Source organism: Taudactylus pleione, unplaced genomic scaffold, assembly GCF_031769625.1.
Source record: "Taudactylus pleione unplaced genomic scaffold, aTauple2 ptg000032l, whole genome shotgun sequence".
Classification (NCBI taxonomy): Eukaryota; Metazoa; Chordata; class Amphibia; order Anura; family Myobatrachidae; genus Taudactylus; species Taudactylus pleione.
Window position 1 is genome coordinate 41,562,079 of NW_028284434.1, and position 72,089 is coordinate 41,634,167.

Genomic DNA, 72,089 nt, shown 5'->3' on the forward strand with positions numbered 1-72,089 from the left:
TTCTGAGAGACCTGGAAAACATGCACTGTTTGGGGTCCTGAGGACCGAGTTTGAGAACCTGTGGTCTAGATTATCCCCTCCCTTACACACAACCAGTAACGGTCGGGGTCTCTCTTTATATATATATATATATAAACACAAGAGATATGGTAAGAACTTACCTTTGTTATCTCTGTTTCTAAGAAGTCCATAGGGTCCACAGGGTTGACCTTGGGGTATAGCTGGATCTGGATCCACGGGCACCACCAAGTTAAAGCTTTAGCTGCTCCCAGGATGCACTTGGGTCCGTCCTCCTCTATACCCCGCCCCCGGCCACAGCACCTCAGTTGGTAAGCAGCCAAGGCCGGAGGAGGAGACTAAACAGAGAGAAGGAAGACTGGAACACACAAGAAACCATACTCACAGAAATGGGAGACGGAAAACCGGTGACCAGCCACACAGCCCATTTGAAGCCAGGTGCGTCAGGGCAGGCGCCCTGTGGACCCTATGGACTTCATAGAAACAGAGATAACAAAGGTAAGTTCTTACCATATCTCTTGTTTTCTACTTCAGGGTCCACAGGGTTGACCTTGGGGAAGTCCCAAAGCAGTACAACTAAGGGCGGGGACGCTCCTGTGCTGAAAGGAGTACCCGGCGCCCAAAGGATGCATCCTGAGAGGCAAAGGTGTCAAACGCATAGAACCTCAAAAACGTTTGAATTGAAGACCAAGTGGCCGCCTTACACAGCTGAACAGCAGAAGCGCCACGTCTAGCAGCCCAAGAGGGACCCAGAACGAGTGGAATGAGCCTTAACAGAGGCTGGCACAGGTAAGCCCTCCTGTGCATAAGCCTCACAAATAACGGAACGAAGCCAACGGGCTAACGTTTGTTTGTTGGCAGGCCAACCCCTCTTGTGAAAACCAAAGAGGATAAACAAGGAATCAGACTTCCTAACCGAAGCCGTCCGGTCTACATAAATTCTAAGCGCCCGGACCACATCTAAGGAAGTCTCACCAGCTGAAAGATCAGGGGACTGAAAAGCTGGCACAACAAGTTCCTGATTAATATGGAACTTCGAGACCACTTTGGGCAAAAACTCAGGACGAGTGCGGAGCACCGCTCTGTCCTGGTGAAAAATCAGGAAAGGAGGGCGACAGGAAAGCGCCCCCAATTCAGACACCCTCCTGGCTGAAGCAATTGCCAGGAGAAATACCGTCTTAAATGTCAGCCACTTGAGCTCCACCGCCTCAAGAGGCTCAAACGGAGGACCTTGCAGGACCCGTAGCACCACCGCCAAGTCCCAAGGAGCCACAGGAGGCACAAAGGGAGGCTGGATCCTGAGAACACCTTGGAAAAAGGTGTGAACGTCTGGTAGTATTGCAATCCGCCGTTGAAACCACACGGACAAGGCGGACACATGAACCTTCAGAGATGCAAGGCGTAAGCCGAGATCCAATCCTGACTGAAGAAATTCCAAGATTCTAGAAACTCGGAACACCTGAGGATCATAATGTCTGGACTCACACCACTGAAAGCAAGTGTGCCACACCCTGTGATAAATCCGTGCTGAAGCAGGCTTGCGTGCCCTGAGCATGGTACCAATAACCGAACTGGAGAAGCCCCGAGACCTCAAGACGGCTGTCTCAAGAGCCACGCCGTCAAAGACAGCCAACCCAGATCCGGGTAAAGGCAGGGCCCCTGAGACAACAGGTCCCGACGCTGAGGAAGAAGGTACGGAGCGTCGATGGAGAGGCTCCTGAGATCGGAGTACCAAGGACGTCTGGGCCAAGCCGGAGCTACCAGCACGAGCATGCCGCCGTCCTGCTTGAATTTCCGCAGAACCCGAGGAAGCAGGGATATCGGAGGAAACAGATACGCCAGGTGAAACGTCCATTTCACCGACAGCGCGTCCACCAGACTTGCACCTGCGTCTCTTGTCCTTGACCCGTAAACGGGCAACTTGTGATTGTGACGGGAGGCCATCAAGTCCAGCTCCGGCAGTCCCCACCTGTCCACGAGTAGCTGAAACACCTCTGGGTGAAGCGACCATTCCCCGGGATGCACGTCGTGACGGCTGAGGAAGTCCGCCTCCCAATTGAGGACTCCGGGGATGAAGACCGCCGAGATCGCTGGAATGTGACCCTCCGCCCAAGTAATCCCCCGGTTCCATCGCCAGAATGATGGAACGTAATGTTTCCATCCTGAACTTGGGAACTCTGAGGAATTTGTTCAGAGACTTCAAGTTGAGGATAGGGCGATGAGAACCATTGGGTTTCTGCACCAGAAACAGAGACGAATAATACCCCGTCCCTCGTTGTGATAGAGGAACGGGAACAATGACCCCTGCTTTCAGCAAGGACTCTATAGCCTCCTGAACCTGTAACGCCTTGGTCTTGTCCTGAGAAGGACTTGTGCAGAAAAACTGGTGGGGTGGTCTGTGCCGAAAAGACAGGGCGTACCCCTGGGAGACCACTTCTCGAACCCAGGCATCCGTGGTGGTATTGTGCCAGCACTGGGCAAATCGAAGAAGTCGGCCTCCCACTCTGAGGTCCCCCAGAGGGAGGCCCGTCCCATCAGGCCGCAGGTTTATCTTCCTGCTTGGAAGAAGGGCGCCGAGCACTCCAGGCTTGCTTCTTGGGTTTAGAGGCCGTCTTACTCGCAGACTGTCTCAGGAAGGACTGACCTTTCGCCTTACCCTGAACCCGAAAGGAACGAAAAGCCGAACTCCGAACCTTAGCAGGCAGTGCCGCCGAAGGGAGGAAGGCAGACTTGGATTTAGCCAGGGTGTCCACTATTTTGTCCAAGTCCGGACCAAATAGTAATTCCCCATTGAAAGGTAAGGCCTCCAGACCTTTCTTTGAATCAGAGTCTGCTCTCCAGGACCGCAACCATAAGGATCGGCGGGCAGACACCGCTGCAGCCGATACCCGCGAGGTCAGCAGACTAGCATCTAAAGAAGCTTCTCCAATGTAAGAAGCAGCGTCCCTCATTTGTCCCAACAACGCCCGCTGGACATCCGGAGCGTCGTCCGGGAAGGTATCTTCCAATGCATTGGCCCACCCCTCAATGGCCTTGGCCACCCAGGAGATGGCCATGGACGGTCGGGCCACCGCCCCGGAGAGGGAGTAAATAGACTTTAAGCAAGTCTTAACTTTCCTGTCCGTGGGATCCTTCAGCGAGGATATCGACGGTAATGGTAAGGTGGCGCCCCGAGTTAAACGGGTGACATGGGAATCCACCGCCGGTGGAGTTTCCCATTTTTTACAATGTGCCTCAGGGAAGGGGTAATTAGAAGCCAACCGCTTCTGTCAGAAAATGGCCGCTGGAGACCTCAGAGGAGTGGCCGAGGAATCTGCAGCTCAGCAACGCCAGACTCCGAGCTGAAAGGCGCGCTGAGCTGAGGGGAGGAGCCGCTAAACAGGGAAGGCTTCCTCCCCTGGGTAGCATATTAACCCCAGGGCTTGCCGGCATCCCGCTTGCCATATATCCCTGGTGGTCTAGTGGTCCCACGGGTTATTCCTCCTCAGAGGGGGAGCCCGCCGCCACCGCTAGCGGCCCCCGGTCTGTCCCCTAGGACCGGGGGCAAAGGACTGCATTTGCAGGCAAAACCCGCGAGCCGCCGCTAATCGGCGACTCGCGGCTTACCTTGTCCCCGGCAGCAGTCCAGGGAGGGACCCAGAGTCCGGCTAGTACGGACTCTGGCCTCCCGCCGCGATCCCCAGTGCAGTACTGGCGTCGCGGCGCCAGCGGGGAAGGAGAGCGGCAGCGTGGGCGTCTGCATAGACAGCCCATCGCTGCCACACTAGAGCCTCTGTTTTAAAATAAAAATCTAACAGGCTTTTTTTTTTTTTTTTAAATAAAAATAGAAAGCTTTTGGGGGCTGCTCCTGCAGCCCCCCTGCGCAGGTGACCCGACTCCGGCCGGGCACCAACTCAAACTGAGGTGCTGTGGCCGGGGGCGGGGTATAGAGGAGGACGGACCCAAGTGCATCCTGGGAGCAGCTAAAGCTTTAACTGCGTGGTGCCCGTGGATCCAGATCCAGCTATACCCCAAGGTCAACCCTGTGGACCCCCTATGGACCCTGAAGTAGAAATATATTTTTTTTTTACCATTGTATTTGCATTGTTATTTTATATGTAATGTATATAGACCAGAGAGAAAAAAGGAAAGACTGTGGGGGCACACTTTAATGTAGAGACAAACAGCCAAGTGTACAAGAAAATGCCAATTGTAGATAAAATAAAAGTAAAGTTAATACATATTGGTTTAAAAAGAATGAGCAATATAGTAACTGAATATAGTGGCTCATCTATAAAAAGTTATTGTTTTAGAGAATATCCCACTTAACATATGATAAAGTCCCCTAATAAAGAGGGCGAAGTATTAAAAAGGAAATTAAATGGATAATCTAACAGATATTGCCAATATGCCGGATAGCAAACTCTTATGTGCTGTACTCCTATAATTAGAATTGGGTATTTAGGCTGGCTACACACTAGACCATGTGGCGAATTGGACAGACATATCGTCCAGATATAGAAGAATGTAGAAGGTGATATCTGCCAACAATTGCGCTACAAAGGCTGCTAAAGGGTAAATCTCCTTGGTGTTATCCTCACCAAAATTACATTAACACAAACAAAAATCCGGAGAATACCACTCTGCGCTCACCCAAGATATAGAATTTACTTATCTTCAATATGAAGTCCTGATCTTGGGACCTCAAATCCTTTTTATAATGGACACTTTATATGATAGGTGTGGGATGTATGTTCCAATGTTGATGAATATGTGGGAACATAAAACATAGAAAACAATCTAGTGCAGACGTATAAGAATTCACTTGAGTACACAATAATTCACATATAGGGGTGTATATGATCTACCCCAAATTAATACATATATAGTCCATTCAGGTATATGCTCTCCATATGTCCATATTAAAATGGAAAAAAAGGCACATTTAAAAACCAAAGAGACAAAATTTCCAAAAAAATAAAAGTGTTTTAATTGGATATATCCAAATGAAGGAGTTCCAAATAACTTTAAAAATACAACAATGCGTCACAGCTGAAATATCCACAAAAGGTGAAGATGGCTTCCTACCAGAATACAGTGGTTTTTTGTGCGTATAAGAGTGATCTCACTGCCCGCAGTAATGCACCCAAATCTTCGATGGAAATGGCACCGTCCTCCTCTGGTCTGGTCAGGATAGCTGTTCAACACCAATACCGCCAACGCGTTTCGATCAGTACTCTGATCTTCCTCAAGCCTTGAGGAAGATCAGAGTACTGATCGAAACGCGTTGGCGGTATTGGTGTTGAACAGCTATCCTGACCAGACCAGAGGAGGACGGTGCCATTTCCATCGAAGATTTGGGTGCATTACTGCGGGCAGTGAGATCACTCTTATACGCACAAAAAACCACTGTATTCTGGTAGGAAGCCATCTTCACCTTTTGTGGATATTTCAGCTGTGAAGCATTGTTGTATTTTTAAAGTTATTTGGAACTCCTTCATTTGGATATATCCAATTAAAACACTTTTATTTTTTTGGAAATTTTGTCTTTGGTTTTTAAATGTGCCTTTTTTTCCTTTTTAATATGGACATATGGAGAGCATATACCTGAATGGACTATATATGTATTAATTTGGGGTAGATCATATACACCCCTATATGTGAATTATTGTGTACTCAAGTGAATTCTTATACGTCTGCACTAGATTGTTTTCTATGTTTTATGTTCCCACATATTCATCAACATTGGAACATACATCCCACACCTATCATATAAAGTGTCCATTATAAAAAGGATTTGAGGTCCCAAGATCAGGACTTCATATTGAAGATAAGTAAATTCTATATCTTGGGTGAGCGCAGAGTGGTATTCTCCGGATTTTTGTTTGTGTTAATATCGTCCAGATAGTCTAGTATGCATGTGCGCTCCCATGCGGCGACCTTGGGGTCATTCCATTTGCTGTGCATACACGGCCGATGGAGCGACCCAGCTGCAGGCGGCAGGAAAGTGAATGATGTATAGGGTGGCCGGACACCGGATAGTGCAGTGTGTACCGACCTCCCGATATAATCGTTCCATCGTGCGTCGGATAAGATGTACCCACCTTTAGGGATTTAGGTATGTGTGTCGTTAAAGAGGTCATCATTGCTACCATGTGAATAAAAACAGCTTAGCTGATATCACACATTGTATCTCATCATCACACAACATAACACAAAATGATATCTAATGGTAGTTCGTCTTTGTTATATGCTATTTTGCTTTACATTTACCTAAGTAATTTTGCAATAGTAGATTCTGGTTGTAAACCTAAGCCAGACTAACTATTGGGGGAGGAATCCCAATATCATTAGATTGTAAATGTTAGGGGTTGTAGTATCTATGTTGTAATAGCAGCACCATTACTGACATAGATTATAGACTGGTCAAGAAAAGAAGACATACCGGCACCATACTTAGTCATATGATCAATAATGATTATTTTTTACATGTTATATACCAACATTACTAAAGGGTTTAGGGTGGAACAATACCAAGTTGTATATGTTTTTGCTGTTGGTGGTGCTCCCCAAGGCTTGTGTTTAAATTAAACTGGTACAGGTTGAGTCTCCCATATCCAAATATTCCGCAATACGGAATATTCCGAAATACAGAATTTTTTTTGGCATGACTGAGATAATTAAATCTTTGATTTTTAATGGCTCAATCTACACAAACTTTGTCTAAGGCACAAATTATTAAAAATATTGTATAAAATCACCTTCAGGCTCTGTGTATAAGGTGTATATGAAACAAAGACACTTCATTTCTGTACACAAACTTAGCTTGAGCCACAAAATTATTGAAAATATAGTATAAAATGACCTGCAGGCTGTGTGTGTAAGGTGTATATAACACGACATTCTGTGTGTATATTGGGGTCCCATTCCCAAGATCTCATTATGATATGCAAATACTCCAAAATACGGCATATTCCATGATCCATAATACCGCTGCTCCCAAGCATTTTGGATATGGGAGACTCAACCTGTACACTATCTTATATGACTTATGTTATACTTATACATCACATAACTGAAATGCGTTTACAATAGTATTCCTTCAGCTATCCTAGAATCTCCACAGCATATACAAAAATTCTCTCTATAATTTTTGGATAGCTGGAGTACTACAGGAAACAGATTTGAGTTACAGGTGATGCATAAATGTAACAGAAGTGATGTAAGATAGTATTTAAATTAAAATATATTCAATTTGGTTTGCAAGTAGCCCACTTCGCTCAAACGCATGTCGTGTCTTCTACCAACTGATTACTTCCTCCCACTCTAAAGATTTTTCCTGTGCGGCTCCCTACCTCTGGAACTCTCTCTCCCCCCAAATCTTCAAACGGGCGCTCAAGACTCACTACTTTATAAAGGCCGTCCAGCTCTCATCCTAACCTGCTACTACATATGCTCCTTCCTCCCTGTCTACCCCATCTGTGTCACACCTGTCTGCCCCTCCCCTCTTGCCTCATTTGCTTCTGCTTACTTATACTTTCTTCTACTCCTTACTCCCCACAAGTCCTCTTCTACTCCTTACTCCCCACAAGTCCTCTTCTACTCCTTACTCCCCACAAGTCCTCTTCTACTCCTTACTCCCCACAAGTACTCTTCTACTCCTTACTCCCCACAAGTCCTCTTCTACTCCTTACTCCCCACAAGTCCTCTTCTACTCCTTACTCCCCACAAGTCCTCTTCTACTCCTTACTCCCCACAAGTCCTCTTCTACTCCTTACTCCCCACAAGTCCTCTTCTACTCCTTACTCCCCACAAGTCCTCTTCTACTCCTTACTCCCCACAAGTCCTCTTCTACTCCTTACTCCCCACAAGTCCTCTTCTACTCCTTACTCCCCACAAGTACTCTTCTACTCCTTACTCCCCACAAGTACTCTTCTACTCCTTACTCCCCACAAGTACTCTTCTACTCCTTACTCCCCACAAGTACTCTTCTACTCCTTACTCCCCACAAGTACTCTTCTACTCCTTACTCCCCACAAGTACTCTTCTACTCCTTACTCCCCACAAGTACACCTAACACTTGGTTGCTGACTCCCTGAAGCTTCTTTTTGAGTGTTGAAATCACTAATGCAGCAAAGTGTATAAACCACGTGTCCTTGTCCTGCATTGTATTGTACTGTAAATCACTGGTTTCTTGTTCACTTATTTGTTTATGTACTTTGTAAGGCACTGCGGAACACTTGTGGCACCATATAAATAAAGGCGAATAATGGAAGAGTAAGGCAGCATGGTAAGACAGGTTGCCTATACACCAAGCTTAGACAACCTGGGGCTCTCTCATTGTAGACCTAGAAGATAAGGGTAACAGCTGTCACTCTCTCCCAGTGTAAACCCAGAACACGCTGCCAGGCAATGCTGTACTAGCACCCGTGTACCATCACAGCAGCTGGAGAGATACAGGTTATATATAACTTATGGTGCTCCTGATACATATGACTGAAGAGATCGTTACATGGCCTAATTAATTTAATGTCAGATGTTTTGCTTTTAAGGATATGATCATACCTTATACTGTGTTATGCATGAGATTGAGAGAGCACTAAATAAAACCACAGACATAGTAAATATAGGTTTACTTTAAATTCCATCTTTAATCCTGCAAAGTTGCAATCTGAATGGAGGCGGATACAGTCCACTGTAGTGCTGGTTCAACACACTAACATGTGTAATAAGTACAAGCGTATCCTCACTATTCATCTGCCACTTAGAGCAGCTGACTGTCCGCTCAGTAGGGAAGTAGAAAAGGCTCTTCAGAGGCTGAAGCAATGTGCGTCCAGCTTCCGGTGGCAATGTCATGCTGAGGCAGAGCAGCTTTTGATGCTGAAGCAATAGAACAGGAGTTTCCTTTTGCTTTGTCGATGGATCGAGAGGTGGTAGAGACAATTAAGAGGTTAAAAAGTAGCGCTCTTTATTGGATCCTCCAGTGAAGATTAAAGGCACAACTTTGAAAAGGAAAGATGTCCATTCAAGGTCGCAGCAGAAGGACTAAGACTGAACTTTGGAGCTGTATGTTTTGGTAGAGAATTGTTGATGCAGAAATGAGAACGCTGCACGGAGAAACAAAAAAACAAAAACACTGTATAAAAAGCATTTCCACTGTACATAAATCATGCAGGTACATATTAGTCTGAAGCTGCATACACACGTTCCGATCTGCACAACCTAACGATATCACTGAACGATTTTCCTTGAACTTTCTGTAGTGCAGGACAAACAATATTGGGTGTACACACTGATAGATATCTATGATCGATATCTTTCAGTGAAGTGATCCTGCCACATCTCTGAACAGGCAATTATTGCCGATATTGCCCAGGTTGGCCTGCATGTGTGGAAGACCATAGATATAGTTATTATCCATGCTGGAACACGCATCGTTGGTCGTTCGCTACATAAAAGTGAACGATATGAACGATTTATCGTTGAACAATATTGTTTTCGCTCATATCTTCATAGATATCGTACCGTGTGTATGCACCTTAAATTTAACAGGTTATTTTTCTTATGTTTAAGGCACGTTATACCAATCTTTATAGTTTCCCCTTATATGTGGAATTTTTAATAATGTCTGCTACTTCCATAAATGTGTCAACACTGCTAACTGCAGCACTCTGCTTTCAAGGGACTGCCCTTTTTTCCTTTTATCTGCCCTCACATAGCAGTCCTGTCAAAACCTATTATATAATCCTACGCATTGTATGTCTTGCAGGGAGGCCTCGCCTCCTCGCAGCTCTCACTGGCTGACCGACAACCTCTCTTCACCCCCAGGGCTGTTTGGATACACAGACTGTTTTCTCCCACCTGCGTCTGGAGCACTGGCATATCTATAATGGGTGCAGATTGTGCCTGGGTCGAGGAGGGCAGCACTGAAGAAATCACCTGAATAATGGTGTGGCGGGAGACATGCATATGCACAGTAGACTCTGGCACACCGCTAGAGTCTACTAGTGCATAGAGTCTACTGCACTGCGGGTAGAGAGGAGGGGGCACCAGACGGAGACTGCACACTGGCCCTCTCCTCTCTTAATATACCCCTGGCCTGGAGCCTCCCCTCAAGGTGGGAAGGGGGAATCACACTAAGATGAGAGAGAGAAATTAGAAAGTAGTGTGTGTGTGGACTAGAGATAAGAGGGGCAGATGATAGAAAGACAAGGAAAAGGGTGACAGATTAGAGCAACAAGGCACAACTAGAGATCCGTCAAACTTTGTATCCAAAATATTAGTCCTCACATATGAAAGCCACCTGTGGGCATGGCAAATTTTCTATACCAAATCTATATGACAGAGCAAGCAAAGCCAGCGCAACACAACAACAGAGTTTGCCCATATCCTGCAATGAGAAGTAGACTATCCTCTGTACTAGATACAATTAAGTAATGTGGTTTTGTAAGCTGGAGGGCTTTAGCTACTTTGCAGACAACAACAAGTTGATGCCTTATTTATAATACATTTTTTATTCATATAACCTGCAACTGCAGCAAAGGGAACAGTACACAGAGTTTCCTTCTGAGTTGTCTGTTTCATGATTGGGTGGACCTACAGTACATGGAAAACCAATTCCATATATCCCTCTCAAGTTGAGAAGTGAACAATTGAATAAGATTGACAGGACTCTAAATGAAGACAAGCAGGTAATAAAACAATATGAAAATCACTCCTAAATAAGTGTAAAGATCTGCAACATGAATATGTTACATTGACCTTGGGACTGGCCTTTAAAATACGCCACTAAGGATTTTTATTTTTCATACAACTAGCATTGTTGCGTGACTACAATTAACCGAACCAAAACATTAGCTTCCATACAAAACCACAAAAGTTGGTTGAACATGGAAAAAAAAAAAAAAATGAATAACTCACCAAGGTCTGTATCAGATTACTCCTCCAGTTGTATAATTTCTTCAGTGACAAAGAACTCAATGACCTCCTCTTCCCAATCATCCACATTGCTGTCCAGTTCGTCGGTATCCACTCCTAATACGAGAGAGTTTGGAGAGAAAACCAGAAAGGTTTAGGACTGTAGGTAAAGATTAATCAAACCTGAAAAAAAAATAGCTACTTCTTTTCTATTTGCTACACAAAGATTTGATCATCATTAAACAGTCTTGTAATTCCATAGTGTACTGTAGTGTAGTAACTGGATTAACTCAGTGAGCATAATGGAGATAGATAGATCTATCAGTGATCGCGCTGAGCAAGAAAAAAATGTGGGTCCCAGGAACCCCTCACTTTAAAACTTTGGGGTCCTACTCCAGTTTCTAGGTCCCAACACAATTTTTGCTTTTGAGCTCACCCTATGCCATGAGACCATCCCACATGCCCCACTATGGAAAGTCATACTCATATTTTCAGTTAAGTACAGATAATGATTATAAATACATTTCCTTGATCTCAAATAGCAGACAGGTGCAGTGCTGTGGGCAGAGAGGGGACTAAGGGTAGGCTGTGGTGGGACCAGTTAAAAATCTTGGACAGTGCTGGGGGACAGGTAGCAGTTGGGGTAGAACTGGAGGTTGAGGCAGTCAGCAGCTAGGGTAGAGCTGAGGATTCAGGCAGTAAGCGGGTAGAGGGGGTAAAGGCAGGCAGTGCTGGGTTCAGGGAGGGAGGTGTCAGGCAACAATTTAAAACAGAACAAAGAATTATATGGAGCATTGTTCACTTGCAGCGTAATATCTCAATTTAATATAAATAAAATAAATTAAAATAGACATACATATAAAGATAAAATATATCAAACTACAATAATTGAACAAGTATCACATAAAAGTGTCTAAATTAGATTAAGCCACAAATATCAACCGGCAATATAAAATCATGTGGGTGAATATTAATGCGGTAGAAACAATAAATATAAAACACAATAATAGCAGCTGTGTGATGCTGTGCTGTTGGCTAAGTGGGTTAGTAAGCTCAAGCAAGCTGTAACTGATAAATTATCACTCAGCACTTAAGCACCTGATAATTTCAGAGATGTTCGCAATGCAGATTTTTATACTAATCCAAGCGATTTTTTGCTATTGCACATGCTTCTAAGCTACACTGGGCATGTGCAGCGATTGTCTTGCTATTCCTCACGTACAGAGAACCCATTTGCAAAGTTAGTGACCGGTAGTCAGCTTTTGGGGGGAAGATAACGGGGTGGTTAGAAAATTGCAGGCATGTCTGACCGGTTAAACACTGTTACATGGACGGCCATAAACTAGCAGTTGCTATCTCCTATGCAGCATGCGAGCCCTCTGTGTGTCTGGAGAGACGCTGTATTAGAGACAGGTCTGACCTTCCACAAGGGCTGCATAGCCGGTCAATGTTACCAATATTTACGCTGGTAAGTGACGTTGGACGCATATAAGGCAGCAGTGGGCGTCCCTAAGCTCGGGTAAGCTTTGGAACTGTTAGCATGTTTTCACAGCTGTGGTCCATGCGAAATTTGCAACTGGCAATCGCATAAGTGTATTATTTCTGTATCAGGCTCTATAACCATTCCAATATGAGCACATTCACATTGACTAAACTGGGTCCACACAATTGTTAAGCCTACTGATATCAGTAGAGGTTAGGCTTAAAAATTAAATGCACCAATGTGCACTAGTGGTGAAAATGTATTGTAATGCTAATGAATACACAGTGTCAGTGAAAGCTGCATGTAGTAAGAAAGAAAAATGTGTTCATAAAATAACATAGAATTTGAACTGTGAGCTGTTTGCTCTCACCCTCACTAGACTCATAGGTTCACTATCCTAGTAGTACTCCCAGCTGCTTAACCCTTCAGAGCCCAGAATCAATGCAGGGCAGACTGTGTTCCAGGCTTTCAGCCTCATGTGTGCTGTGATTAAGTGGTGACCCAGCCACAGAAGATTAGAATTGTTTAACTGTCCAGCCTGTGTAAACACTGACAGCTTTATCATACTAAATGGAGCTGCTGGGGAGGTCATGGATGGGTGAATCCCACAATATCACCACCAGAGAGACTGTGTGCTGACTAGCCGTGCTGGATGTGTACGCTGACAGCCTGGGTGCCTCACAGCTGGAAAGTAATGCAGCTGGCGATGAGGCTTGAGAACCAGGAACAGTAAAACTCCGGTTCAGAGCAAAGATCCACATGCTGCCGCTGGTCACACTATAGATGGAGAATCCATCAGACAGACAACACTGGGGGAGTGGCTAGAGGATTATCTTGGCCAATTGGGAGCCGCTCAGGGCAGGCTGCCGGCAGCGATTGGCTGGGGACAAACTCAAGATTGCAAACATGTCGGGTGAGTCCCAGGCTCCCAGCGCGTCATACAGGACCCGTCCAATAACAATCAATCCTTACCTCCTCTGAGCTCCAAGCGGGCCGCTTTCTGCTCCATGTACATCTTCTGCGCCATCTCACAGTACTTCTTGTATTCCTCCATCATGGTTCTTCTGCGTTCTACCAGTTCCTTTTAAGAGGAAAGCATCGGAAAATGAGAACCTTAATACTTGTTTGGGACTTACTACATAAAAGGGATCATAGAGAACTGAAAACTATAATGCAACACGTACTTCTATATATTACTGCTCACAGAGATAGATATATAGATATATCTATATATCTATCTATCTAGACGCGGCAAGCGTTGTTTGCTGGCAGGGAGGAGGAACGGAGGTGTTTAAATGTATTTGTTTGTATTGTTACATTGTATGCTGGTGTCTTCAGAAAGGAGGTTCGACCTCCGAAACGTCAATCCATTAAACAAGAATTTTTCACTGTGCTTTGAAGTTTGAGTGCCGCCTTCTTGGACAGATATTTGGAGTTTGCTAAACCCTAAAAGGAGGGCACCGGAGCAATTCTAGTACCATCAGCACTGCCTATTGAGTGCCGGTCTATTATAGATAGATATATTTTATTTTTATTACACCCAGAAACCATAATGAACAGGAAAAAAAATGTACACATTTCATAGCTCGAACAACATGATTGATCTAAGTTTAATAAGAAACAAGATTCACAAGATATTGCAATCTCAATCTGTCAACCAGCCATATAGGGAACTTCACGAGCCAACGAGACCGGAGTTTGCCGTAAAGTTCTTTACCAGTTAGGTACTCATTCAGGTTTTCAGACCTGATCATACATCCAGCTTAGCCCCTACATTCCACCATTATATACTACCAACGCTGCTAGGAGTTTTCCATTGAAATCAGGATATCTAACCTAGCCCGAGGTGTCAAGTTGGACTATTTAGCCATAGTTAAATTTCAGCAGTTGCTCCTACCCTCTTAGATAAGGGAAGTTGCCGCTGCCTGCACTGTAGGTCGGAGGAGACCGTAGTCTGACTGCCAGGGGTCCCAGCACCTGCGGAATGGATCTGACATGAACCTGCATATGCGGCTGTGGGACCGTGCATACTCAAAGCACCGTCTTTTAGTGACTGAATCAGCTGCAGCCCCTAGTAGCCGGGTAGAACTGCCCGATAGGCAGAGGAGTGGCTTCCCACTGGAAGCAGGCTCTCTGCTAATCGCAGCATGGACTGGCAGTCCCAAGGGGGGAAAATACCTCCCCCTGGGACTCCCTATCCTGTGTGTGATTGGCAGGTAGTGCGTCCAAAGGGAAGTCACTGCCAATCACAGTGAAGCCAGTGCAATCACATACTGCAAATGTATCACTGAAGTGGCGAATTTTACTCAGAGGGGCCTTGGTAAAATCCGCTTCTGATATGCAGTCCGTGCACTTTAGTTGTTCATTTAATGGAATTATTTTATTTGTATTTTAAGGTAATATTTATGCCCATTTGAAGATCATTTAAAAACAACTGTAGATACAATTGTAAAATAGGGCTCACGAATTGAAGTTATTCTCAGTATTCAATACAGATTGTATAAGTGCTAATATTTCTCTTATGTTTGCATGTAATAGATGAGTGACTTCTAACAGCAACTATCAAGCAATTCATGAAGTGCCATTTATGGTTTGTTTATTTTGTTATTGTGTCCATGTGGGTCTTTGTTTTTATTTTACCTTTGAAGCCTTCGACTGACTTAAACGATCTTTCTGCTCAAATATTTTTGAATACTTCTTCAAATCCTTCTTGATTTGCTATAATACAAAAAACACAAACATTATTAAATAAAAAAAAACACAAAAACAGTCTCAACTCATCCTCTGAAGAAAACTAAAACCACCTAAAACAAGAGATATGGTAAGAACTTACCTTTGTTATCTCTGTTTCTACGAAGTCCATAGGGTCCACAGGGTTGACCTTGGGGTATAGGTTGGGAACCAAATCCGGGCACCACGCAGTTAAAGCTTTTAGCTCCCAGGATGCACTTGGGTCCACTCTCCCTATAACCCCGCCCCCCAGCCAGAGGCACCTCAGATTGTAAGTAGCCAAAGGCCGGAGGAGGAGAGAAAAAGAGAGAGAAAACTGGAACACTCTAGAACCATACTCACAGAAAAGGAGACGGGAAACCGGTGACCAGTAACACAGCCCATATGAAGCCAGGTGCGTCAGGGCGGGCGCCCTGTGGACCCTATGGACTTCGTAGAAACAGAGATAACAAAGGTAAGTTCTTACCATATCTCTTGTTTTCTACTTCAGGGTCCATAGGGGGTCCACAGGGTTGACCTTGGGGATGTCCCAAAGCAGTTCAACCAAGGGTGGGGACGCTCCTGTGCTGAGAGGAGAATCCGTCGCCAAAAAGGAAGCATCCTGAGAGGCAAAGGAAACCAATGCCTAGAACCTTAAAAAGGTATGGACAGAAGACCACGTGGACACCTAGTAAGGCAAAACAGCCGAGGCGCCACGACGAGCCGCCCACGAGGGTTACACGGCCCGAGAAAAAAACAAGCCTCAACGACAGAAATGCCCACCCATGGGTAGGCCCCTGAGGAAGACATACGAGGCCATCCAGCCAACATTTCATTATAGGCCGGCCATCGTTTCCTGTTAAAACCAGAAACCGCAGACCACCAATAAGGAGTCCGATTACCATAAGGAACTTGAACGGATCACATAAAGCCAAAGAGGCCGGACCACAGTCCATGAGGCCACAACAGCCGAGAGGACTGGGAACTGAATGGCCATACCATAAGTTCCAGAATAATATGGAACCTAAAAACCACTTTAAGAAGAAACACAGGGCGAGAGCAACTCACACCCTGACATGATGCCCTCCAGAAGAGGGAGCCACATGAGAACGCTCCCCATTCAGACACTCTCCTGGTTGATTTAAACACCCTGAGAGAGAGAGAGAGAGAGCTTAAACAATAGACCATGTAATGGCTATCACAACCAGCGGTTCCATTGACTGTCCCCGGAGGGAACAAAGAACCACTACTAACTCCCCAGGAGTCCCTAGGGAGGACAAGTGGAGACATAATCCAGAAAACACTCCAAAGGATGAACTGGATACCAGAGCGGAGCAATTCCATATCTTAACCATACCGACAGTGTAGAGATCCGCACTGTCAGGAAGGCCAGGCCAAGGGTGAAACCCAAGCCAGCTGGAAGGAATGCCAGAATATCTGGAAATCCTGGACACCGGAGGATCGTATCGACAGGTACGATACCATAAGAATTATGTATGCCACAGTCCGTGGCAGATCCCAGCAAAGTCTGGCCTATCTGCTCTAAACATCTCAATGAAGACAGAGCCAGGGAAGCCCGAGGACCACAGTAGGGGCGCAGTTAAAGACAAGCGATCCAGATCCAGGGAAAAACAAGGACCCTGAGACAACAGGTCCAGATAGTGAAGCAGTAGGAACGGAGCATCGAGGAGGAGACTCCGAAAATCTTAGTACCAGTGATGTCTGGGACGACCTGGAGCCCCCAGAAGGAAAGCCCCTCCGTCTCGAATTAAACTTCCGAAGACCTCGAGGAAGAAGGGAGACCAGAGGACACAGGTACACAAAGTGGAAGGACCACTTCACTGACAAAGAGTCACTGAAGGTAGCTTCAGTACTCCTAGAGCTGGACTGTAACACCGGTAATGTGTGATCGAGTCAGAAGGCCATGGGGATCAATCCCCTCAGGGAGGCCCCCTCTGCTCACCAGGAGTTGAAACCTCTCTTGGAGAAGAGACTAGTCCCCGGGATGCACGCCGTGACGGCTGAGGAAGCCCGCTTCCCAATGGAGAGCTCCGGGAATAAACACCGCAGAGTTGGCCAGGAGAAGACCCTTGGACTATGTCAGAATGGGTGACATTCCTAACATTGCCACCCAACTACCAGTGTTGCCTAGATGGAAGCCACTGTTGTGACACTGTCGGACTGAACCTATTCAGGTTTACCGTGACAAATGGGTTAGGCCAGAGTGAAAGTCCAAGACAGCTTAAAGTATCAACAAGTTAAGTGGCAGGGCAGAAGCGACAGACGTCCAACTGCCCCGAAACGAATGCGGACCAGACACTGTCTTTAGCAAAGAACACCCTGGACGAGATGGCCATAGCCACCCGGACAGAGACCAACTCGCCTCCGGAGAAAGTATCATCGTTCGAACAGCGATCCGATGGAAAAAACTCGATCCATCTGGAGGGGAGTCAATTATGGCAAGGCCTGGAATGGAACTGAGCACATTCCACCCTACCGAAAGGTAGACACTCTGGTAGACCGCGCATCACAAAGAGTAATGACATATGTCGACTGCGTAGATATCCGCACACTCGAAGTTGAAGAGTGGAGATCTTGTCTTACGCCAGAAAAATTCTCAGATTCTGAGAATCCAGCAGTGCTCCCAGATGAAGAAAACCCTGTGAGGGATGCAGGGAGGACTTTTTCTCCGTTGACTAATTATCTGTGCCGAGAAGAAGCCCCGGTTATCCTGACCTGGCGGTAAAGTACCTTGGTGATCCTGCTAAAAGCAGGAGACCGTCCAGAGAAAGGAGCATTCGGATACACTGAACAGGTGAACTGTCAGAAAATCCATAAAGCTGGTAAACCCCGGTGGAGTTGAGGACAGCCCCAAAAGGCAGAGCCCGAAACTTACAAGTGTTGCTGTGGCACAGCAAACCTGAACCCATGCTGATGAGAGGGCTCTGTATGTACCCGTAGGTACGTATCCTGAATACTCGGATATACCATAAAATCCCCAGGTTCCAAACATCGGATGATGGAGCATGGACGATTCCACCTGAGTCAAGGCACCGTTGGAATCTGATTCAGGAATATGAGACAGAGTATAGGCAAAGGAGGACCAGTCGGTCACCGCCCCAAAAAGAAAGTAGAACAACCAGTCCCTCACTGAGATAGTGAGGTTGGCCGAAATAGCTCTGCTTACCACAAAGACTGTATAGCTTTCTGGGATTGTAAGGCCCTGATCAGTTCTGAAGAAGGGCCCGTGTAACAATGCCTGTGAGGAGGCTGCATGAGCAATGAGAGGCCATTGAGAATCAGTACCTCACTCTGGAAATTCCCCAGATGTAGACCTGTCCCGTCAGGCTGAGGGTATATCCTCAGGTGTAGAAACAGGGTCGTCCGGAAGTCCAGGACTGCTCGGTACTGGATATGGTGGCCCCCGTGGAGGCCGACAGCCTAGGAAAAAACAGGCCTTTAGGCTGACCCTGAGGACAAAAAGACTTAACAGAGTTAGTCCGAATGTAGTGGGAGTAGCTAAAGACGGTATCTCCCCATTAGTGATACTGCCAATGATGCAACGATCTTGTCAAGGTCAGGACCAAACAAGAACTTCCCCCTGGAAGGAGTGTGCACCTCTGCTTTCCCATAACGCAGCCATAGGGTACTGCGGCGGATACAGACGCCGCCGAAACCCTGAAAGTTAGAAGACCGGCATCCCATGAGGTAATCCCACATATGACCACTGCATATTTTGTGAGCGGCAAAAAGATATTTGAACCTCAGACGTGTTGGAGGGGAAAAACGTCACAAAAGCATCACCATGCGATGGCCATGGTAGGACGGGCAACAGGCCCTGAAAACGAGTACATTGATTTCAGGCAAAGTTACCACCTACGGATCCGTAAAATTCGTCCAGGCCGGGATGGGAGGCGTATTAATGCCTGTAACCCGATGATTAACATACAAATCCATCCCAGAAGGGGATTTCCATTACTTGTGAGGACCCTCAGGGAATGGGAAACAGGAGGCCTTTGTGACTCCTCGTATCTGGGGACAGCCAGACTCCCGCTATGAGATCCACCCGCTGGGCAGAAAACGGGAGATGTATGATACAGGTGCAGGATCGACATTCTCTATATCCAGAATGAACCTGGCTACCAGCCCCAAAGCAGGGATAATAATACTTGAAATCGGCTCCCCCCATGCGAGAGGGAAAGAGCCGAATATACCATCCAGTTCACGGCAGAGCCACTGGTCAGTAACCACAAGGCGTATATCACGCCAATTAGTATTTCTATAAAACGACATCCACCAGGGTGGCCGTTGTGGTAATCCCTGCAAGGGGAATGACAGACCGATGTGGTATCGGAGGTAATTCATGTACTGTGAAAAACCCCGGCGGGGAGCGACAGTCTGTTGCACAGGGGTAAATTGCAAGAAATTGCGAGATACCCCGAGTTCAAAAGGGCAGTATGGTGAAGTAACTCCAAGCGAGTGACGACAATGGGGCCCGCCCGGCGATCCTCAAAGGAGAGGATCCTGAGAAACAACGCCCTTTAAGGGGGTCGTGCAAGGGGCCCGGCACCAGATGGTGCCGCATACGTAAACCTTTCTGAGTTAAAATCCTCCGCACTAATTCCTGCAGGCTATGACTTGCAGGATAGCAATAATGGGTGCAGTATCGTGTGCAATCTCCTGGTCAGATATATCTGACTATCTTGACGGAAATATTAAGCAGCGCCATACCGGTCCTGACTGACGCTAAGATTAGCTGCAGGAACCCATTATCAGCGTATGCAACTCACAGTTCCATCTAAAATATGGCAACGTGCAGCACGCAACAGTATGTGACAAACCTCACAGATATTAACAAATATATATATGTGAGGTCTCAGAACCACCCCAGGTACACCTGTATTAGGGCAGATAAAGAAAAGGGATAGATATACACTGACAGGTGAGAGAAAAAGCAGACAGTCAGCACTAGCAAAAGTCACATACAATGCAGAAAAATATATATACATACATAAGCATGACATATAATATACTGCACAATGTCGCTACATTCAACTGCCCAGATTCAGTGTCTGGGAAGGCTATAGCGCTGTGTACACTCATGCAAATGGTCAGGTACGCAGGGGGACTGGGCTCACTGACATCCTAAGAGTTCTGCAGCACCACCGAGAGATAATGGCCGCTGGAGACCTCAGAAGAAGCGTGGCCCGCGGAGGAAGCAGCTCAGCGACGCCAGACTGTATTATTGAAAGGCGCGCTGAGCTGAGGGGAGGAGCCGCTAGACAGGGAAGGCTTCCTCCCCTGGCTAGCAATTGACCCCCCGGGATGCCGGCTCCCGCTGCCGCTATAATCCCTGGTGGGCTGTGGACACGCGGGGTATGCCTCCATGGAGGGGGAGCCCGCCGCCACCGCTAGCGCCTCCGGTCTGTCCCCAGAGACCGGAGGCATAAGGCTGCATATTCACACGTGGATCACCGCAAGCGGTGACCACGCGACTTACCTGTCCCCGTCGATCCGGCAGCAGCCCAGGGATTCCTCCAGAGCCCGGCTAGTACAGACTCTGGGGTCCCGCTGCGATCCCCAGATCTGTACTGGCGTCGCAGCGCCGGCGGGGTGTAGGAGCGGCAGCTCAGACGTCCATTTAAGCTTAGGGGCTGCTAAGCAGCCCCCCTGCAGTAACGGTGACCCGACTCCGGCCGGGCACCAACTTAAACTGAGGTGCCTCTGGCTGGGGGGCGGGGTTATAGGGAGAGTGGACCCAAGTGCATCCTGGGAGCTAAAAGCTTTAACTGCGTGGTGCCCGGATTTGGTTCCCAACCTATACCCCAAGGTCAACCCTGTGGACCCCCTATGGACCCTGAAGTAGAAATGTAGTTTTGAGTGTAGCCTGAGCCTTCTCAGTTGGGGGAAGGGGTTGGGAGGGGGGTGGAGAGACGAATAATACCTAAAAAGACTCAGAGTTAGATGGAGTAGCTTGAACTGCTAGTGCTAGGATGGACCTGACACATTCGTCCCAACCTCAAGTAGAACAGTTTTTACTTCAGGTCACCTAACTCAATAAAACAGGATTTTGGTACTTACCGATAAATCCCTTTCTCCGATTCCACAGGGGACACTGGAGTTCAAGACAGTGGGGTATAGACGGTGGTAGAGCAGAGCCTGGCACTTTAAATAATTCAGAAGTGTGACTGGCTCCTCCCCCTCTATGCCCCATCAGCCCCAGTTTAAGAACTGAGCCCGAGAGGAGACGGAGGACAATAGGAAAATGAGGAGAAGGAGATGAACACAGAACGGAACAATACCGACTGAAGGAGAACCGAGGAACCCACTGCAGGGAACACATGCAGTCACACAACCATATAAGGAACTAAAAAAACACGGCAGGTACGCAGCGCTGGGCGGGCGTCCAGTGTCCCCTGTGGAATCGGAGAAAGGGATTTATCGGTAAGTACCAAAATCCTGTTTTCTCCTTCATCCACTAGGGGACACTGGAGTTCAAGACAGTGGGGACGTCCCAAAGCCAACCTCCCGGGTGGGAAGCGCGGAGAACTTGCAGACCCTTTGGCAAAACCAAAAACCCGGATCGCCAAGAACTGTAGGCTCAATGGAAAGGCAAGAGCTGAGGATCAAGTGTCGCAGAGCAGAAGAGACAATCAAAACTCCCTGCTAAACAACCACAGAAATTCCACAACTTACAGCGTAATTCGAATGGAACAACCGCTAGCGAAAGAACACCCGCAGATGAAAACATCAAAAGCAGCATAAACCCAGCTGAAAACAGACCAAGTCCGAACCATAGTCGAACATAGGAAGCTGTATAAGTCGCCGACAGCAGACCTCCAGCAGTGCTGGACAGAATACATATAGACATACGTATAAGAATACCAATCTACAGATACAGAGCTGATCCTGTCCACAGACTCCTAACAAGAGTATACAGGGAGGAAAAAGTGAAGACCGAACAGTCACCCTGGACCATTCTCGAGGCCCAACTACTACAAGGCTGTAACCAGCGGAAGGAAGTCTCCAACAAATAGAGATCCCACGGGGTATGAGGCAGAGGCGGTTTTGAAAGGAATTGTGGTCTCAATTCTTTCAGAGAGTCAGACAGCAGTACCACCACTCTGAAACAGAGAGATCAAACAGCAACGGAAACCCTGCAATAATAAATCCCCATACCAGACCACTGGCAGAGTGTCTGGCAGCTCATCAGTTGCCTGCCTATAGGGAGGTCACTACCGCTTGGGATGGGTCTCAAACTCGTGTATGGGGCGCCTCAGGCGGGGACTATACGGCACACGCCCTGTGCCGGCCTGAAAAGAAAACCACAGCAACGACCCCAAACAACAGACAACATCCCTCATGATGGAAGTGCGTAGTCAGTACAAACTGCTGGCCCGAACATAGTATGAAAACAACCCGGATACCCAGGCAGTTAAAAAACACGGATGCAACAGCCACCCAGGGAGAGCTACCAATATATATAGAAGCATCCCATACAGCAAGGCTAGAGAACTAGGACAACCATAAAAGTACCCATCAGGTACCTGTCAGTGTGATGAAAATATTCAAAGATACTGAACAGGAATCGGGCTCCCAATGCAGAACAGAATGACCGCACACTTTAATGTAAAGAAGTGCCTTAGCCCATAGAAGTGCTACAGTCCTTTATAACTCCAACAAATTCTAGTAGAATAAAGTGACAATTAAGTATGGAATGCTTCACGAAAATGCGTGTCATCCTTGCGCAGGGGCTATGCAAATCTTCTCTGTATCGTTCCAATTTTTAGAAAATGTGCTGCTGAAGCGAGCACTCTCAATGTTGGAACTATGCACCCACACGCCAGGAAAGCTCTAAAGTGTAGTAGAGCCAACTGATCATGAGAGCGGATGGCTGCTAGGACTGCAGCTAGGGTGCGGACGGGAGACTTGTAATGCCAGGTTGCATGAAATAGTAGCCTCTTCCGAGGAATTAGTGAGGTACCGCTTACCTGTGAGTAACCAGAAGCCCTCTAGACGCTATGTAGAATGTCACTGACCTTTTCCCTCTCACAGCAACCCGTCACGTCAGGTATAGAGAGTAGTTCAGTGGGCTAAAAGCAATGCTCTACAGCACGGACTTCAGTCTGGCGATGTTGTCTTAGGAAATACTGTAGAAAACTAGCAAAATGTTAGCGGAGACAAGAAGCTTGTACAACAGGACTCTAAACCTGAGCTTGTTACATTAGGGATGTGTATACATATAGAGATTATACATATACCCTAAATACGGTCTGCTAGTGTATCAGTACATTCATACTTATAATGGTGAAGTGCATATTAGTTAAAAGGCGGATTTAAATAAGACCTTGTACCGGTAAAGATACACACAGAAATATTACATATTTGATGATGGATCCCCACCAGTGACCCTTGAAAGTTATAGTGATCACAACGTGAAGGATTCAAAATTGAACCGCAGGTCCAAGGATTTACTTGATACTCACCCATCTAATCAAGCCAGGCCTGACCCCGCCTATTCGGCGGGTGGCCCTAGGCCTTCAGGCACAGGAGCAGTAACTGCAGTCTGTTGTCATTTAAACAATTAGGTCCTGAGGATGGTGTAGAACCTGGATTCCCCATGTACTGATATGAAGTGTATCTAGGGGCCACTTTATAGCCTTGTTTAATTGAGATATTGACAAAACAATAATCTTGAGTACTAGAACCTATACTGAGAAAGGCACCTGTACATAGACATAGAGTGCCTTAATTATCCCAGGTAAAGAAGGATATATCTGTAGCGATAACCCCAGTTAGGGTTAAAAAACAGGTTTTCCCAATTATTAGTAAATATTCATACAAAGAATGTGAATATATCAGTATATATACACACGTACACCCAGAGAACATAGTTGCATGAGAAGGCAATCTCTTTGAAAGGAAGAGTTAGCACCAATATAGGAAACTTACTTGTCAGACTCCTGTACTAGGAGATTAGCATGCTATATTATATATATATATATATATATATATATATATATATATATATATATATATATATATCTCTTGCATTCTTAGAGTCCTATAGTTTGCTCCACAATATACATGTGTGGACATACAAGAAGGCCCCAGGACATGCATAGGGTCCATACTAGAAGCAATGCCTGAGGGAATTGTGACTATCACAATGTAAGCTGCAGGACATGACTCTAGGCTATAGAGCCACCATATTATATATACGGTATATGGATATAGTACCAAACTACCGCATCAGGAGAGTCCAGTCTCCAATCGCAGGATCCTTCTTTTAAAATATGCTAGGTATCAGACAAAACTGATAACAGATCCTCCACTGCCTTTACGGTAAGGATAAGAAGCGATACTATACGCGTACCTACATCAAGATCAATAGGTGACAATAATATTTAACATGAGCAACAGGTAGAGCCATGGAATGAACTGAGCCAAGACCTTGGTTGAGCCCAGGACAAACTTCATTCCAGACATATTTATATGTTCTAAAGTAGGGCTTATGTATATATATAAAAAAAAAAAAAAAAAAAAAAATATATACATACATGTGGCTTACCTCCACGCAGGGAGACTGCATGCACACACACATACACACAAATGCACACACATGCAGGAAGGCCCCGCACATACATACATGTATAAACACACACTTCCCCATGTAGGCATGTCATATTACATTAGGCATGCCTTGTAGTAGCTGCAGCAGCGGAATTGCATTTAAGGTTACAGTGGGTGTAGCCTCTACAGGGGCCCAGACCTCTCTCTGCACTGCCAAGCGTAAACCTGCGCTGTACTGCGCGCCAACTAAGCGAGAGGCTTAGAAGCAATTGCGGCACCTGCTCCCCGGGAGTAGTAATGGCCGCCGGACCTAAGCCACGCCTCCGCACAACCAGGAATAGCACTAACTTCGTTACCGTTCCCGCTAATGGCGGGCATTTGGCGCTACACCTCCCATCTTCATTTTGGGAGGACTACTGCGCGCCTCACGTCCTGTCAGCGCTGTAGTCAGCGGTGCAGCGTCTCCTTCTTTATAAGAGGAGGGAGAGCCTGACTCTGTTTAAGCGCGCCTATAACAGCCGCGCGGGAGATTAACTTGGCGCCGGTGTTCTTTGTAAGCACCGGCGCTGTGATAATTGACAGCCGCTGAGCGGCTGCTAGATTACAGACAGCCACGCTGAAGCGGTGTCTAAGTGCCCCCCGTTAATGCCGTCGCCGGAGCTTCTACGGTACAAGCCCCGGTGCGGCTACAATTATTCCTCCACAGAGGCACCTATAGTGACTCACTGCCAGACGGTCCTCCCCTCATTAAATAGGAGGGGGAATTAGTGGCTAGTAGAGACCCGGCCGCTGACTGCAGAGTGCAGCGGCGGGTCACATAAGCAGCTCCGACACTGCCAGTTTACTGACAGGGGGAAAGAGGCTGTAATAGCCGCTTGTTCCTGAGCCCAGCGTTTTTGGCCCACCACTCCAGCTAGTCAGGAGTGGTGGGATACTTACGGACTGCTGCGGCCGGGATGCTGGGCTGAGGGGGCGGCGAGGAACCCGGACACATGCCGGTGTCAGCAGTGGCGGGCCTCGCAGAGTCCGATGACTCAATTTGTTATTGCCCCCTCCTCAGGGTCACCGGACACAGGCTGCAGTAGCCGTGTGGTGCCCTCCCGGCGGCTCCCACGTAGCAGGCAGACTGCCACAGTAAGCAGCCTGCCTGTCCTCAATGCTTGTTAAATAAACCTTAAAATTAAAAACTATGAAAAAGGCTGGAGACAGCCTGATGTGCGACCGGCTCTCTCGGGCACATTCTAAAAACTGGGGCTGATGGGGCATAGAGGGGGAGGAGCCAGTCACACTTCTGAATTATTTAAAGTGCCAGGCTCTGCTCTACCACCGTCTATACCCCACTGTCTTGAACTCCAGTGTCCCCTAGTGGATGAAGGAGAAAATTAGGTTCTAGAAAAAGTTTCTTCACGTACCTTTATTTCATCCTGACTTAGCAAAGTTGGGGGTCTTGGCCTCCATAAAAGCTGGCAGAACCGGTCTTTGCTGTTCTTTTGGAGAAGACGACCTTGGAATGTCCATAACCAGTATGCATTATCAACCTCAATAACAAAAATAAAAAACATGAGAACCTGAAGTGGAAATTCTAGTTTAGAGGGAATATTAGTTATTACTCAGTAAAAACAGACATGATCGAGTGCCTCATACTACAGTCACCAAGGAGAACCGATGCAGATGGTTGCCTCTCTTACTGCGTGGGACTGTGGCTGCCTCACACTGAGGAACAATCATCTGCGGCATCCACCATGCTACTACATGTTATTACTAAGTGCAATTGCTGAACTTCTAGGTACAGCCGATGTTTCAGAGAGTACAGAAGATGCATTTAACACAGAGAGATCAATGGTCTTTATAAATGACAGGCATTCCAGCTATTTGCACTGGAGTTAGCAACTGTTTTAGGAGTCCTTAGAACAACGGAAACTGTGGAACAGAAACCTATTAGGAATTGTGTGATTAGTAGGGAGTGTAAAGCAGCAGCGACTATTGCTACAGCGCTGGTCATGTTCACCTTCCTCGGAGAAATGCGCTGTGTAGATGTTAGCATATGTACCCTAAGGAGCTTGCCCACATTCATTCATGCGATTGGATTGTCCCTCCCTTTACGTTTTCTTTTGAACAGAAAATCAGGGAATTTCCATCATGACATTGTTAACTTTCAGCACTTAAATGTATCACCAAACTAACATAGTACGTCCCGGGCTTATTAAAGTGTCTCATTGGAGGAAAATAAACTTTAATTCAATTAGCATAGTTAGTTTTCTTATAGGACCTGGAAATCACACACACAGGCAAATGGTAACAAGGTTGAACATTGTTAAAAACATTAAACCTTACCTTGTGGCTCCACCAGGACACAGAAGTGACAACATAACGACCTGTCGGATCCCATTCAACATCGGAGGCTGTGTAATGTTCTGCAATGTTCATTATCGTGCAGTCTGATGTGTCAACAAAAGCTAGCGCTCCATTCATGCTGGAAGACCAGGGACAAGTGTTACAGCAGCACTACACCCATGTTTTCTTTATACTAATGCAACAATGCACGGGTGGGCAACACATAACTAAATGAAGAAAGCCTTATAATCACCTTCTCAAGCCTGCTAGAACCAGGAACTGTCCCTGTGGACTCCAGAAGATTGTGTTGGCTTGCTGCTTGTCATAGGTTTCTGAAATAAAACCATGTGAAGATGAACCACACATACTAACATGTGCTGAGTGAGGTGCTTGGAGGCAACATCTAGAAAGGCAGACACAATGAACAAAAAGAGGACTTACTGATCAGCTCGATTTTCCCATTGTTCTTGACATGGTAGAAAGAGACCGATATTCTGGGCACTTCCCCGTGGAGCACAGCAAACTTACTTCCATTGGGTTCCCAGGCAAAGGCAATGATGCCATCTGCAGAAGATGATACAACACACATGTAACTATCCTGCACACAGGAGTACAACAAAGCAAGATAGGACAAGGGCTATTTCACACACAACGGATTTGTTCGTCCTCGCAAAAATACTGACTTTTTTTTTTTTTCCATTTGAAATTACAAATACAATAGGACTTTCACACTGCACGAACACAGCACGGTCGCCATGTTGACTAGGATGGCTGGCATTTATCCAAATACCATTACACGTGAAGGTTAATCAAAATGAAAAATAGGCAGTAGACGCCATTCTTGAGGTCATTAAGAAGCAATTTGTAGTCTAAAGCTGGGAAAGAGAGGGGCCTTTGTTCATACTATTAAAAGGACCCCATGTCCTGGACTATCCACACTCAGACATCTGCAATTGTTGATCAATTCCAGAAATACTACAAGTACTTATATAGAGCTAGGCTGGTTAATCCAGCTCTCCAGGACAGGCTGTTAGAGGAGGAGCGTCTTCCGAAGCACACTAGTGCGCAGAAGGCTTTGCTGGATAGCGATCTCTCTCTCTCACTGAGCTTAAGGAGACAAACTCGAACTTCCAAGCTCATAAGGCACCTGGTCCGGATGCTTTCTCGGTGGAATATTATAAGTTGATGCGTCATGACATCGCCCCAGTATTATTAGAGCTCAATAGACTCATCCATAGAAATCACCCTCTTTATCCTACGTTCAATACTTCATATACTATCTTTTTACAGAAACCAGATAAGGACCCACAATTAGTAGCTTCCTACAGACTGAAAAGCGACAAAAGGGACAAACCATATACCTCACCTTTCATTTCAACCACATCTACTGGAACTTGCTTCTCCCTCATTCTGAAGATCTCAAAATTGGTTACCACGCCCTGTGGATAAGTGACAGGAGTAGCACTGTGACATAACTCATCATACAGTTGCTGATTTATGAACAATGCAGCATCAGATAAGGGCTGTGATATTGAAGCACAACTACCTGAGTCCCTTTAGGTGTTCTGTCCACCTTCACGCACAGGTAGTCGCCATTCTTCTGCCAGTGCAGCTTGCAGTCCACAACGTTAAACAAATTTCTCACTCGGATCTCTTGCCTGGTTGGGAGCTGCATTAACGTCACCCTGGCGGGGATGTCTTTGTCTTCTGGTACCCAAAACGCTATGATATTACCACCAGGAGACCATGAGAAGTCTCTAAATGAGAACAACACTACTCTTTAATCATATCGGTTAAAAAAGCAGCCGGTTGGAAACAATTAGTAAGAATGCTGAATAAACTTACTTTATTCCAGTAATCTTTAAACTCTTCTTGTCCAATAAGCCCATGGACTGTAAGACAAAAGAAATAGATAAGACTGCATGCTGGTTCAGTGTAGAAAAATGTACTTCTAGCTGTGTATCTCCATCCGTTATAGGAAGTCACTGACAATTATTCTGTAGTAACAAAACACCGTCTGTACATTAAACTAATCACAGGTAAGGCAACCAAACATGATAATACAAACATCTTGCTTACTGGTGCTAAAAACACATTACAGTGCAAATATTGCAATAATCAACTAAATCTATTCCTTGGGTGTGATAGGATATGTCAAGTCATAACGTCTACATTCATTATGGAGACACTGATTAAATGTTAACATGTTAGACTGTCCACATAGTCCCTGGAAGCCCAGCGGTGACTTAACTGCTCCTGATGGTTCCAGGTCCCGGCAGTCATGTGACTTAAGACCTCCCATCCTTCAGTGTTCCGGTAAGTAATCCCTACCCCTCCCTCTAGTGCCCAAACCCTACCCCAACCACCCACAATCAGAAACCCCACTATTACCAAGAGTTACATTAGATTTTTAAAACATCTAAATCACTTTAGTTCTGCATTAAATGAAGCAAGCCACTTTAACATGACCACTGCTCACAAACTTTTTAACAAAGACAATACTTACAGGTGTCTCATAAATACTGAGCGTATCCAATGTCATACGGGCAAAGAATTTGCCATCGTGACTCCACCTAACAAATAGTTGACATATGTTTATTACAGAGAAACAGAAAGACAACGAGCACATTAAACTCAAAAGAGAGGAACTAATAAACATACTTGAAGATCGGCCAGTGTGCGGAGCTCTCACAGTGGAATCCTCTCTTCTTCTGTCCTGTCAGCGTGTCCCAGATGATAATGGCTTGGGGATCATCCTTGGTGTCCATAAGTGGGCTAAATGTAACAAGATACCTACAAGGAACATATTGCAATAAATGTTAGTCTGTAGATTACTGGAGTAACACTGAAATTACAAACAAAAGTAGGCTCTATAAACACTATACAGACCTTTCACATGGGGAAAAGTCGATGAGTTGCACCCCTTGATGGCTGAACCTCTGGATTTGCTTGAACTTCTCCCCTCCCCATAGAGCAATACCTCTTTGATGAAACGTGGCCAGATATGTTCCTCTTGGAGACCAACGCACATACGTCTCAGTCCACCGCTAGAGCAAGAAATGACAGCTATACAATTGCTGAAGGCAAGACTGACAAATACAGATATGCCCTAACTTGTCTTTGCTGAAGTCACGCCATACAAACCATCTCTGCGCGCCTGGCGTGGTTTTTTTTTTTTGCTGAAAATGCATCTTACAAAAAAAAAAAAAAAAGGACACCCGAGGCTGGCAGAATTGCATGGGATCTGGAGGCTTACCGACGCCAGGCATATCGCGCTGCGTGGTATATTGAGGCTAGATGAGCAAGGACACATCTGTATAGTCAAGCTAGAAAAGTGCTCTCTATACCTGAAAGTGTCAACTTAATTCAGATTAAAGGGCAAATTTACAAAATGGTTCTTTTCAAAGCCATTCACATGTTGTTTCAGCTGCTGGATTTAAAAAGGGGCAATAATATGTAACACAAAATACTCCTGGTTTTGAATTTAATAACATTGCCTCTTGAAAACCACAACTGCTTTGAAGACCGCGACTTATTATATTTACTCGTAAAAGGCTCATTAATCGTGTAAACAGATAAAGTCCCAGTAGACCAGCAACATAGAGGTAGGAAGTGTGTTTAATGGTCTTCTCCCATGAACATTAGCAAGACAATGGGTTTGTACTGCCAGAGGTGAAACCATGCTAGACTGTAAATAGGTAGTAATAAAGCATTCCCTAACCAAACCTGAACAGTGCACTATTAGAGCAACTCTCTCCTAGATCACTCCTACTTCTAATGTCTCTAACATGGAAAACAACATTTCTGCACACATCAGTCTTCCTTTACCCATCATCACCACTTAATGACCGTAATCTGGAACATGGTGAGAGAAGTCCTGTACTGCTTATGTCCTGGATCAGGGAAGACAAAAAGGTGTGTACAAGCTGGTGCCTTCAGCTTAAGTCCCTATAAAGCAATCAAACCGATCATTTGTGTACTGAGCATGTTCTCCTTGGAGGTAAAAGACTACTTTAAGCACAGGACAGACATCCAATTTGTCTCAGGGCTGATACGGTTAAGCTGCATCCCAGGTGATAACCACACAGAAGACGATACTGTGTTATATTAAAAAAAAAAACTGTAGAAGAGTGGGTAAATCAAGAGCAACTTACAGGTCTCTCCTCCTCGGGAACTGGTTCTTTAACATCATTCCAGAAGATTGTCGTTCTATCACCAGACTCAAAAATAACACTGAACTGATCGCGGCAGTCTGGATCCTCAAGCCATGACCTCAAGTTACCCTAGAAGAGAAAATCCAAGACACATCAGGCCACCTTCCTGAAGGATGTGGGATTATAAAATTGTACTGTAAAAATGACAATTTTATATATTTTTTTTTGCTTATAGATGGCAATACAAGATTTACTTACAAAGTCCTTAAAGGGCTGTTTTTCAGGAACTTCCCAATCATCACTAATGACCATATATCTGCAAGACAAAATTAAAGCAGCTGAAATACGGACAATGACAGACTCTCCGTCGCCTGTCAAATTATCCTATTATACTGAAATGGAAAGAGCAAACACTCACTTATCAAAGTCTGTGAATAGATTCACTCTGAAGGTGTGCTGCTTGTCCAGCTTATAGCCATCTGCATTCTTCACAGCATCCTGAGCGTGAGCAGGTAGTGCGTACTCCAAGAAAATATACCTAAGACAGCAGGAAGAACAGAAAACTCTCAAAGTGACACATAATTAGAGTTGTAGGCTTCCTGTGCACTCAATGAAAATCAGGTAAGGAACATACAACAGAATAGGGTCACTACAGTACCAATCACTAAACCATAGGACCAAATACAAAAGCCAGCAGAGATAGCTTCCAGAAACCAGATAATATGTAAGTGTCAGAAGATATGTAGGACTTATCAAGAGATTATCTACCTCCCTTCCTTATATTGAGAGACCCGCTACCTCTGGCATCTGCATTGTATATCTTGTTGATGTGTGAATTAACTCTCTATGTGTCATTACAACAGTCATGTAGTTTGAAAGAAACAGGGAACATATTCACTTTGGGGCTTTTAATAGGATATTGAAAGTATAAGAGTGTTAGGGAGTGGGCTTGTTTAACTACTGTGCCACTGTGAAAATAGTTTATCATGGCCAAAAAGCATCTACTTCTCAAACGGTGGAAGGGAAAGAAGTCAGCCAATAACACACTGTCCCTATTAGGGCACACTAGCAGAATATTAAAGAGTTTTGAAAGTTATGAATCTTGAATATAGGAATTATTCGCAATTGTACATGGTCTTAAGTTAAATCTAATTGCAATGAAGAAAATTATAGGTCTGCGAGTAGTGTATGGCAATAAAGTGAAGATTGATTCTGAATCAGAAGCAAAATATAGAAAACTAAATACTTCAAAGAACTAGTAAATAATTATCATATAATTGTACCCAGCATAGCGATTACAAAGTAAAACTTAGGGCCGTATTCAATTAGATGTGAAAAGTGACGTTTGGCGAAAAGTTTCTACGGATTCGTACTTTCCGCCTGTTTTCAAAGTATCTCCATAATCAATTCCAGGACGATTTTGCCTAAGAGGAAACTCAAAGTAATCAAGTAGGCGAAAAAGATTCGCCTATGAATACCAGGTGAATATAAGTGCAAATTCTTTACTTTGGGGTGCAAACATGGGGAAACCACCCAAAACAGCCCCCCAAAGGACAAATCTGCAAAAAAAATATAATACCTCAGAACACCTCAAAAAATTACTTTAGTATTTGGGGCGACAAAGTAAAAAGTGGGGGAACAAGCCTAAAAACTAGCGAAATAGACTTCTTGGGGGTCTGCAAGAATGGGTCAGGTATTTTTAGGATTGCAGGGGCATGTCGTAGGTGTGTTTTTTTTTTTTTTTTTTTTTTTAAAGTTCACTTTAGAGACATAAAAATATGCTAGCACCCATATTCAAGTACCCCAAATTTGACTGGACTACTTATTTTCACCAAAAACTACTGCTATATGCCACTCTTCACCACTTATGCAGAGAGGCTAATAAGAAGCAATTTAAACTACTTAAGTACCCCAACACTTTTATTAGGGCTATTAGTACACATCTACATTAATTCCCTGTTAGTGCATCTTTTTTTGGGGTACAGACTGATTTTTCCAATTATGACTGTACTTTCCACCTGTTCCGTATTCGGCGCTTGCCGTTTTCGCGTGGTTTGGAATTGAATAGGGCGAAAAGCGGGGACGCGTGCGAAAAGTTTTCGCGTCAGGCGAAACCTTTCCGACTTTTCGCATCTAATTGAATTCGGGCCATAATATAAAACATACTAGAACATCAAAGCATCCTGCATTGTTTTGTACTGTTTTTCAGTTTTCTTGTTCACTCATTTGTTTATGTATTTTCTAAGGTGCTGCGGAATCCTTGCGGCGCCATATAAATATGATAATTATTCAACACAAACTGTCATTTACATATGCATACCCTTTAGTTAATCCATCTGCATCCGGATAGTATTCATTAGTAATTTTTCCAAACTTTGAGAAAATCTTATTGATTACATTCTTTAGCTTCTCCAAACGGTCAGGTCCCACCTGCGGCACGTTATCCACCACAACGACAGAATCTATACCATCAGCTTCTTGGGGGCATTCTTTCAAGACATCACCCAGCAACTCTGGAGGAACAAAAATCCATGTCAGCGTATAGAAGTAAGGCTACATATGTCAATAGGCTTTCAAGCTCCTTTTCAACTGACGCAACTGATTTAGTAATAATCAAACTACTTTACAAACTAAATTCCACACCAACTATTAGAACACAACACAAATGACTGACTTTCTATTTTAATTTTCCTTTAAAAAAGTATATAATAAATTGTGTGTGTGTATATACAGGTTGAGTCTCCCATATCCAAAATGCTTGGGACCAAGGGTAATTTGGATATCGGAATATTCCGTATTTTGGATAAAATAATGAAATATCTTGGGAATGGGACCCAATCTAAACACAGAATGATTTTATGTTTTATATATACCTTATACACAGCCTGAAGGTCATTTTATACTATATTTGTAATAATTTTGTGCATCAAAAAAAGTGTGTACATACATGAAATTCATTTATGTTTCATATATACCTTATACACACAGCCTGAAGGTTATTTTATACTATATTTTTAATAATTTGTGCTTTAAACAAAGGTTGTGTACATTGAACCATCAGAAAGCAAAGGTTTCACTTTATCAGTCATGTTAAAAATATTCCGTATTGCAGAATATATGGATATGGGAGACTCAATGTGTGTGTGTGTGTGTGTATATATATATATATATATATATATATATATATATATACACATATACATATACATACACACACACATACACATATACACACATATACATACACACAAATGGAATGACCGCTTCAGAGAGGCTAGTCACATCACAAATTTAGATTACACCGTGGATCTGATACAGGCCAGGGATACACTAATATGACAATGAATTGTAGGCCAAAAGTGATAGCAGAAATACCCTCACAAAGTGGGCGATTCAAATAGCGCCGGGAGGAAGCTCCTGGAACTATTCTTCAATTCAGCACGCTGTTTAGGCCAACTAATGATTTCTTCTCGCACCCTCTTCAGGGTGCAAGGAGAAATCTGACTAAAGTGCCAGCTGCGAGGCTGATTTCTGGCTTCGCGGCCTGCACTTTAGTCTAAGGGCAGTATTCAATTTGAGGCGAAAACCCGTTATCGCCTGTTTTAATTATCCCCATATTCAATTTCATGGCGAAAAAAAGTGCAGAATTGGGGTTTAGGGGTGCAAGCTTAAAAAAAAAATCTTGCACCCCTGGGAATGTCCCGTAAAATTAATGTGTGTCAAAAAGAGTTTAAATTAAAAAATCGGGACACCCCAAAAAAATTTACTTGCATTTTGGGGATTAAAAAAAAAAAATATGGGGGACAAAATACTAAAGTAGCTAAATAGATTCCAGAGGGGTTTCCAAGTATGCGGCAGGTGTTTTCTTCATTGCGGGAGGTAGCGGCAGGTGCAGTTTTTAAGAATTTTTAAAAATCATTTAAGGGGCTTAAAAATATGCTTACACACATTTTCATGTAGCCCAAATTTATCAAAAAAAAAAAAAGCTAAGTTGTTCAGATCAGAACCCCTTCTTCACAGGCGCATTTATGCACCTGCCGCAACTATTTAAAACCCCCGATTACTTTCAGCAGGCAAAAACGGGGGTACCCATAGCGATCCCCCATGTCTGGACATCTTAGGGGGTCCAAGGAACATTTCCAGAAAATTCCCTGATTTTTTCGATACTTACGTTTCCACCGGCTCCCGTTTTCGCATGATCCTAATTTAATAAGGGAATAAAGCTGGCAGGCGCCCGATACTTTATCCCCGAAAAACCTGCGATGGCGAAAAGTCAGACCTCTGACTTTTTGCCATCAAATTTAATAGCCCCTATGAGTGCCGGTTCTCGCAACTAAACACTGTGGTTAAGTCGCAACAACCGGCATTCTGACTTAACCACTTCTCGTAGGAATAAACATTGTGGTGAATTGAATAGCTCCAGGAGCTCCCTCCCAGCGCTATTGAATCACCCCCACAGAGGAGGAATAGATAAAGTGGAGATTAGAAGAGATTTTATAACAGAGTGGGGTTATGTGACATGGATATAACGGAGCACACTGAACACTGGAAAATATAACCAAAAGTCTACTAAAATGAATGGATGTGTTGTGTGGTAGATAAGTTGTTGGTTGGTCCAACTAAAGCTGGGTAAACACTCAGCGATGTGTACCCAGACGATATGTCGGTCCGACGGGCCAACATATCGGATCCTGGGTACACATCGGAAAGATGTAATGAACGTTGGAACAATCACTTGTTCCATCCTCCATGACACTACATAGCGCCACGTGCAATATCGTGAAGTAAAATGTGCAGCACAACAAACCTGACAGCGTTGCACGCAACCTGGCATATTGCGCATACACACTGCACGTTATGCCATTTCAATTTGGCCAAATCGGAACATCGCTCCAATGTGTACCCAGCTTACGATAACATTGACTGCGACAAGATAATTGCATCTGCACTACATCTGCACGGTTTGCACTACAGCACGGTTGCCCAGACATGAACATGTTCTCTTTGAGCCTGAGGCCGAATGGGACACGATCTAGTTTGCATACAGTATCCTACACGAAAAAGCTCTGGGTGCACACTATACGTCTATGCAGACTTCCACAATTCTGCAAGTGAAGCCTGCTTTTGTAGAGGTGGGAAGGATCATTGCAATGCAGACAGTACAGGAAAGGTGTGTTTATGTCAATATGGAGTATATTGGGCAGGTTTGCATATCTTATGCCCCAGCTACAAAGCAGGTGGAAATACACACTGATTATCACGACTGGTTTCATACCAAGTGCATGTGTTGCTGATGTGGACACGGTGAGGTGTATGGCTCTGTTCTGAATATGGGTGGAAATATATGCTACCTTTCCGTTACTTGGGGTTCTTTTAAAAAAAAAAAAAATTTCTTTATTGAAGGATAAAAGGAGACGAATGACAAGAACAAAGTGTAAAAGGTGCAACAGAAAATTAGACACAGAGAAGTAAAAATAAAAAAAAAGGAATTACCCAATAGAGAATATCACTAAGCATAAAACAGTCAAAGCCCAATCTCATACAAACTCAGAAATTTGTGGGTCTTGTAACCTAAACTATCCAATAAAAAGGTATATAATCAAAGAGTAAGCAGTACAAAATTATATATATATATATATACACATACATACATACATACACACACACACACACTGTAGTGTAATAAAGGGAGGTCATGTTATACATTCTCAGCCAACCAATAACAGATATACAGTAGTAGATAATCTCTGGTAATGGCTGGGAACACACACATGCTGTGCTGACAAGATTACTAACAATTGCCAGTGCTCTACATAGCACTATCACACAGACAGCTATTCTGCCAAAGTGTCCTTACAATGCATGTTTTGAAGCACAGCTTGCAGTTTTTACTTTTCCCATTACCATCAAAGGACGGTGGGATCAGATGTATACTGTGCATCTACTACAGTACTCATAAACAGATTATATCAGGGGCATATGTATCAAAGCTTGATGTGTGATAAAATTGTGAAATTATATCACCAACCAATCAGCTACTATCATTTCTTAAACAACCTGCAAAATGTAGGTTAAAAGCAGATTGGTCGGTGATATATATCTCACATCAAGCTTTGATACATATGCCCCTAGAATTGATCCCCAACACGACTAAGAGTAGTTCTTAAGTAACAACCAACATAATGACAGAGCGTCAGTGTTGCACTCTCGATGGTGCTCACAGAAGTAATAGATATTTGACAGTAACAAGAAGTAGGTGACAATACTCTTTCTGTGGGGCCTAAGTGTGCTCCAAAAAGATATTTGTTCCCTGCATCTTGTTATTGACACAAGGATTATGCAAGTACTCTGGGTACCGAAGTGTCATATGTAAGTTATGCCCCAAAGGAACTACCTAAATTCCACACATGACAAAAGGAGGCTATGCGCTGTTGGCATGCTGGCAATGGTACACCAAATGACCCTGATTTCACCAATTCTTGTTTGCAGCCCATAGGGTGTGTGTACAAATACAGGCAAACTCATGGCTACCCTAAGTGAGGCACATGCACACAGGATCGCAGGCAATCACAATTAAATTGTCCCCAAAGAAAATAATTAAACTGGAAGGCGCAATGTCAGGGTGCACGTATATTTGCCATATACAGTACCCCCAGCAATGCGGCAAAAATCACAGAATTTTGTATACACCTCTAAGAGAACAAACAAAAATCTGTGACATAGGAGTGACATGGAAGCAACGCGAACCACACCTAACTGCATCTACCCCAAAAGATACAGATATAGAATATTGATCTTAACTTCTACAACACAGCACAAAACAATGCATCTCATAGAGGAGCTTTATATCACTGGCAGTGCCCAGGGAACAAGCTTAGCACCCATTATTCTAGCACTTCCCATATGCTTAGATAATGGAGACTGTCAATTGCAGATGATGAACGGCCCTAACCGCTGCCCCTAGCTGGCTAGCCTCTGCTCCAAGAGCCCTAATTGCTGCCCCTAGCTAGGTAGCCTCTGCTCCAAGCCTGGCAGTGCACGCTGGGACTTGTGGTTGCTGCAAGGCCTCGGCTGCCCAAATCTATCCACCTGTTGCTGCTTGCCGCCCCCAAATAATGGCAGGGCACTGCCCGGGCACCCGCTGCCCGCCTCACCCTCTTCGCTGATGTTGTCCTCAAAGTCCTCCGGGTCACTGAACGCCATCCCGTCCTCATCCTCGTCCTCCTCCTCCTCGTCGTCCTCCTCCTCCTCCTCTGTGGCCTCGGCCACAGGCTCCTCTTCCTCCTCCGCCTCGTCCATATCAGGCTCCGGCCCGTCACACGCGTTCTCCGCCTGGTGCATCTCTCACTGCTCTAAGGGGCTAAGGTGCCCGCTCCTACGCTGGGGTCGCCGCTGAATAGAGGTCCCGGCTTGGCGGCACTAGCGGGCCATGTGCACTGGACCCGGCGCAGGGCGGAAAAGGAGCGGTCCACGTCCGGGGAGAGGGGAGGTCACCGCCCAAACCCCGGCTCCGTCTCACACAGGCTGCGCTATCGAGGGCAGACCACCCGCCGACGGGATTAGCCATAATTTGTACAGTCGCCTAATGGTCGTATACTGTGACCTGCAGCTAACATCCATGTAACGGCTTGCAGGGAGGAATTAACCCCCCCAAATGACAGAAATGGATTGACCCAACATGGCGACGGCGGCTGTTCTGTGTTCCCCCCCCCCCCATACTGCTAAGTGTGACTGCTGCCCTGAGCTGAGAGCCTCGCAAGTGTCGTAATCTGCAGCCGTCTCTCTTTACGGCAGTGTCATCATCCTCATAAGCACTGAAAATGTTCATTATGAAGTTATTGTTGTATTTCTCAATAGTTGACAAAACTTACTTTTGCCATAGCCACTAAATATTCCCATGTGTTCCCATAGACACAGATACCGTGCAGGGAATATAGTCATTCTTTTCATGTGTTCTGCTTTGGCATACCCTGACTTGGCTATCATTACCGTACAAGTAAAACTGGTTATACATACATCAGGCATCTATCAGGGCAATTCCCAGTTTTGCTGCTGCCTGGGTCGATTAATCGGCAAAATCCAACATGTTGGACAATCTCGATTCGAAGATTCTGACCCAAAAATTATCAGAATCTGACAGTCTGGGGATTTTAACATGTAATATTTTACCGATTCCCCGAAAAATCATCAATCATTGGAGTCTGCCGGATGGAAGGTCAGATGGTCACAAACAGAAACAGTAACACACAATACTTACCATAAACCCCTCTCCTGCGTCTGCTGCCGTCCGACTGGCTGCTCCTCGGAACTATGGGAGAGATGTCATGACGTCTCTCCCATAGTGTCCACTGCGGGAGCTGGAACTCTGGAGTGAACTCCAAGCCACCGGCTGCCGCTGAAGGGAAGGAGCCGGGCGCCCGCTGGTAGCAAAATCTCAGTGGGTGTCCGGCAAATGTACTCCAGCCAGGCGCCTCCCTGCGGCGCAGGGCTGATTGGTCAGGTAAGGTGGTCTGGTGTTTCACCTTCAAATAGAACTGACGGAACGCAGTTCCGCCCCATTCCGGCCCACTTTAACCCCTGCCGATGCCAAACAATGCTCATTCAACTCTTTTAAGAGTTCAATATGCAAGCTGCAATGTGGATTTATCTGTTTCCACATCTAGGGGTCAATTCAATTAGGTGCGAGCTGCGAGGTGCAAGTTGCTGTTTCCTCTGTGAATTAATTGTGCAAGCCAATTATCAACTCGCACTGAACCAGTCAGAGTGGGAGAGATGGTAGGGAAAATCTTTACTTTAAGGTAAAATGTCGGGACACCATTCTGAACCCCTTGGACATCCCCCCTAATGACTAATTAGGCAATTGAAAGTTTCCTTTTAACTTAATTAGTCCAATAATTACATGTCAGTTTTTGAGGTAAAAAAAATTAAACTTTTTTTCTCGTTAGTTTAGGCACCCCAAATTTAATTACAGTTTTTTATATTGAAAAATAATTGCTTTTTATCACTTTTATAAAAAAAAATGTAAGTGCACATGGTCTCCCCACTTTTTCTTGCTCTTCTCTCACATTGCATTTGGCAGTCAATTCGCAAACCCCTGCTGCAAGTACCGCAAACAGGCATTTTAATTGGACTGGAGAATTCTCGGGTGTGAGCATTCGTGTGAAGTCTGCGAGCTTCATGAAAAAATTTGCAGCTAATTGGATTGGCCCCTTAGATCAATTATCTATCATTTGGGCTGCAATATTATTATTATTATTATTATTATTAGTTTCATCCAACTGTGTAAATATTTATTAATGTAGTCATTAAAAGATGACTGCACACAAACCCAATTTGTTGTTAGCCAATAGATTATAAGTCACCCATAGTTTTATTATTCTACCATACTTAACTTAAACTTAACCAACTAAAATAACGACACTGACAACGAAATAGATTTGCAAAAAGAGGTCGCAGCCAAATTTATTTAAATCGGATTGGAAATTGATCTGTATATTCGAGCATGGTGGCGAAAAAGCAGTGCTAACTCGGCTACAGCCCATATGAAGAGTGTATTACTAAGATGGGGGTGGAGAATCCCCCCTTAATCTAGCACAGTGCTGATCCCTCCATAAGATGGAGACCTGGTCCTCCCCTAAGGCAGCAACCGACTCGCCTCTCTCAAAGGGGGGATGCTAGCCAAGTTCAGCTGTACTAAATTGAGCCGCCGAGGAGCACTGCTTTCCGCCAAATACGGGGTCCACTGACGTACCGCCACCAGCTAATTAGAGACACTAACTGCCACCAATACCAGACAAAAGAGCTGAGACAAATAAGACCAAACCTTCTCCTGCCAAATGCACTCCATCTGATCTATAGAAGTCAACTTCTTCATAACGGAAACGGGGGTGTTTGATAACACGCCCGCCCAGACTTGCTACAGAACGAGACACAGGAGCATTCAGTTTTCTCCTCAGTCTATCTAAACCCGCGCCACCTTGTTCCCCTCTCCAGAATCTACGTGGAATAACTTCTGACCAGACTAACTGTACCTGCGGCCAATGCTCAGCAATTAACTGAAAGTCTCTTTTCATAGCAATGATGATCTCAACACCTTTACACATACCCAAATCATTGCCTCCTAGATGGATGACCAAGCAGTCTGGGGCACCCCATTTCTTCTCTGAATCCCAAAGAAGAGTCAAAAGGCCATTCCATCTAAAACCTCGCACCCCAATCCATCGCACATTACAGGGGTTCTCGCGAGCAAGGGGATGTCTGCCACCCCAATACACATACGAATGCCCCACAATCCACACCCTATCAAATACCCTACCACAACCTTTAAGGGAAACATTTTTTAAAGGAACATTGGTGCATATATACCATAGCATAATGAACCAGCAACCAGGGCGGGGAAAACTGAGTTGTTTGAGTGACCCAGATGGAGGTGAACAACACCAAAACCTCAATTGAGGGCAAAAGGTGAAAAGAACTCCACTCCCCCCTAGCGGCGGGTAGCTTAAGGCACTGGGTATCCCAAAAAACAAACTCGCATGAAGCGCTATCTAATTAGGCAGCATGTCATCTCTAACATAACCTTTATAAGCGGAAGACTTCCACCGATCCAATCGTTTGATTGCGTCGCTGGAAGAACCCGCTGCTGCTGCACAAGTGGCCGCGCCAATTGTAAACGAGTGCGTGCCATAATGCTGTACCGGCAAATCAAGTGCTATCAAACAACGTTTAAAAATTGCAGAGAATTGAAAACGCGAGAGCAGTGAAAAGTCCTCATGAACTAGCCATTGCAAACCGCGACGCGGACGCTGGTGATTGTAACGCTTAGCTATGGTTACGGGTATACTCGGATCCGGATGCGCAGGAATTGACAACCAATGTCCTCTACCTAATTGGTCGGTTTTTGATATCTGAATTTTTAGCAAGATCAAGTCCGATTTTACCATCACATTAACCAATAGAATCCCAGTGTGTGTTGACTTCTTGCTAGCAGCCGGGAGTTCACCTACTCGCATCGCCCCGAAAAATGCCAAAACGAACGCCAAACTGAACAACACTTCATAATCACCCAGGGCCACTCCTGCTACTGCCACCACGAGATTCTTCAATAAACTGGTGTCGACTGGCCTACGAGAATCACCTGGACCCGTCTGCTCCCTAGCCCAACCCTTCAAAGCTTTGGAAAGAATAAACGACTTGGTTGGGTCTACCAAGCCACGCAAGCGCGAAAAATACGAAATGCCAGCCAAGGCACCGGACATTGCCGCCTTAGACCGGCTCTGTTCATGCCACGACCAGACAAACTGCAACATGTTATCCTCAATGGTCTTACCCTGATCTATCTTAGCTATGAAGGCCAGCCACGAGTCCCACGCCGCCGTATAGGACCTTAAGGTGCTCGGTGCCAAAACTCTCAGGGCGAGTCCATCGATGCCGGCCTGATGATCTGCCAGACATGAGCAGGACAAGGTAAGCCATGAACGCTGGCTGTGGGCACCAACGACCTAAACCTAGACCATTGAAAACGAGATAAAGCATCTACTATCTCGTTTTCAATGCCTGGGACGTGCCTGGCCCTGAAGTCAATGTTCCCTATCAGACATAATAATGTTCAATGCCTAAGCAAACTGAGAGCCTGATTCAGACCCGCTCGCGAGTGCTGAGCGCTCGCAAGCAGGTCGATGGTGCCCTAGTGTGCATGCGCACGACGGAGGCTGCTCCGTCGTGCGCATGCGCAAGACCCGGCTAGCAACGGGGAAGCCGTCGCTCTGGGTCTCGCACCAAAGGGGGGCGTGCTGTCGATGTTGATTGACAGCACGCCCCCTTTGGTGGGCGTGCCGGGGGCGTGGCTGCCAGACGGAGGCGTTCCCATGGGAACGCCTACCGTCTGGGTCCGGCCCCACTGACATCACTAGTGATGTCAGTGGGAGTGATTTTGGCTCTAATAGAGCTAAAATCACTCCAGGGCTTGCGGTCACCGAGACCCTACCGAAGGGTCTCGTCGCAAGCCCGATGGTCGCGATGGTCTTGACCATCGCGACCATCTTTTTGGCCGCTCGCATATGCTGTGGGTCGTCACTCACAGCTATGCGAGCGGCCAGGAGGCAGCTCCAAGTTTAGGTAGGAAGGCCCTGATTCAGAGCGAGCGCTCTGGTCAGAGCGTCCGGCTCTGAATCAGGCCCTGAGAGTCTGAGGACAGACGGTCCTCTGGTTGTTAATGGCCTGAACCACACCCAAGTTGTCGCACCAGAAACTAATGCTACGATTACTAAGCTGCGCAGCCCAAATCTCTACTGCTACCACAATTGGGAACAACTCCAGGAGGAGCATATTGGCTGTAAAACCGGCATCACGACAGTTTTGTGGCCAGGCTTCCGCGCACCACTGACTCTTGAAAAAGGCCCCAAAACCTCAAGCACCAGACGCATCAGTATAAAGCTGGAGTTCAGAGTTGGCCACCGTCTTGGGTAACCAAATCCGCACCCCGTTGAAATCCCGCAAAAAGATGCACCACAAACGCATGTCCTCCTTGAGCTCCCTAGTCAAACGAATTAAATGGTGCGCCTTTTTTATGCCTGCCATGGCCCTCTCTACCCTACGGCAGAAGATCCTACCCATAGGGATCACTCGGTAAGAGAAATTAAGCAGGTCGAGTAAGGACTGCAACTGCTTTAAGGAAATCTTCTTTGCAGAGAGGCAAAGCCCTAGATACTCACGCATCTTAGCGACTTTATCGTGGGGCAACCGACATAAACCCATCATGGTATCAATTTCGATACTTAAATAGGACAAAATTGTGGTAGGCCCTTACATCTTTTTCACCGCAATGGGAACACCCATAACGCGAAAAACAGCTTGAACTGATAAAAGCAGCTCGCTGCAAATGTCGCTATCAGCTGGACCAACTAATAAAAAATCATCTAAATAATGGGCTATTCCAGTCTCCCCTGAACCCGCCTGAATGCACCATTGCAAGAATGAGCTGAAACATTCGAAAAAGGAACAGGAAATGGAGCAACCCATTGGCAAACACTTATCTACAAAATATGAATCGTCAAACTTAAAACCCATGAATTTAAAAGACTCGGGGTGCAATGGAAGTAACCTGAAAGCAGACTCTATTTTCGCCAATAGTGCTTCCTTACCGAACTCCTGTACCATCCGAAGGGCGCCCTCAAAAGATTGGTAAGCGACGCTGCAGTCGTTTGGATCCAGCGCAAATTTTCTTGATTACTTACAGCTGCCACAGCCTGTTAAAGCAGAAGGGAGAGAGGCCAGGAGAGCACACACTCTGTGGTCCTGGACAGCTGGACGACTGCTGTAAGACCGGGTGCCAGGGTGTTTTTCCTACTCACCTTGGGTACAACAGCCATGGCCAAAAGTTTGGAGAATGAAACAAGTATTGGTTTTCACAAAGTCTGCTGGTTCAGTTTTTATGATGGCAATTTGCATATACTCCAGAATGTCATGAAGAGTGATCAGATGAACTGTAATTAATTGCAAAGTCCCTCTTTGCCATGACAATGAACTTAGGGCCTGATTCAGACCCAGTCGCAAGCGCTGAGCGGGTCGATGTTTGCCCACTGGGCATGCGCACGATGGAGCTGGCTCCGTCGTGCGCATGCGCGAGACCCGGCGGCTAGCGACGGGTGCTCCGTCACTCAAGGTCTCGCACCAAAGGGGGCGAGCTGTCGATGGTGATTGACGGCTCGCCCCGTTTGGCCGGCGTGGCCGGGGGGTGGCTTCACAAATGGAGGCGTTCCCAAGCGAACGCCTGCCGTTTGTGGGCGGCTCCACTGACATCACCAGCGATGTCAGTGGGAGAGCTTCCAGCTCTATTAGAGCCAGAAGCTCTCTGGGGCTTGCGGCCACGAGACCCTACAACAAGGTTCTCGACGCAAGCCTGATGGTCGCGATGGTCTTGACCATCGCTACCATCATCCTGGCCGCTCGCAATAGCTGTGGGTAGTTATGCCCCTGTAGTAGTGCCCTCATATTTATGCCCCTGTAGCAGGGCCCCCATAGTTATGCCCCTGTAGCAGTGCCCTCATAGTTATGCCCCTGTAGTAGTGCCCTCATAGTTATGCCCCTGTAGCAGTGCCCCCATAGTTATGCCCCTGTAGTAGTTCCCTCATAGTTATGCCCCTGTAGTAGTGTCCTCATAGTTATGCCCCTGTAGCAGTGCCCCCCTAGTTATGCCCCTGTAGTAGTGACCTCCTAGTTATGCCCCTGTAGTAGTGCCCTCATATTTATGCCCCTGTAGCAGTGCCCCCATAGTTATACCCCTGTAGTGCCGCTTGTGCAAAAAAAAAAAACTTACCTTACTCACCGCTCCTGCATCCGCCGCCGTCCTGTCTGCCCGGCTGCTCCTCTGAACTATGGGAGAGACGTCATGACGTCTCTCCCATAGTGCCTGTGGGGAGAGCCAGAAGCTGGAGTTCAGAAAAGAACTCCAGCCTCCGGCTAACGCGGCGTTGCAGGGAAGGAGCCGGGCGCCCGCTGGTAATAACATCTCAGCGGGCGTCCGGCTTAGAGCCTCCCTGCAGCGCCGGGCTGGAGGCCACTGGCGCCAGGAGCAGCGTCGCACCCGGTTCACGTGCACGTCCAACCCTGCATCCATTACCCCCAGGAATTTCAGTTTTACCCCTGTTCCCCGACCACTGCCCTAGATGTTTAGTAATAATTTCTGGAACAGAAATCTGCTATCATATATACTTGGGCTCTCCCAAGCCTCCGTAATACCTTCAGTGGAATCAATGTCTGGTAATTACCATTTAAGGTTGGCAATATTAATAATTATGCTAAGGTTTGTACAAATCACGTCACAAATACAGTGTCAGGTTACTTGTCTGTCTTTTTAGAACAGGGGTGTGGAACCTTTTTTCTGCTGAGGCCATTTTGATATATATAACATTATTCGTGGGCCTGGTGCAGGCCACGCCCCCTCCGTGTGACATCACCCGGGGCGGGTCTACAATCGCCAGTGATTACAGCAATAAACGGAGCATCCTCAGGATGCTCCGGGGAGCTGTAAGGGCAGCAGTGTGACCATCTGAAACGTCCTAAGGACGCTCCATACGGCACTGCTGCATAGATCCTGGCTGCATGAGCTCAGAGGGCCAGATCAAATGATTCCTCGGGCCTTATACAGCCCCCGGGCCTGAGGCTCCTCATCCCTGTTTTAGAGGGTATATTCTCATGTGGCTTGATCTGACATGCTGACAAAGCTGAATCACTTATTAGTAGTTACTGGACAGCCACTGATAGCTATGTGCTATGTCTGTTCACATGCCTTGTGAATAAACCTGTGGCTTCATCTAAACGTGAGTGCTAGTTTTCTGTTTACTCTGCAGGCGATTAGCTTGCTTAGTGACAGGGTGTTTATATATATATATTTACAGTCAGGTGCATAAATATTGGGACATTGACAGAATTTTCATATTTTGGCCTCTATTCACCACCACAATGGCTTTGAAATGAAACAAACAAGATGTGATTTAACTGCAGACTTTCAGATTTAATTTGAGGGTAATTACATCCAAATCAGGTGAACGGTGGAGGAATTACAACGGTTTCTATATGTACCTCCCACTTTTTATATATGTATATATATATTTATGTATATATGTTTTGCTAAATCTCCCCCTAAGGCTCTGCCTGCTATGGTGCATGTCACATGCATGATGAGGTGCACTATATTTAATGATACATAGGAGAACGTACCCCGGATTTGATTACATCTCTATTTGCTGTGAAAGTGATGTTACTCCTTGTAGATGTACAGTTGAGTTTCCAGTGATAATTTATAACAAAGACGCCATCTGACACAGCCTTATCTTACTATTGTTTATTTATACACAATAAAAGACAAAGTATTGGCCTATTAAAACATTTTAATTAAAGTCACGGCCTCCCCTTCCCCTGACTAGCTGCCTAGTCACACTCCTGTGGCGGAACTAGAGAGTGGTGGGCCCAGGTGCAAGAATATACTTTGCCCCCCCATCCATTCCTGGTACCCCGCACTCCAAAATTTTTTCACCACCCTTTACTGCCCCCCAGTAATTAAATCCAGTGTCTGTCCTGCTGCCCAGCCTTGTTTTTTCACCACCCCTCACTGCCCCCCCAGTCATTAAATCCAGTATGTCCAGCCCCAGTGTGTCAGCCTCATTCTCCCCGCCAGCCTGTCAGACACTTATTCCCCCTCCCCAGCCCCAGCGTGTCAGCCTCATTCTCCCTCCCAGCTCCAGCGTGTCAGTCTCATTCTCCCCCCCAGCCCCAGCGTATCAAACTCATTCTCCCCCCCAGCCCCAGTGTGTCATCCTCATTCTCCCCGCCAGCCCGTCAGACTCGTTTTCCCCCTCCCCAGCGTGTCAGCCTCATTCTCCCCCCCAGCCCCAGCGTATCAAACTCATTCTCCCCCCCAGCCCCAGTGTATCAAACTCATTCTCCCCCCCAGCCCCAGCGTGTCAAACTCATTCTCCCCCCCAGCACATCAGACTCATTTACCCCCCTCAGCGTGTCAGCCTCATTCCCCCCCCAGCCCCAGCGTGTCAGTCTCATTGTCCCCCCCAGCCCCAGCGTGTCAGACTCATTCTCCCCCCCACCCCGTCAGCCTCACTCCCCCCTCCCAGCGTGTCAGACTCTCCCCCCGCATCCCGTCAGCTTTATTCCCCCCTCCCAGTATGTCAGACTTTCCCCCCGTCAGCCTCATTCCCCCCCCAGTGTGTCAGCCTCATTCTCCCCCCCAGCCCATCAGCCTCATTCTTCCCCCCAGCCCGAGCATGTCTGCCTCGTTCTCCCCCCAGCCGCAGCGTGTCTGCCTCGTTCTCCCCCCAGCCCCAGCATGTCAGCCTCATTCTCCCCCCCACTCCGTCAGCCTCACTCCCCCCCTCCCAGCGTGTCAGACTCTCCCCCCCCAGCCCGTCAGCCTTATTCCCCCCTCCCAGTATGTCAGACTTTCCCCCTGTCAGCCTCATTCCCCCCCCAGCGTGTCAGACTCTTCCCCCCAGCGTGTCAGCCTCATTCTCCCACCCAGCCCCAGCATGTCAGCCTTGTTCTCCCCCCAGCCCCAGCGTGTCTGCCTCGTTCTCCCCCCAGCCCCAGCATGTCTGCCTCGTTCTCCCCCCAGCCCCAGCATGTCTGCCTTGTTCTCCCCCCAGCCCCAGCCTGTCTGCCTCATTTCCCCCCCAGCGTGTGTCTCAGCCTTGTGCCCCCCCAATACCAGCGCAGTCGCCGCCGCCACTTACTCACCTTGTTTCCTTGGCTGCTTCTTCCTCGCTGCTCCTCTCTCGATCCTCTTCCTCCAGCAGCCCGGCCCCTTGTTATGACACGGCGCGCATGACGTCACGGGTGCTTTGTTATAGCAAGGAAGAGCATAAAACCCTGTCAGTAGCTGTACCTGGAAGTGATGTGAGTGAGGGCAGAAGTGGAGATTTCTGCCCACACTTTCCACAAAAATAAGAAACTCGGCCCCTTGCGTGCTTGCTTTGCTCGCCACACTGCAGGCACGGTGGCTCGCTTCGCTCACCAGAGGAATATATTCCCCCTCTATGCCCACTTGAATGGTAGGGAATGATGTTGGACACTGGCAGATGAAGTCATCGTACAACTACGGAAGAGGATCTATCGCTACCCGTTATAGCAAGGGGCCGGGCCGCGGCGGGTGTAGGTCATGTTGGAGCCGGAGTGGCCGAAGTGGGCCCACTCCAGTTCCAACCATTTACTTAATGGGGACCAGGTCGGTGAGCAGTGGCGCTGTCGGAGGCAGGGCGTTCTGGGTCCCTGCCCCACTGTACCGCTGCTAGTTCCACCCCTGTTCCTGTCATATCATTCATTATGGGGTTAGTTCTGAGTTGGGAGCAAAGCAAAATAAAAGAAGGTAACTGTGCATTCTGGCAATACCATGTTGCACTGCAGGTGGGGCAGATTTTAAATGTGCAGAGAGATTTAGGGGTTTATTTTTATGAAACGTATGGTTGGAAAACTAGTGCATCTGAACGTGTTTATACCTGAAATTTAAAAGAGCAATGATTTTACTTGCCGTGTTTTACTAGTAAGATCATTGCCCTTTTAAATTTTGGGCATAAACACACTTCGTACATAAACCCCTTAGACTGGAAGAGACGTGTCCTAGTACAAATCTAAATTTCCGTTTGCTTTGTTCCCAGCTCAGAATCAACCTCTATATAGCTTCCATCCAACCTAAGCTTTAATATCTAACCAAGGGGTCTATTTACTAAGCAGTGTTAGGAGACAGCGTGAAAAGTGATAAGGTGCCAGCCAATCAGTTCCAAACTGTCATCTCACAGGCTGTGATTGAAAATTGACAGTTAGGAGCTGATTGGTTGGCACCCTTTCACTTTTCACTCAGTCTCCTAACAATGCTTAGTAAATAGACCCCCAAATATTTAAATGTATCATTATAATGTTCCAAATGTCACTGCTCCTCTCTTCAGCATCACCCTGTGCTATATAGTGAAGAAAATGGAAGAAAACTGTTATTTGTTGCAAATATTTACAGTCTTATAACTTTGTGATGCAGCAAATTTTGTAGATAAAAATACAGACACATTCTAATAACAGTATCAGTTCCTATTGAGTTGTTATATATGCCGCAGTTGGTGATACTGGGAGGTAGGTTATCGGAAGGAATGAGGGGAGTCAGTTTTACTATATCCACAAGTCTGTCTCCAAACACTTTAATAGTGAACTTGTTTCTACAATCCAGATGTTACATTTATGTGGACACTGGTGGGGTTATTTATGTTACGTCAGGCCACTGGGGGTATCAATGTCTGTAAAGGCTCTTTGTAAAAAAATTGGATTATTAGAGTAATAGGTTGGTGGCACCATTAACATATTGTAGGGGCTATTGCTGCAGTATGGGATCACTGTTACATGTGGGGTTTTGGTTGGGCATTTTAGGAAAACAGGCCTTTTTGCTCTTTATTTGATTGTTATTAATTTGATATTAGGGCTGGTTGGAGGAAAATAATTGTGTTTATAAAATGTGAATGCTACTCATTTAATGTTAATGTGGAATAGAGGAATTTATATTCAAGATCATGAATATAAATTCCTCTATTCCGCGGTGTTGTATTCCAACTTTGGTAGATTTCCTATGATGGTATAACAACACGTGGATGTAGTGATGCTTCAACGCTGCTAGTGGTCAGTATTTTCGTGTAGGTGTGTGAATCATACTATTTTGATACTTGGATAGATCTTTAATGTCTCCTTTATTCATGGTGTGTAAATAATAACACACCTCCAATTGAATTTTCACATCTTGCCGTTACAGATAGGATTTTTGACCGCCCTTACCCATGGCAATTCAAATGTGTTGGGGTCAATTGTAGATGAATTACATCACTGGGTAATACAAGTGGTTGCCAAATTACTCCTACTGTCATATAGGCACAGGCCGATATTAGAAACAATATATCAGTGGACCTGTCTTTTTATTATTTATGTTTGTCTTGTCTAATATTAATTTTAGCTCCATATATTTTACTGTATATTCCCCGTGAATTGGGATTATTTTATGGATCAACCAATAAAAGTTATACTTTACTTTATCATCTTTTTCTATTAGTGCGCCCACTACCAACAACTCCGTTCTTCTTTCCTTTAACTATACAAATCAATCTAGTTGATTAGGGCTGCACCCCACCTATTCAATTGACCATTGTGTTTTAATTATATAGGGGCTTTACGACCATAATTGTTAGTATACAGATACTCCCCTCCACCCCCTTCCCCCTTTGTATGCATTTCTTCATAAGCATGATGGACAACCGGCACAGCATTGTATACAAAATAATTAAACATTGTTCTAACTTAAACATTTTCACTAAACTTTCCGCCTTCACCTCTCCTGACTAAATGGCCAATCTCGCTCTTCTAACATTATTCATTATATAAATGACTTTACAATATTTATTTATAATTTATTTAAATTATCAATTTGAATATTTAATATATTTGAATATTTAATCTCATGTGTTAATTAAATAATATGTGCATGTCTAATGTAACAAAGCTAATAATTGCACAACATTTAGAAATTTAGATAAGACTTTTTTAGTTTTATTTAGTATTATTACATTTTTTTTGTCTAACTATAGAAATAATTTGATTAATTTCAATGTAGTATTTACTATTACATATTTGCACAACAAAAAATACAAAAAATGAGTCATCTTAGTTAAGAATCTGTCCTCCACCTCCCTTGACTAGCTGGCCAATCTCACTCCTGATTTTCTTCATTACATAACTTACTATACAATATTTATGTGATTTATTTTAATAACTAAACTTTCTTCTTCAGGGTCCATAGGCTTCACAGGGAGACTTTGGGGTGTAGGTTGAATCTGGATTCCGGGCACCACGCAGTTAAAGCTTTTGCTCCCAGGATGCACTGGTCCATCCTCCCTATACCCCGCCCCCAAGACAGAGGCACCTCAGTTTATGCTGGTGCCCGACCAGAGTCGGGTCACTGTTTACGCAGGGGGGCTGTTTAGCAGCCTCAAAGCAAATTTTATGATTCTGGATAGTTTTTTCCTCATCTTCAGAGCGCGCAGCAGCAGATTGTCCATAGGACGTCTGTGCTGCCGCTCCATCACCCTGCCAGCGCCGCGACAGGTAAGGCTTAGCAGTCCTACCTCCAATCTCAGGGGACAGACCGGAGGTGTTGACTGTGGAAGCAGGCACCCAATACCCTGCGCTCCACTAGACCATCAGGGAATTTTGTTTGGTGAGGGAGCCAGCATCCCGGGGGTTAATAGTCAGCTAGGGGAGACAGCCTTCCCTGCTTAGCGGCTCCTCCCCTCAGCTCAGCGTGCCATTCCTCTGAGGTCTGGCTTTGCTGAGCTGTTTCCGCCTGCTGCCACCCTCCCTCTGAGGTCTCCGGTGGCCATTTTCTCTGGATGGTGCATCGCAGATCTCCCAGGACAGCGTGTGGTCCAGTCCCCCTGCATACCTCTCCCTTGGGTTAGTGTATGCAGCGCTACAGCCTTCCCAGACACTGAATCTGGGCAGTTGATTGTAGTGCCAATTTGCAGTATATAATATAATTCTGCATTGTATGTGACTTATGCTAGCGCTGACTGTGTTTTTTCTCTCATCTGTCAGTTTATGTATATCCCTTTCCTTTAGGGTGGTTCTTGGACATCACATATATAGATTACAGTATTTGTGAAGTCTGTCACATATGGTTGTGTGCTGCACGGTGCCATATTGTTGGACCATTGAGTTGCATACATTATAAGTGGGGTCTGGAATGGGAATTGGCTCTAGGGGTGATCTTTAAATTAAAACGAGGTCCTGGCAGTTTAACCCCCCCTTGCTTTGCGAGGAGGCTGTGTATTTCTTGTGACCTTTCCAGTATGCCCCCTTACACCTTAAGCAGTAAATATATATACTGCCTCCACCTCCTACACTAGCTGGAGAGTTAAATTGATAAATACCCTGATACCTCCTTGGATGCCACAAACTGAGATTATTTTGATTATTACATTATCTCAATTCAAAGTCACAGCTCTGCAGAAATTCTGTTTTTAAGTTCTACAGTATGTGAATTCATAAGGGAGTGAGTGTCTCCATCTTGTGGACAGATGCTGCTAATGCAAGTATCCAGCTTTAACTGCGCTATATAATTTCTTGCCAAGAATGTAGGTCTATTTGATGGCTGTCTGATACCTCCATGGGGTCTGATGGGTGAGGATAACTGCTGCTCCTGCTCCTCAATGTTATAGCAATTTATTCGATGAATCAAAGTATACATAGCACTGGTTGCGGAGAATGAGGGTACCGCATCTCCTCTAAACACTCCTGTATATTCGGAAACTGATGATCTTCTCCCCAGATACAATTATCCTGCTACGCTGCCTGTTCTGCCTACTAGACCTCCCTCACTAATGACCAAGTTGCTGTTATTACTCTACGCTCCCATCTCTTGACACTTGAGTTGTTTTTTCATGAGTCGACGAAGAGATCGGGGGTCGAAAAGTACGCCCAAGTCTTCCAAGGACTCCTCTAGAACCGACCTCTGTCGCTTTCTCCACTCTCAAAGAGACTCCACAATGTGCGCTTCCCCGTGCCCCTCTTCACCAGCCTACTCTGCGAGTTCAGATACTCCATCCGGGACTGAGGATATCTTAAGTATATCTGGCCAAGGCAAACATTAGGATTTTCAAAAGGTCCTGCAACTCCTTAAAACCTTGCCCACTAAAACGGATATCCCCTCTAAAGATGACTTTGCCTCTCTGGAAAATAAATTGCGAGAAGTGGTACATTCTGAAGTCGCATCACTTAAGTCTGAGCTGTCACATCTGGGGACATGAATAGTGACACTGGAAGAAAGGGGAGAGACTATGGATGATTTCCAACATGCTCTTGTCAACACTGTTAAATCGCAAGCGATGGAAATACAAAGCTTGAAAGCATATCTAGATGATCTTGACAACAGAGGGTGAAATAATAATCTGAGGGTCCGAGGTATTCCGGAAGACATTTCCCACCAGGGTCTGCAAGATGTATTGACAAAACTATTCAATGAAGTTTTAGGACGTGACCCTAATGATTCCATCGTTTTTGATAGAGGACATAGAGCCTTACGTCCTAGAGGTCTACAGTCTGAGCGGCCGAGGGATGTGATTTGTCGATTACATTATTTCACACAGAAAGATGACATCTTGCGGAAAATATGAGACTTAGACAATTTAACGTTTGATGACCATCCAATCCAGGTGTTCCAGGATCTCTCTTGGCAAACCTTGCAGCTGAGATGCCAACTTAAACCCTAAACAGATGCTCTTCGTTCACATAATATTAGATACAGATGGGGCTTCCCTTTTAGTCTCACAGCTACTAATGGAGGGAAGACGGTGATTTTACGCCTATCCGATGACATTGGTCCTTTCTGCTCTGCTCTAGACATTGATCTAGTTCAAGTCCCAGATTGGAATTCTTCTCGTGATATTCTCCTTCCACCTGCAGGCGCCTTCTAGGTTGATGCCCTTTCAAAATGTGAGATCCTACCCTGGCTTTCGGAGAAGACCTCATTCTACTTCGCCTGCCTCTATGACATCCCAGGTTTTTGGACCATGAAGATGTGGCCTTCTGTATTACTTTCTATTTGACTGCTGGAATAGACATTTTGGGACACTCATTAGCTTTGATTGGCTTATTTAGTTAAGTGAGATATACCAATGCCAGAAATCTTGTTTAAAGGTCTGATGTCTGCAGCTAAAAACTTAAAAAGGGGTCACGTGAGTAAAGAGTGACCAGTGTTACTTTAGCTAAAATTTTATTTGATCTAGTTACTATCTGAATGATATATACAGTTCATTAGAATATGTTACTTTTAATTGCACAAAGGACTGTTTTTTTCTTTTACTATATTGCTCCTATGTTAGTATGTTTTCCTGTTTATTGCTTTTGAATATTTAATAGGAATATAGTTGGGTATCTCTGTTATTTGAGGGTGTGCCTTCGTTCTCTACGACTGATCCTAAATGCAATTTTCAGTGTAATTATTTTGATAGATTTATTTACTTATTGATATTCTTTAATGGAGTGATGCGGTTCTCCTACCTGTCCGTCCCCTGTTGCCTCTTAAACTGCATAGGGGGATCCTGGTCCTAATGGTGAATCAGGTTTTTGCCATTATGCTGTCCAGGTGCGGTGTTATACGTTCGTTTCTTCTTTTCACTGTGTTAAGTGATACTTGTACTCTAAACTACAATCTTTTTTTTCCGTTGTTTTCTCTCCTCTTTCTTGTTTTCTTTTTGCCTTTTATGCCAGAGATATGTAGTAATACTAGATCAATATGTCTTATTGTCTCCAAATTCTCTATATATGCCAATGTCTTTGACTGTCTTCACTTTTCTCCTGATTTAAATGCATATTTCCGCCACTCACTATGGCATGGCTAATTTAAATATTGTTTCTATCAATGTGAGGGGTCTTAATGTCCCTGAAAGAAGATCACGAACGTTAAGGGAATTGAAAGCTGAACACGCTGAGGTGGCGTTTCTCCAAGAAACACACTTCAAAGAAAGTGCTGCACCACAGTTTAAGAATAGAGACTTTCCTTGTGGATTCTTCTCTAATAATCCTGAGGGCAAGTCTCTGGGCGTAGCAATCTTATTTGCTAAGCATATTCCCATTACTGATATTACTTGTTTACCGCTGATTGCAGGCAGGATCTTAGTAATAAAATGTAAAGTGTATACCCAAGTATTTACTTTTGCTAACATATACGCACCTAACAAAGCCCAACCGGCCTTCTTTGAGAGGGCATTGAACCTTGTTCAGGCTCACGTTGAAGGTATATTGGTTTTCGGTGGTGACCTTAATTGGTCTTTAGACCCTCACTTAGACTCCTCTAACCAATCACCAAGGTACTCTGTCAAGTTCCATCGTAAGGTGAAGAAAACTCTCTACACACATCAATTAGTAGATATCTGGCGTATACAACATCCTAATACACGAGACTATTCTTTTTTCTCTCACCCCCACAAGCTGTACACCAGATTAGATTATGTTTTTATTTCACATAGATTTCTTCATTTGATAAAAGAAACAAAGATTGGCCATATCTCCTGGTCAGATCATGCTCCCGTTTCATTGAGTTTTACTCTTCCGTCTCCTCATCTGACATGTTTTACTTGGAAGCTGAATGAATCACTGCTCCAAGATTCTTACTGTCAACAACAGATTCAGTAGGCTTTGGAAGACTATATAGCCATAAATTATCTCCCTGACATGTCCAAGATAACAGTTTGGGAAGCACATAAATGTGTTTTAAGGGTGAAACTAATTCAGCTGGGATCTTATTTAAAAAAGTAATGCTTAGGGGCAAGAGACGCTCTAGTACAAAAGATTCAAGCTTTAGAACTAACACATAAATCCTCCTTCTCCCATGAGACATTCCAAGCACTCTCTGATGCTCGCCATGACCTTAATATGCTTATGTCTGATAAAATTAAGTCAGATATCCGTAAGTGCCACAGTCGATATTTTCTCTGGGGAAACAAACGGGGAGACTCCTGGCTACAATGTGCAGCCACATTTATAGCCCATATAAAATCACATTCTGGCTCCCTATGTAATTCCACAAAAGATATTGCAGCAGCATTCCAACATTATTATTCCCAATTGTATAATTTAAAAGATTCTAGGTCGGGGAATGACATTCCCTTGCGGAAGGCTTACATCAAGGCCTACTTGGAGGAAATCGGTTTTCCAACTTTGTCAGATATAGACATACAGTCATTAGAAGATCCATTTTCTCCAGAAGAGTTAGATGCAGTGGTCAAATCAACACCTAATGGCAAGAGTACAGGCCCGGATGGGTTTACTATTGCCTATTACAAAATGTTCGGAGAGGTCCTTTCCCCCCTGATGCTCCGTGCTTTCAACGAGGTCTCAGATCTTTCCTGTTTTTCTTCCCAATCCTTGCTTGCCCATATTTCTGTCAAACCTAAAGAGGGGAAAGACCTGGTCCATTGCTCCAGTCACAGAGCCATCTCCCTGTTAAACGTTGACCTAAAACTTTTCGCTAAGCTAATGTCTAATCGTCTTAAATTGTTTCTTCCCAAATTGATCCACTCAGACCAGGTGGGATTTGTCCCTGGTCGTGAGGCCAGGGACAATACTACTAAGGTCCTAGACCTGATCCACGAAGCCGTTTCTCAGAAGATCCCAACTACACTCCTGTCAACAGACGCTGAAAAGATGTTTGACAGGGTGGATTGGGATTTCTTGCTGGGAGTCCTGGAGCATATGGGCCTAGGTTCAACGGGCAGCCAGAGAATTTTAGGGGTCTACTCCACTCCATCTGCGTGTGTGAGGATTAATGGAGACCTGTCTGATCCGGTTTTAATCACTAGTGGCACTAGGCAGGGCTGCCCTCTATCACCACTAGTATTTATTTTATGTATGGAGGCCATGGCGAGGACCATTCGTCTTAATAGTACTTTAACGGGGCTGACTGTGTGGGAGGGAGGGAATACAAGTTTGCCCTGTTTGCAGACGATCTCTTGGCGGTAATTACAAACCCACGGACTTCAATCCCTAACATTCTACAGGAATTTGACTGTCTTGGAGCTCTTTCCAATTTTAAAGTAAACTTGTCCAAATCTAGTGCGCTTAACCCCATAGTAGATCAGAAATGTGTAAATGATATACAATCTTTTTGCCACTTCTCCTGGCACCCCACACATATAAAATATCTTGGAGTACTCCTCCATAAAGACCCCTCTCAAATATTCTCTTCTAATTTTCTTCCCCTACTATCCAAGCTACGAACAGACCTTTTTACTTGGCGTCCCAAAAAGATCTCGTGGACAGAAAGGATAGGAGTTATTAAGATGAATGTACTTCCTAGGGTCCTTTATCTTTTACAAACTCTCCCAATCAAAATACCCAGTTCCTGGTTTACTACACTTCACCGAATTGTTCTGGATTTTGTTTGGGCGGGACGCAAACCCCACTTCAAACATGATATACTTTGTAGGAAAAAGCATCAAGGAGGTCTACAATTGCCACATTTTCTCACCTACTATCATTCAGTCCTACTTTTGAGGGTGATGGAATTGAGTAGGTTAAATGATAGAAAGCAGTGGGCTGATATTGAGGCAGCTTCCCTTCCTTCTGCTGATTTAGGTTTTCCTTGGCCTACGAATCTCCCCCGAACTAACCAGCCTTTACTGGGCCCAATCATCTCCTGTTGGGGACGTCTCCGATCACACCGCCTTCTTTCCCCTACCCCTTCTCCTTTACCCCTTTATTTGGTAATCCGGCATTTCCTCCCGGGACCCCAGCAAACTCATTTAGACTGTGGCGTGAACAGGGGATTCTCAAGATTAACCAGCTATTTGAAGGTTCGGAAATTATGAGTTTTTCCTCTGTTCAAGCTAAATGGGACTTACCTAACAACGAGATTTGGAAATCTACTGTTGAAGAGATATTGTTATATTTGTATATGTTTTTATTGTTACATTACCTCCTGCTTTACTAGCACTGCTTATTGATTCTTGCATCTTATTAAAAGGTTTACATTTATATTATCTCCATGTTGTAATGTGTATCTAGCGCCATCCCACCTATATATTTTCTGAGATTTGGAAATACCTGCAAATGAAGCATTTTCTCTCGACATTGGGCCCACCTAAAATATATGAGAGGGGGAATACTCCGTTTGAGAATGTGTGTAGCTCGGGGACCTCCGCCACACCCATTATCCTCTATTTACACATTATTGATAGAACTTATTTTTTCCGGTAGACCCAAGTTTTTTTCTGATTGGGTATCAGATCTACGGGGATTAATAGGAGAAGATGATTGGCCGGAAGTCTTCAGAAACACTTTCTCTGCATCTGCAAATGCGTTAACAATGGAGACACATTATAAAGTCCTCACACGTTGGTACCGCTGCCCTAGCCAGCTCTCTAAAATGTATCCAGGAGTCCCTAGCATATGTTGGAGATGCGAGATAGAGCTGGGAACCCCTTTACATATCTGGTGGGAATACACATCTCTCAGACCTTTTTGGGAAAAAGTTATTGAAACGGCAAGTCTTATTCTTCATGAGGATCTGCCTTCTTGCCCTAGCTGTTGGCTACTGAACTTCACTCGGAAACCCTATGCTTACTTTAAAATATCGCTATTACGTTATATACTAAGTGCTTCCAAAGCCGTGATCCCTGTTCACTGGAAATCCAGGGCGGCCCCCTCCATGTCTGAGTGGTGTACACGTCTAAATCACTACATGGCTATGGATGATTTGATTTTACCCTACTCAGACAGGGGCTTAAATTTCACTGTGACTTGGCATCCTTGGCTGCAATATAAAGAGTCGGACCACTAAGATGCTCAGTCGGGACTAAGGAAGATTACAAACAGGCCTCGGTAAATATCTCGTAGTCCTCTAAAGTAGATAGTCGGATGTATCAGTTTTGATATCTGGCCTAAGGTTTTTGGTTTTTGGTTTTCTTTGTCCTTCCTTAATTTTAATTTTATTTTATTTTCTTTTCATTCTGATGTAATTGTTTATGATAAAGGTTTTGTAGTAAAATGTGACCATATTTTGTATTATCTTTAGCAAAATTGATATATCACATATTGATTCTTTTGCTATGTTTTCAATTGGAATTTTTCTGTGTGAGAGATTTAACGTTTGTATTGTGTTATGGTTTTCAATAAAAAAAAACATAATGCGTATAAGTGGGGTCTGACAGCTATTCTTAGCGTTAGTCAGGACCAGTGTAGCATTTCCTGATTTTCCATTATATATATTACCAAACATGTCTGACCAGGAGGTCGAGCACAATGCTGCACCCACTCTACTATCCTGCAGGGGTGAGTAAGGAGGATTTAACTCAGGATGGGTTATGTGTGAGGTGTTATCAGTTGCCTGGCCCTTCAATCCCCCAACAATGGGACAGGAACCCCCTTGGGCATTTTTTCTCAAGTCCTGGCCTCCATTGCGGGTCGCCTGGTGGTCCCGGCTATTTTGCCCCATATGGGGTTACCTCAACCAACAAGCCATCCTTCCCTCTCAGGGTATCCCGCATTGTTTGCAGTCTACTCCTGTACCACAGTCTGTTACTCCCTACCAGGGATTCCCGCAGTACTGTATATGCAATCCCCTTCGGTATCTCAACAGTCTGTCGTTCCCTTCCAGGGACTACCACAAGCTGTACAGCCACCATGGGTGGATGTTTTATCTAGTTCAGTTCAGAGTTTGGCAGCTTCCTCTATAGTCTTTCAGACCATATTGTGGAAAGAAAGACCTAAGAAGGTATCTAAACGCCCTGTATTGTCATCCCAGTCTCCACCAACTATCAGACACAGATGTGTCGTCGGGTGATGGGAAAGTGGATGATGCGTCTGATTCCCCTACACTGGAGCAGGAGCCTAAATTAAGTATTAATGTTCCGGCTTTGGTGCGGGTGGTCTGATCCATACTAGATATAGAAGATGACCAACCTGCCCCTAAATCCAAATACCCTCAGTTTAAACAGGTAAAGATGACTTCGACAGTTTTTCCTCTCTGGTAGACCATATGGTGGAGGCTTGGCAAGCACCTGGTCAGAGGTATCAGCCGCAAAAGCAATTGGCCATTATCCATTCCCTGAGGGGTACTGTAAGAAAAAGTGGGAATCACATCCTGTGGTGGATTCTCATGTTACTCGCTTGCTTAAAAGTGCCACGCTACCCCTGCCTTCCAATTTCTCCTTGAAGAATTCTGCGGATAGGAAGGTGGAGACGTCGCTGAAATCGATTTACTCTCTCTCAAGAGTGGTTGACCGTCTGTACATGGCTATCTCATGGGTGGCTAAGGCGATAGAAAGTTGGGAAATTATTCTGAAGGACACTTTTCCCAAGGAGGCTCCTGAGACTCAGAGGTCTTTGGTGGGCCACATTAGCGGCTGCTTATATTGGTGAGGCTTCTTTGGATGCTAGTCTACTGACCTCCAGAGTCTCGGCAGCAACAGTGTCTGCTTGCTGCTAACTGTGGCTGTGCTCCTGGGCGGATGCTGACTCTAGAAAGGGCCTGGAGGCCTTGCCCTATAACGGGGAGATATTGTTTGGCCCAGACCTGGACAAAATTGCAGACACACTGGCAAAAGTCAGCATTTCTACCATCAGCATCTGCACCTTCCTAGGCTAGAACCTCTTCCTTTCGTTCTCAGGGAGAGCCCAAAGGACAGTTTTTTCCTAGACAATCAGCGACCAAAACCACCAAGCCTAAGAAACAGGCCTGGAGCACAAGACACCCTGCTTCCAAGTAGGAGGATAAACTCTCAGCCTGATGGGACGGGCCTCCCTCTGGGAGATCCCAGAGTGGAAGGCCGACTTTAGTTCGCCCAGTGCTGGTGTCAAACCACCAAGGATGCTTGGGTAAAAGAAGTGGTTTCTCAGGAACACGTCCTCTCATTCTGGCAAAGACCTCCCCACCAGTCAAAGCTCAGATAATGGTGCTCTCTCCGGAGGTGCGCCTTTCTCTGTCTTTTAGAGGCTATTGATACCTCATCTCACCAACGTTTGCCCCTTTTGGATCCCGGACTGGGTACTCCTCCTGATGGATGCCAGTCTCCGGGGCTAGAGTGCAGTGACAGGTCCACTCTCATTTCAGGGTCGTTGGACAGCAGTTGGAGCAGCCCTGCCCATCAACATATTGGAACTTTGGGCCATGTACAGGGCCCTCAGGATGGCAAAACACATTCTTCACGGAAAGGCTGTGCAGGTTCCATCCGACAACACCACCACAGTGGCTTACATCAACCCCCAGAGAGGCACTCGAAGTCGGGCAGCAATGACAGTGATACGCATTCTGACTTGGGTGGAGTGCCACCTCCCGACAATTTCGGCAGTGTTCATTCCAGGAGTTCTCAATTGGGAAGCGGACCTCAGTCGCCATGACGTGCATCCAGGGGAATGGTCTCTTCACCAAGAGGTGTTTCAACTCCTAGTGGACAAATGGGGTCTCCCGGAGGTGGACCTCATGGCCAGGCCCGTTGAGAGCCGCGGCAGGCTCGGGTAATAGGGGGTGTGGCCTAATAGTGGGAGGCGTGGTCACTCCCCCTTCCTGGCAAAAATAAAAGTTTGGGGAGGGGTGGCACTCTGAGCCCCCTCAGCCCTGCTCAAAGCCAGGGGGGTGCGATCATTGTGATCGCACTCCCCCACAGGCATAGGAGACTGCTGTGGCTGCTGCTCAGCAGCCACGAGCAGTCTCCACTGCAGCTCAGCATGTGCTGTGTGCTGGGCTGCTGTGAGGGAGGGGGAGGCGGTGCCGGTCCCGGGCCCCCGCCGGGCTCCTCAGGAAGCCCGGGCCTGGGTAATCTGTACCCGCTCCCCCCCCTCTCGGCACCCCTGCTCATGGCCTCCCGACACAATCACAAGTTACCAGTGTTCGGGTCCAGAACAAGAGATGCCGAAGCAAGCAACCTCTGTCAGTAAGGTGGACCTTTCCAGTTTGTGTACCTCTTTCCTCCAGTATCCCTGCTTCCTCGGGTTCTTCGGAAGTTCAAGCAAGATGGAGGCACAGTCCTGCTTGTGGCTCCAGCTTGACCCAGATGTCATTGGTACTCAGATCTTTGGAGTCTCTCCATCGACACTCCATTCCTGCTGCCTCAACGTCCAGACCTGTTGTCTCAAGGTCCTTGCCTTTACCCGGACCTGGATTGTCTAGCCAGCCATTCTCACTCCTCTAATGTTACTTATATTATAATTTACTGTTCAATTTTAATATCTACAATATTTTAATATATTTGGTTATCTAATTTAAAAAAAGTGCAATACTAATTAAAAAGTAATTAAGTTTTTTACAATATAAATAAATTGGAGTAAAATTAAATATTTAATTAAAATTCCGGCCTCCACCTCCCTTCACTAGCTGGCCACTCACTCCCCTGATGTTACTTATATTATAGTTTACTCTTCAAGTTTAATATCTAGAGTAGATTAATATTTAATACAATATTTTATCTAATTTAAAAAAGATAGAAATGCTAATTAAAAAGTAATACAAAAATGTACGATATAAATAAGTTGGAGTTAAATTAAATATTTTAATTAAAATTCCGGCCTCCACCTCCCCTCACTAGCCAGCCATTCTCACTCCTCTGATGTTACTTATATTATAATTTACTATTCAATTTTAATATCTATAGTATTTTAATATTTAATATAATGTGTTATCTAATTTAAAAAAGAGAAATGCTAACTAAAAAGTAATAAAAAATGTACAATATAAATAAATTAGAGTAAAATTAATTATTTAATTAAAATTTCTGGCCTCCACCTCCCCTCACTAGCCAGCCATTCTAACTCCTCTAATGTTACTTATATTATAATTTACTATTCAATTTTAATATCTATATTAGGTTAATATTTAATACAATATTTTATTTAATTAAAAAAAGATAGAAATGCTAATTAAAAATTAATAAAAATGTTTACAATATAATAAAGTTGGAGTTAAATTAAATATAAAAAAAAAAAATCTGGCCTCCAACTCCCCTCACTAGCCAGCCATTCTCACTCCTCTGATGTTATTTATATTATAATTTACTATTCAATTGTAATAGCTACAGTATTTTCATATTTAATATATTGTGTTATCTAATTTAAAAGAGAAATGCTAATTAAAAAGTAATACCATTTTATATAATATAAATAAATTGGAATAAAATTAAATATTTTATTAAAATTCTTGCCTCCGCCTCTCCTCACTAGCCAGCCATTCTCACTCCTCTAATGTTATATACATTATAATATACTATTCAATTTTAATATCTACAGTAGGTTAATATTTAATATAATGTGTTATCTAATTTTAAAAAAGATAGAAATACTTACTAAAAAGTCATTAAAAATGTATGATATAAATAAGTTGGAGTTAAATTAGATATTTAATTAAAATTCGAGCCTCCACCTCCCCTTACTAGCCGGCCATTCTCTCTCCTTTGATGTTACTTATATTATCATTTACTATTCAATTTTAATATCTATAGTATTTTAATATTTAATATAATGTGTTATCTAATTTAAAAAAGAGAAATGCTAACTAAAAAGTAATAATAAAAATTACAATATAATTAAATTGGAGTAAAATGTCATATTTAATTAAAATTCCGGCCTCCACCTTCCCTCAATAGCCAGTCATTCTCACTCCTCTAATGTTATTTATATTATAATTTACTATTGAATTTTAATATCTACAGTAATTCGAATATTTAATATAATGTGTTATCTAATTTAAAAAAGAGAAATGCTAATTAAAAAGTAATAAAAATGTTTACATTATAAATAAATTAGAGTAAAATTAAATATTTAATTAAAATTGTGGCCTCTGCCTCCCCTCACTAGCCAGCCATTCTCACTCCTTTAATGTTATATATATTATAATATGCTATTCAATTTTAATATTTGCAGTAGGTTAATAATTAATACAATCTTTTATCTAATTTAAAAAAGATATAAATGCTAATTAAAAAGTAATAAAAAAATGTATGATATAAATAAGTTGGAGTTAAATTAAATATTTAAATTAAAATTCCGGCCTCCACCTCCCCTCACTAGCCGGCCATTCTCACTCCTCTGATGTTACGTATATTATAATTTACTATTCAATTTTAATATCTATAGTATTTTAATATTTAATATATTGTGTTATCTAATTTAAAAAAGAGAAATGCTAATTAAAAAGTAATAACATTTTTTATAATATAAATAAATTGGAGTAGAATTAAATATTTAATTAAAATTCTGGCCTCCGCCTCCCCTCACTAGCCAGCCATTCTCACTCCTCTAATGTTATATATATTATAATATACTGTTCAATTTTAATATCTACAGTAGGTTAATATTTCATATATTTTATCTAATTTAAAAAAGATAGAAATGCTAATTAAAAAGTAATAAAAAAAGTATGATATAAATAAGTTGGAGTTAAATTAAATATTTTAATTAAAATGCTGGCCTCCACCTCCCCTCACTAGCCAGCCATTCTCACTCCTCTGATGTTACTTATATTATAATTTACTATTCAATTTTAATATCTACAGTATTTCATATTTAATATATTGTGTTATCTAATTTAAAAAAGAGAAATGCTAATTAAAAAGTAATAAAAATGTTTACATTATAAATAAATTGGAGTAAAATTAAATATTTAATTAAAATTCTGGTCTCTGCCTCCCCTCACTAGCCAGCCATTCTCACTCCTTTAATGTTACATATATTATAATATGCGATTCAATTTTAATATTTACAGTAGGTTAATAATTAATACAATCTTTTATCTAATTTAAAAAAGATATAAATGCTAATTAAAAAGTAATAAATAAATGTAGGATATAAATAAGTTGGAGTTAAATGAAATATTTTAATTAAAATTCTGGCCTCCACCTCCCCTCACTAGCCGGCCATTCTCACTCCTCTGATGTTACTTATATTATAATTTACTATTCAATTTTAATATCTACAGTATTTGAATATTTAATATTTTGTGTTATCTAATTTAAAAAAGAGAAATGCTAATTAAAAAGTAATAAAAATTTTTACAATATAAATAAATTGGAATAAAATTAAATATTTAATTAAAATTCTGGCCTCCACCTCCCCTCACTAGCCAGCCATTCTCACTCCTCTAATGTTATATATATTATAATATACTATTCAATTTTAATATCTACAGTAGGTTAATAATTAATACAATCTTTTATTCAATTTAAAAAAGATATAAATGCTAATTAAAAAGTAATAAAAAAAAATTATGATATAAATCAGTTGGAGTTAAATTAAATATTTCAATTAAAATTCCGGCCTCCACCTCCCCTCACTAGCCGACCATTCTCACTCCTCTGATGTTACTTATATTATAATTTACTATTCAATTTTAATATCTACAGTATTTGAATATTTAATATAATATGTTATCTAATTTAAAAAAGATAGAAATGCTAATTAAAAAGTAATAAAAAAATTAACGATATAAATAAGTTGGAGTTAAATTAAATATTCTAAATAAAATTCTGGCCTCCACCACCCCTCACTAGCTGGCAATTCTCACTCCTCTAATGTTACTTATATTATAATTTACTATTTAATTTTAATATCTACAGTATTTTAATATTTAATATAATGTGTTAACTAATTTAATAAAAGATAGAAATGCTTACTAAAAAGACATTAAAAAATTTACGATATAAATACATTGAAGTTAAATTAGAAATGTAATTAAAATTCCGGCCTCCACCTCCCCTCACTAGCCGGCCATTCTCTCTCCTTTGATGTTACTTATATTATCATTTACAATTCAATTTTAATATCTATAGTATTTTAATATTTAATATAATTTGTTATCTAATTTAAAAAAGAGAAATGCTTACTAAAAAGTAATAATAAAAATTAGAATATAATTAAATAGGAGTAAAATTTTATATTTAATTAAAATTCCGGCCTCCACCTCCCCTCACTAGCTGGCCATTCTCACTCCTCTGATGTTATTTATATTATAATTTACTATTGAATTTCAATATCTACAGTATTTTAATATTTAATATATTGTGTTATCTAATTTAAAAAAGATAGAAATGTTAACTTAAAAGTAATACAAAAATTAACGATATAAATAAGTTAGAGTAAAATTTTTATATTTTAATTAAAATTCCGGCCTCCACCTCCCCTCACTAGCCGGCCATTCTCACTCCTCTGATGTTACTGATTAGATAATTTACTATTACATTATAATATCTACAGTACTTACTAATATCTAATTTAATAAAGATAAAAAAAATGACAATTAAAATTGTAATAAAAAATTATAAATAAAACTATTATTTTAGTTTTTTTTATTTATATCTACAGTACTTATTATCTAATTTAATAAAGATAAAAAATTACATTTAAAAATGGAATAAAAAAATATAAATACATTTATTATTTTAGCATTGTTCTTTTTTATTTTATTCATTTTGTATTATATATTACTATATTAATATTTTGTCTAAATCTGGAAAAACATTTTTTCATAATATAAATAATTACCTACCTTAGCTTATATTACTTTAATAGATAATGTGGTGCCTCAACCTGTCTCCTGTACTTATTGGGCTTTGGAGAACATACTGTAGATCTAATAACTGACGATGGCCGATGTTATGCCATTTTCCGTAACTTCGGCTGACGGAGGGACCAGGTGTTTTAAGAGGGCTAGTTCTTGCAATGCAGCTTCTGTTGAATGGAACCAAGGGTTGCCCACTCCTGTGTGTGATGTTATTCCTCGAGTATCTGGGGAGGTGAAACTCCCTTCATTGGTGGCTGCAGGCAGAATACAATCAGACAAATTTCATATGAAAGAAGTGAGGGAAAATCTCCTATAAGAAGTGCTACATAAAAAAGGCTTTTTTTTCTTCCTCTTTAGCAAATTTGCTTTTCCCTATAGTGGAAGCATAACAAATTACAGCAGTGACATTAGGGCTATTCATTGTCATGATTATGGTTCAGATTACCAATGATAGAAATTGTTTTTTAATTCTGAGACATTCCTGTGAGCCAGTACTCCTGTGATTAATATTTCTGGCGGATCCTTTAGGAATCATGATATATGTAAGCAGGGATTGCCTATGGAGGGCGGACTGGGACCATACATTAAAGTAATACTTTCCATAATTAATATTCCCAGAGTTCTCTAACATCAATGTAACTAATAGAATCAGTAATATGACTGTCATGCTTGCGTACCAACCTGATTTAAAAGGGAGAGACACCCAGTATATCCCAAAATAATTTATCTAACTTCAAATTTCATATTGCTATGTGTAAATGTGTCTATTCTGTTTAATTATACTATTATTAATACTTTGTTATGGTTTAGGGAAATTCTACACCATCCATAGGCAGCACGGATGACATAACACTCTATTATGGTTTACAGCAACATAACACCATCTAATGGCAGCACGGATGGCATAGCGGTTAGCATTTTTGTCTGACCCTATTTTTTATGTGTCCATTTGATAGGGAACATAGGTTGTAAGATCCACTGGGGCAAAGACTGTGAATTACTGAAATATACTCTGCTAAGCCCTGCAGAATAAGTGTGTTATATAAATAACTGTGAATAAATAAATAAACAATATTTATAGAATTCCCTACTAAAAGTGTATCCCAGCACACCACCTGCCTAATTTCAGCAGTAGAGGGTGGTTTGGGGTGAAGAAGAGAATGTTTAAAAATCATGAAATTAATGTTGGAATTTGTTAGTTTTGGAGTTTAGCCTGCTAATGAGGTACAGTCCATCTTCTAGCATTCCCCCAGACAGCAAAACATAAAAAGTATATGATTGTAAGCTTTCTATTTATATAGACTTTTTTTTACAAAAAATTCTGTTTGTCAATTAGTTATCCTTGTTTTGTTTAATAAGCATGGTGAGTATTCTTTGCAATTTTAAAATGCATTTAATAGCATATTATCTTTGTGTTATTAAAGAAGATGAATGTCCGTTATTATACTGCTACATTTAAGGCAGATTATTAAATTTACAATAACTGATTAAATTAGATTGATATTGTATTTTGAGATAAATCAGAGAGTAAGGGGTCTATTCATGGCCCCCGATGATTAAGTATCCACCTCGCCACAGCAGATACTTAAGTATCCACCTCGCCGCGGGGGATACTTATCACTGGAGCAATTAGTAGCGCTGCTACAGGAGTAGCAGCTTTACTTACCTGCCCCTGTAGGTCACACATGCCCAAAGGTGCCAGGGAGTCAGTGAGGAGATGACGGTGGGATCCACACGAATCCCTTTTCGCATCCCCGGAGCTCCTTCCAATAGGAAAGAGCAGAGCTACGAGAACAAGTGCCATCTGAGCATAACTTTGTTTAACTATCGGTCCTCTGATGATAAATGGCTTGTTAACTTAAATATGTGGAAACTAGCATTTCTGCATGCTTAACAGGCCATTTTAGGTATGATGAATAGGCCCCTAAAAGAGTTTCGAAAGAGTAAGCTTATGTTAACATAAATGGGTGTTTAATATGGAGTGTGAGATATAATGAGGCAATTTGACCATTCTTAGATGGACCAGGTGGATTTGTTTTAACTAATCCATGTACATATGTCACATGTGCTGAAGTCTGTCTTGTTATGACACGGATAAGAATAATTGGTAGTAAAAACCCAGTGTGTATTTGTAAATTCAATAAAAACTAATAATTAGAAAACAAAAAAAATAAGAAAAGCCCAGTGTCTAGTAACATAACATAATGCCAAGACCTCTCCTCATGAAAAGATTTAGACTATCCCTCCCATGACTCCTATAATCTAATGAGGGTTGGAACCTTTAAGTTCTATGTACTTACTCTGCCGGGTATGAATGGGGGTTGTACACTTAGATCTTCCAACGCCATCCAATCCATACCCGTGAAGAATGGATGGTAACGAATTTCACCATTTACGCCCAGACGTCTCTGAGGATCCGTACACAGGAGCTGAAAAGAGCAACGTGATTGCAACTAAAATGGTAGTTCAGGTATAATTTGATCCCTTATACCTACATATTTGGTAGCAATATAACTCAGTCACACAAGAAAGCATTATCCTTATCAGAGGATGTGCATCTAGTTTAGGGCTAAAACTAGGATAGAATATGTCAGTGGTAAAGTGACTCCTGCAGCAGTGATTGATCTGGCGTGGTGTATTCTTCAGTTACCACTTGTTTTTGTGTGTCAGGTGGAACCCATGCCAGTAATGTGAGTGTTACAAGTAGACGTCAAGACTTGTCTCCCTCGGGTAGTTTACCTTCTCATGCCGCTTTTGTTCCGGTTCCCTCACTTGCTAGGCAATCTGCACGCCTCAGGAAGGTCACGTGTTATCCACAGCACAGCGTAATTGTTTTTTCCTCCTATTTGTGAACGCTGGCATTTTGCTGCCTCGCCGACTATAGCGTTCCTGTAGGTTCTCTCTGCTGAGCTGCAAGGTCAGCATTATGTATCACCTCGTGGTAGTGTATTCTGGTACCCCAGCTGAATAACCTTGCTACCGGCTCTCTGGCTCTCCAATGGCTCCCCAACCGCGCCAGCAGCTTCCGTGCTGCCAACAGCTCTCAGCCCCTCCAACGGCTCCCTAGCCACACCTGCAGCTTCCATGTTGTCACCGGCTCTTAGCTGCTCCAACGGCTCCCTAGCCGCAGCTGCAGCTTCCGTGCTGCCCCCAACTCTCAGCCTCTCCAAACGGTTCCCTAGCCGCACCAGCAGCTTCCGTGCTGCCACCGTCTCTCAAAGCCGCAGCACACTAATTAGTACATAAACTTGTGTACCGGCTCTCAAAGCCGCAGTACACTAATTGGTACACAAACTAGTACACAGACTTGTGTACCGGCTCTCAAAGCCGCAGTATACTAATTTGTACACAAACTTGTGTACCGGCCCTCAAAGCCATATCATCGGCTCTCAAAGTCGCATCATTTGGGTACCAACCTCTGCCACCGGCTCCTGCTGCACCATCGGCAATTAAGCCATACCATCAGCTCTCAAAGCCACATCACTGGTTTACTAGTTTCTACCATCGGCTCTTGCTGCACCAAGGACACCAAAGCTGCACCATCGGCTCACTAGTCATACCATCGGCACCCAAGATGTACCTTCAACTGTTTCTGTGTCCCACTCACCACTGGATCCCATTATACCTTTGTGTGAACTACTCCTACCCCGAGTATTAAGACGAGATGGCCGCTTAAGTACGGGTGAATGTGTCTAGTTCTAAGGGAACAATGGGCACTTGTTAGTGGCGGAAGACCTCGCTGGCCGGGTTCTAGGGGGTTCACATGGAGCAGGCTTTGGCATTCATAACAGTGAAGTATGTAATATAGATTTCTTCTTCAGGGTCAATAGGGTCCACAGAATCTGCCTTGTGGGGTATGTAGTTGGGGAGATCCATTGCACCAAACAGCTACATCTTTAAAGCTCCCAGCATGCATTGGTCCTCCTCCCTATATACCCCGCCTCCAGCTACAGACATTCAGTTTTTGTTTGGTGCACGGCAAGTATCCAGACGCACATGTTTAACAGCGGGACTGCTTTGGCGATCCCAGTCTTTTTTCTTTTATGATTTACCTAACCTTAAGTTTTAAAACTTCTGAGTTGAGTGGTACTAGGCGCCAAATAGGACGCAGGTACCGCGACTCCATCAGGCTCCGCCGATGCCGAAATGCCAGTAACACTATATGCCCTTGGGATTTTGGCGGGCCTTAGTGAGACGGCGTTGCTGGGGTCCAGACTGCGATCGGATTCACGGAGATGGCAGGTAAGCGATTCCTCATGTGGGGAATCACGCGCAACGCAGTCCAGGCCTCCGGTGTAGGAGACGCACCAGAGGCAGCTGAGGGTGAAGGTGTAGTGTAATGTGTACTCACTAAGGCGGCCGGGGCCATATCGTCTGTCGCCAGAGATGGGTGGTAGACACACTAAAGTGCACTAGTTAGCGTCTGCTACTGTGAGGCCAGCGTACCCATGCCATCAAAATCGCAGCTATGGGGATATAGGTGCTCCCCCGGCAGCTACTCCCGCAACCCAGATGCAACTTCCGGCTACGGATTCCCACCTCTGGGTTGCTACTTCTGACCACCTCGTGGGTGAGACTCTCACAGCTCGCAGATGTGCTTACTGCTACAGGCTGGTTGTCTCAGAAGCTGGTCTGTCTCCCTCTATACCTTTCCTCTGGGTCTGGTATATAGCACTCTATATCCTGCCAATACCCCGGCAGGGCTAATCAGTTGATTCAAAGTCAATTTGCAATAGCAATGTTTGTATTTATGCATTGTATGTGACTTTCATGCTAGCTGCTGTATATATACTGTCTTTTGTTTTCAAACTGTCAGTTATATCTATCACTGTGTTCCCCTGAGAGGTGTGTGGGGGTTTTCATATGTGAAGTGGGTCACACTGTATTTATACTGTGCACCTTATACCAATCACACATTTGTCATGTCTAAGGGTAAAGGTGAGAAGGGTGAGCCTCCGGTGCTCAAGTAATGTAAATTCTGTTTGGCAGACCTGTCTGAACAAGATTTTGTATAAGATGGATTGTATAGTGCCTACTGTAAACAGCCACCTTTCCTATCTGGTTCACCTGCACCTACACAAGAGCCATCTTGGGTAGCATCTTGGTCGCAGGTTTTGTCGCATATGGTGGACAAGGTCGCAGCGTCGCATGCTCCTACCAGGATATTGCCTCCTACCAGGGGCGGATTGGGCCGCCGGGAAAGCGGGAAGGTTCCCGCTGGGCCTGTCCCTTGAACCCCTCTGCTGGGCCGGCCGACACTACCTGCCGGCTGCCGCGCTTCCAGGAACGCAAACCGGAGGCTCCCCGGCTACATCACTGTGCTGGCAGTGTCCTCCTGTCGCTC

General features: G+C 44.1%; 1 protein-coding gene and 1 non-coding gene across 2 annotated transcripts; both read right to left on the reverse strand.

Moving 5' to 3' along the window:
• Positions 1-8,624: 8,624 nt before the first annotated feature.
• EIF3B (eukaryotic translation initiation factor 3 subunit B) lies at positions 8,625-38,685 on the reverse strand. Its single transcript, XM_088452043.1, has 19 exons — positions 38,322-38,685; positions 33,488-33,680; positions 31,586-31,705; positions 31,426-31,483; positions 31,168-31,296; positions 29,903-30,060; positions 29,675-29,806; positions 29,520-29,586; positions 28,859-28,905; positions 28,560-28,770; positions 28,380-28,452; positions 27,455-27,577; positions 27,267-27,345; positions 27,014-27,152; positions 26,092-26,217; positions 15,038-15,115; positions 13,370-13,478; positions 10,918-11,031; positions 8,625-9,104 (listed from the first exon to the last, which is right to left on the reverse strand). The coding sequence occupies exons 1-18, from the start codon at positions 38,506-38,508 to the stop codon at positions 10,934-10,936; spliced, it is 2,127 nt and encodes a 708-aa protein (XP_088308169.1). The 5' UTR covers positions 38,509-38,685; the 3' UTR covers positions 8,625-9,104; positions 10,918-10,933.
• LOC148539050 (U6 spliceosomal RNA) lies at positions 22,813-22,920 on the reverse strand. Its single transcript, XR_015871370.1, has one exon. It is a non-coding gene; the product is annotated as a U6 spliceosomal RNA (small nuclear RNA).
• Positions 38,686-72,089: the final 33,404 nt, after the last annotated feature.

Excerpts from the sequence above, each read along its gene's own strand:
- EIF3B (XM_088452043.1), bottom strand. The coding sequence starts at position 38,508 with ATGCACCAGGCGGAGAACGCGTGTGACGGGCCGGAGCCTGATATGGAC. Across the intron at positions 30,061-31,167 it reads TTCCCGAGGAGGAGAGACCT|CGGTGGACTGAGACGTATGT; the intron begins GTAAGTTGCTCT and ends TTCTTGCTCTAG. Across the intron at positions 26,218-27,013 it reads TGTCCTGGTGGAGCCACAAG|GTTGATAATGCATACTGGTT; the intron begins GTAAGGTTTAAT and ends TTTGTTATTGAG.